The sequence below is a fragment of the Argentina anserina genome, chromosome 2 (assembly GCF_933775445.1).
Source record: "Argentina anserina chromosome 2, drPotAnse1.1, whole genome shotgun sequence".
NCBI lineage: Eukaryota > Viridiplantae > Streptophyta > Magnoliopsida > Rosales > Rosaceae > Argentina > Argentina anserina.
The window spans coordinates 8,762,670-8,834,758 of record NC_065873.1 but is presented as its reverse complement, the minus strand read 5'-3'; the positions used below and the strand labels follow the sequence as shown (position 1 = coordinate 8,834,758).

At 37.5% G+C, this 72,089-nt stretch overlaps 4 protein-coding genes, 1 non-coding gene and 1 pseudogene across 5 annotated transcripts; 5 read left to right on the top strand and 1 right to left on the bottom strand.

Annotated features, from left to right (window-relative positions):
* Positions 1-573: 573 nt before the first annotated feature.
* Positions 574-2,128, bottom strand: LOC126783188 (uncharacterized). Its single transcript, XM_050508609.1, has one exon. The coding sequence runs from the start codon at positions 2,089-2,091 to the stop codon at positions 625-627; it is 1,467 nt and encodes a 488-aa protein (XP_050364566.1). The 5' UTR covers positions 2,092-2,128; the 3' UTR covers positions 574-624.
* An 8,736-nt stretch (positions 2,129-10,864) lies between these two features.
* TRNAM-CAU (transfer RNA methionine (anticodon CAU)) lies at positions 10,865-10,938 on the top strand. The gene has a single exon. It is a non-coding gene; the product is annotated as a tRNA-Met (tRNA).
* Positions 10,939-15,551: 4,613 nt separating this feature from the next.
* LOC126783184 (fatty acid amide hydrolase) lies at positions 15,552-24,938 on the top strand. Its single transcript, XM_050508604.1, has 20 exons — positions 15,552-15,756; positions 15,854-15,963; positions 16,036-16,096; positions 16,196-16,386; positions 16,474-16,603; positions 16,735-16,812; positions 16,888-17,035; positions 17,934-18,046; positions 18,138-18,213; positions 18,712-18,783; positions 20,590-20,641; positions 21,064-21,144; positions 21,228-21,311; positions 21,433-21,536; positions 22,161-22,253; positions 22,618-22,686; positions 23,440-23,504; positions 23,734-23,795; positions 24,312-24,407; positions 24,659-24,938. Exons 1-20 carry the CDS (start codon positions 15,678-15,680, stop codon positions 24,719-24,721), a joined length of 1,827 nt encoding a protein of 608 aa, XP_050364561.1. The 5' UTR covers positions 15,552-15,677; the 3' UTR covers positions 24,722-24,938.
* Positions 24,939-34,195: 9,257 nt separating this feature from the next.
* LOC126783928 (protein FAR1-RELATED SEQUENCE 5-like) lies at positions 34,196-35,538 on the top strand. The gene is made up of 2 exons (XM_050509460.1): positions 34,196-34,537; positions 34,801-35,538. Exons 1-2 carry the CDS (start codon positions 34,196-34,198, stop codon positions 35,536-35,538), a joined length of 1,080 nt encoding a protein of 359 aa, XP_050365417.1.
* A 13,095-nt stretch (positions 35,539-48,633) lies between these two features.
* On the top strand, positions 48,634-52,025 carry LOC126783190 (protein trichome birefringence-like 12). The gene is made up of 4 exons (XM_050508611.1): positions 48,634-49,189; positions 49,995-50,132; positions 50,893-51,142; positions 51,366-52,025. The coding sequence occupies exons 1-4, from the start codon at positions 48,672-48,674 to the stop codon at positions 51,645-51,647; spliced, it is 1,188 nt and encodes a 395-aa protein (XP_050364568.1). The 5' UTR covers positions 48,634-48,671; the 3' UTR covers positions 51,648-52,025.
* A 1,590-nt stretch (positions 52,026-53,615) lies between these two features.
* Positions 53,616-58,565, top strand: LOC126783927 (pentatricopeptide repeat-containing protein At1g09900-like; annotated as a pseudogene).
* Positions 58,566-72,089: the final 13,524 nt, after the last annotated feature.

Here is a 72,089-nt window from a genome sequence, read left to right as displayed (position 1 = left end):
TACCTTATTGATATCAGAATAAGAGTTCAGGGATCTCTTTGATCCTTTTTAAAGGTCAGGGATCAAACTGTCCTTACCACATGAGTTCAGGGACTGTTGGTGAATTTTTCTCTTTTATTAATAAAAGACTTCCTTCTCATAAATATAAAAGTGTATGGCTTTCATCGAGATGAATGCCTACTACTTCGACGAGTTTGGTTTCACTCTCTATAGATGTTCAACCATGATTATACAATTTCCCTAACACATATGCACTGATCATTCCTAAAAGGTCCAGGAAAATCATCCATAAACCTCAAGTTTTTATTGAAAACAACAGAATTAGAAGAAGTACTTTGTTTTTTTTTTTTTGATAATTTTCCCTACTAAATATCTTGCTTTCATGGTAACTACAATCCGTGTGTTGTATTTAGTTTTTTTTAACAGAAATTGTAAGAAAAAAAAACAAAACAGATATAATAATAAGTAGTTATGTTTCTCTTTCTTTATTTCCTTATATTTTTTCTTTTCATTTTTATATTTTGATTCTTCAAACCAATAGATTTTGGAATTTAATAAACTAATAGTTTCTTATTTTATTAATATAAGATGTAAATACATAAATAAAATTGAAATAAAGAAAAATCACACGGAAGTTTGAGGAATTTTTGAACCCACCACCTTACCCTCCTGGCTCAACCCGCCCGCCACTCGCATTTCGCCGCTAACCGCCGCTGGGCCCACGGCAGAGTATGCCTGCTGCGGCGGCTGCACAACCCCTCCACCCTGCGGAGTATAGTAAACCTGCCTCCCCGTCACGCTGTCGTACGCCACCTGAGTATACGGCGTCGTTTCGGGGTACGTAGCCACGTACTTGGGCGCTTGCGGAGGTAGACTGCTCGTTTGCTGCTGTGGCTGAGGAATAGCACCGTATACCGGCTGGTCCCGGTAAACGTCTGAAGGCATTCTCTGCTGCTGCTGCTGCTGCTGCATGTGGTAGTACCCTTGACTGGTTGGGCCGGTCACTGATCGCACCATCGGTGGCACGTGATACACACCGCCTCCTCCCGCGCCCGCGTTGATCATGTACATGGACTGTTGTTGATGATGATCGGGTAGTGCTCCAGCAACCGTCCCCGGGAACCCCACGCTTGATACATGCTTATTCTCCGGCCAGTAGCCTACCGGAGCCGAAACCTGCGGAGGCACAGTCACAGCAGGAAGCTTTTCCGGCACCTTCTGCATGTTGAAGTAATCACCGGCGACACCGTAGCCTCCTCCTCCGCCGCCGACGAGGTTGTCGTCGCTCTTTCTTCGGTGGTACTGATGATCAGTTTGCTCTCCGATTTGCAGCCTCTGCAAATCTTGCAGTTGCCTTTGGAACTCCACCGGGCTCACTACCAGATCCGACCCGACGACCCGGTCTCCCAGCCCTGATCTGGCTTGAAACTCAGGCGGAGGTGGAAGTTGATCCGACGCCGGCGGAGGAGGAGGTACTGCGGAGGTGACAGCAGCAGCAACGCCGGCCTTGGGCCAACCGGGGATGAAGTGAACGTTGTTTTGAACGGGAGGCTTGGGAGTCGGGTCGGGCAGTGGAGCGGGACCCGAATTCAAAGCCTCGACGAATCGATCCCTATCGGAGCGGTCCGACCCGAAGCTGTCACAGTGGTTGATGAGGGGGAAGAGAAAGAGACGCATGCGGGCGGGCCTGACGGAGGCGCGGTAGAGGCGGTCGTACTCGTGCATCATGTGGTCGAGGTCGTCGTCGTTGGTGACGGAGATCAAGGCGTCGAGGTCTTCGCCGGGGAGCTGGTACTTGCAGGAGACGTCGGAGGAGTCGGAGAGGGAGGAGAGGCGGGAGAGGAGGGCGGGGAGATTGATGGAGCGGTCGACGGCGAGGATCTTGGTCTCGCCGCCGGTGTAGCAGAGCTGGTTGTCGTGTGGACGGGGGAGGATCTTGCCGCCGTAGCTGCACATGAACTTGACCTTGTAGTTCTGCTGCTGCTGGGACGACTCCTCCCACGGCGGCGGGTTCTCGAAGTCGACCTCGCGGGAGCGCGGCGAGGAGTCGCCGGAGTCGGGGTAGGAGCTGTAGGAGTAGTTGTTCTCCATGGTGCTCTGAGCTTTAGATTTCTGAGTGCATGATCGATAAGGGGTTGATATATTTTGAGAGTTTGTGATAGAGTGACGGGCTGTGAGGAAGGGGGACACGTAGCATTTGCTGATTTGAAGATGACGTGGGTGGGGGGTGGTGAGGTGATGGTGATCAGTGGGGGAGGCAGTAGATTTGGATTAGAAGGACTTTCTGGGCTTTGGAGGTGGAGACCCAATCAAGTGATAAGAGAGTGACGTCTTGACCGGGATTTGACTTGGAAGGAGTGAAACAGATAAAAGTAAAAGGGGAAATGACTGAAAATCCGCATCTATTTTTAAAATTAAATGACATGTATCTTGTTTTTTAACCATTGTTTAATTATTAGTCATGTAACGATCCTAAAATTTCAAGCTTAAAAATTCAAAATTTCAAAGTCGTTAAACACTAAACAATTTCAATGAAATCGAAATCATTTGAAATGCACAGCGGATCATTACTGAGTTCTCAATACAACTCAGAAAACCAATTATTACAACCCAAATTTATAATTCAGCATTACATAAGATGGAAATGTAATAATCCTCACAATCTCTCACAAAACTCACAAATAAATCCACACCAATTCTCACACGCAAATCCACGCTAGAAACCACACCACAAGCAGGATACGAACGACTTCGAATCTCCGAAGTCGTCACTCAATCTCCACTAATCAACACCTGTAGAATTATCCCCTACACTATCGAATTAGTGCACCGGGATTGTAAACACAACCCGGTAAGCTTATAGCTCGTATGAGTAAAATGAAAATATCATTCGCATATCAATATATACGAAAAATCACAAATCGACAAATATAAATGCCCTCATGAGTCAATGGACGGCCCATCTGGTTGTCCCAAAAATATATGAAATGAAAGTGCTCATGAGAAATCGGGCAACCCTTCTGATTATCCAAAAACATTTATAATACGGGTACTAATGAACGCTGATACACATCTGTTACCCCTCACGTAGTACACCGCTGATATTGGGTAACCACCCGCTACCCAATATCCAAAACAATATGAGTACTCATGAGCCGATAACCACCCGTTACCTCACATGCAGTCTCCGGCAGACAGACTAGAGCTCTAACTGTATCGTAACTTTTGCCCGGCCAAAGGCTAGGTTTCGACTTGCCAAACACGTACAATAATCTCACATCATATTGTACAAAAATCAAGTCCGAAGACAATTCAACATTTTTAACAATCTCCATGTTAAAATTCACGTACAATAATCTCACATCATATTGTACAAATCAAAATCACATGCTCGATAATATGTTGTCATCGAAATGACATCATCACGATAAAATCATAACAGTATGTTATATAGCAAAATATATATATGTACTTATTTACCATTTATACAATATATATATAATCCATTATATCATATACATGTCATAATTCATAAACACGTCCGAAGACAAAACGTTTAACAACACATTAAAATCACGTACAATAATTACACCTCATATTGTACAAATTAATTCACATGCTCGTCATATAATTCTCGTCATCGAAATGACCAATTCCAATGAATTGATAACAATAATATAGCAAACTATATATATAAGTACGTATTTACCATTTACACAATATATATATATATATTCCACTATATCATATACATGTCGCATTTCAATATTTAAAACTCTTGCAAAAATCTTGAATTCACCGCAAGGGTAGATTCATAAATATGTGAGATTTTACTCACCTTATCAACTCGAGCGTAATTCCACAATTTCCCAACATAAATCATTTCCTTGATTTATCGATCACCTTGAAAAGATAAGAAAAGAATTTAGAGGCGTTTCGTAAACGTTTAAATACCGAAACAGTAATAATCGGTTACTGTTTAGCAATTTTCGGTTTTAAGAATTTACTGTTCATCGAGTACTATTCACTGTGTAATATTCACGTATTACTATTCATGTATTACTGTACAATACACATCCAATATGTATCTCTGTTACGAGTACATACTGTTTGCATATTTCTGTACTTATAAATACTATTCAAATGTACGTACTATCTTAGTAAATTAATAATTACTGAATTACCCTTCCAAAATTACATTTTACATTTACTAAAAGTAATTTACATTTACATTTACTAAAAGTAATTTACATTTACATTTACCGTACGTAAATAAAATTTACATTTACCGTATGTAAATCACCTTTTTACATTTACCGTACGTAAAAATAAATTACAAAATTACCCTTCGGAATCACTGTTCACGCGCCAATGCCAAACACGGCGCGTATCACGCCACCGCCGCCCCATTTCTCCCCTTTTCCTTCTCCTCTGCCCCTCCACAGCCCAAGGCCACATCTGGACCTCCTCACGCACTCACACGCGCCGCCTAAGGCGGCGGTGCTCCATTCTCCTCTACACCTCCGATTCTCCTCCGAAATCCTTCCAATTCGATTCCCAATCCTCCCAATCACTCCCAAAACATCATACAATCACACACAACAATCAATTTCATCAAACCTTACCTAAATCGCACGGTGGAGGCTTCGATTCGTCGTCGAGCAGTGGCGAGCGGGTGCGAGGCTCAGCGAGCTTGAGGGTTGCAGCGGGGGTCACGCGGTGCTCCAGGGTCAGGCGGTGAGGGACAAGGCGGCTTGGAGGCGGAGATCACGGTGCGATGCAGAGGGAGGCTCGGGGAGAGAGATGGAGGTCTCGGCGGCGAGCCAGTGCGTCGCAAGCTCGGGGGTTGGAGAGGAAGGTCGCACGATCCTTCTGAGCACGGCGGTGCGGCCCATGGAGGGCTGGAGGGCGAGATCGCCGATGGGGTCGTTCGGAGGGAGAGAGAGCTCGAGAGAAGAGAGAGAGCTCGAGGGAGGCACGGGGTATGGGTTTCCAGAAATGGAAACCCTAACTCCTATATTTAACTATTTATACTAGTTTCCAAAATCGGAAATGAACTTCCGACGTTAATAACTTTCTCGTACGACTTCCGATTCGAATGCGTGAAGCGTCCACGATCTCGTATCGACGAGCTCTATAACTTTCGTGAAGGAAGTTTTCACAACCGAGCAACGGAATAAAAGTCCATATATTCGTTCGGAAAGGTAACGTTTTTTCTAATCAAACGTTCCGAGAACGTTTCCGTTTTCGTTTCATAAAGTCGCCAACAATCAAATTCATTCTAATTAAATCTCACAAACTTTATTGAATTCAAATCAAACCAAATATCGTTTTGAAAAATAGGGTTATTACAAGTCAACAATACAAATTTAACAAAATATAACTATAATTCTCTAAATTTTAACTTTAACTCAGATTTTTTTCTCTTTTATTTTCCAACAAATATAACCTAACTCATTCTGAGATTTCAATAAAAAGAAAATCTCATTCTGCATCTACCGTATCAGTCGGGGGATAAAAAAATATATCAGAGATATATCGATATGTATCAGATTTATCAGATTTGCTTATATTTAACAAAAAATATATTATATTTATAAACTTACACTTAAAACGATACCATATAAGCTAAGAACACGGAATCAAATTGAAAAAAAAACACATGAATGGTATAAACTAGAGGAAAATTAGTTAATTTGTTTTACAATTATAACACACGAACGACACCAAATAATTAAAAAAAAGGTGTATACGAATGATTAGTTAGGCTTGTAATTCATCATATCTATGAAAAAATAAAAAAAATATATGAAAATTGAAAAAAAATATATATAAATTTTTCAAAGGAAAGAGGAAAAAATATTGAAAAATAAAATAAAAATAGAGTCAGTCCGATATTGACCCGATATATCAGAGTTTAACCAATATTTTGACCGTTGACCGATAAAGTCAATCAATATGGGGATATGTTATCGGTTTCTAAATATCGCCAATATATCCGATATGTAAAACACTAGACAACACAACAGTGCAACGAATTTGAAGACATGAAAATTTGCAATACATGTGGGCAAATATTGCCTTGCTTTATCTTAAATTTTGATTGATCATATATATATGTAGGCAAATGTTACCTTGGTGGCTACTGACCAAGGCTTACTGGATACATGGTTTTCAATAGAGGAGCCAAAGAGGGCAGGTGGATCATGGATGGACTTGTTCATGTTCAATCCTTGAACTCCCTGTATAAATGGAAATCCTGCGCGCATGTTGTCACGCCCCAAATTTTATATAATAAAATTCGAATTCAAAACGTAACAACTCGAATCAAATCAAATAATTACATTTACAACTTGTATAAAACGTGATCTACAAGATAATTGCAATAGTTACAAAGAACTAGTTATAAGAAAAATTCTCAAAATACAATGTTCTACCCTTGTCGCTACATCCCCAAACTCTCTCACTGCAAATACGAACATCAACATTCACAAATAACCCTACACCATGAATTGGTGCACCGGGTTGTAACAACGAACCCGGTAAGCTTTTTAAACCTGTATGAACATGCTTATAATATATATATATATATATATATATATATATATGCAATAACATTTAACTCCTCATAACACACTTGCATAAAATAAAAAAAGATTAGTAATTCCTGCATAATAACATAGTTTAGAAATTCACACAAGTATACTACAAGATGCAAGGCATAAGAAAACCAACACCTCAACCTGAAATCAAGAACTACTATTTGAAACAAAAAAAATAACTCACTCTTGTTGTTCATTTATAACCCAACAACTATAAGGAAAATCATCAAAAGAATTTGCTTTAAAAAATACGTACACATGGGACCCAGATACCACAAGTGATATCCTCTCATGACGTAACAGATAGACTAGATGTCTAACTGATTGTAACTAATCACTCGACTAAAGGCTTGACTCCTAATTTATTTGCCTCCTATCACAACTGTGACCCAAGTCCGAAGACCAGAAAACATTTTAACGTGACTCAAATGTTAAAACAACATGTACAATATAATCAATTCACCCATGATATATATTGTACCCAAAGACATTCTGAGTCTCACATGACTCTCATGTAACCCAAATTACTCTTCCACACAAACATATCAATTGTAATATGATATAATAATTCTTCACCAAGAATAATTACCACAAGAGCTTCAATACCATATATCACAAATATAACATCTCATAAAGTGACTCACACAATATATACACAACCATGCCAATAAACCATTTTACTGGAATGTACATTTTCTTTCCTTCCGGTCCATTCCGCCAACAATATCAAATAACCACACTCAATAAACCAAATTACCGGAATGTACATTTTCGTCCCCTCCGGTTCCTTCCTCCACTTTAAGATATATTCACATTCAAGAATATAAAATATAATATAGCAACGTATATATGTATATTATTATTACAATTTAATATCCATATATAATTGATTATATCATATCAATATCAACATGCATAATCCAATTTCATTCTCACATTCACCAAGTTCATATTCACCAAAACCTTTTAAAATCATTTTATTAAAATACTATTTTACTTACCCATGAACCGTATACGATCAAGTTTACATAATTTTAACCAAAACTATATTTTTAGAACAATTTTTATAAGTTAGTGATGCAAAGACTATGTTAACAACTTAAACTAAATTCAATAATTATAACGCTACTTCGATTGATACGCCCCGATTCTTTTACAATTCCTTACGATTTTACTTTTATATTTTTACTCGAATTGAGAGTCATAATAAGTGTAACGACTTTAAAATTTGACTTTTTGATGCGTAAGTTTTTTTAGAAAACTTTCTTCACAAAGTTGTAGAGTTCGTCAATACGAGTTCGTAGATACGCGATATGCCCAAATCGGAGTTTGTATAAAAGAGTTACGAATAAAAAAGGAAGTGGGGTAATTTTGAAAAATAGTATAAATAGGGGGTTAAATTAAAGAAAATCATGAAATTTGAAAATCAGAGTTTCGTACCACTGTTCACTCCCCTTAACCTAGAAATTTCTCTAGTGCTGATCTCCGCAGTCCGGCCACTAATCGACATCCACCGGTCCCATTCAAACCATCTCATCATTTCCAGTTGATCTGTACCGGTCTCACACCACGTCGATTGTCGTACACGGCGCAACAACGATCGCAAAATTTGGCAAAAGTCAACGCCACTGTGCGACCTCTTTTCAGCGACTTCGGAACTTGGGGTTACTACTAATCAACGTGATCTTTCATTCTGGGCATGATACGATCAGAGTTGGGCGACGAATCGAGCTAGATCACAAATTTGAAATCGGTGTATTGTTCCAAAGTTCCTCCACGTTTTCCGGCCACTTCCCTGCTGATTTGGTCTCCGGTGTAGGTATGAAAGATGTTTGGTTTTTGTGTGATCTACAACTTTTATGTTGGGGTCGAATGATTTTGGTGAGGCTGGAGAGTAATGGCGCTTGGGGAACACGCACAGCCATGGTGGCAGCGCGTGCGGCGACGCATTTAAAGGTTTTTAGGGTAGTGAGTTGGTCGATCGAGCAGTGTTCGTTGATATGAACCCAATGACATATATTTTGACGAATTTGATTATCTTTAGAGCCATAGAGAGAGTTGGTGGTAGAAATTTATGACATCGTGATTGTGTATGAATGTGAATCATTGTTGATATGTTACTCCTTGACTCAGGACGTCGTACAAACACTTTGCTTGACGAGGACCCTTACATCGGGCTCTACTTGTTATATACTATGAGTGGACCTTGCTTTTAAATGTATATGAATGTTGTTTATTTTTCGGAATCATTGATTAATAGTCATAACGTTGTGGGTTTGTGGTTTCAGTTAGTTGGAGTGATTGGCTTGATGGATAGTTGAACTACGAGTAGCTTGATCCCTTTCAAAAGGGTATGTAGGTAGCCTGACCAAGGTTTGGATGCAGCCACCATTATTTTAGTATAAATATCATTTCTTTAATGATCTACATTGAGTTTTAAAGCGTAAACTCAAGTTGGGTTGTTACAGCGGTATCAACATCGTACTAGAAGGATGGTGTGTTTGGTTTCGTGTGAGTCCGTGTGTTTGAACATTTAGTTAGTGTTTATGAACATGGTGATCATATGAGTACTTAATGAGATTTTTAGGTTGAGGTTGACGTATTTTATATTATTTTGATTCACCTTATTCTTTTTGACAAAGCCCTATCAACTCGGTTATTTCGTAGGAATCAACGAGGTATAGGCACTCCTATCAACTCAACTATTCCATTGGAATCAACAAGGTACAAGCACCTTAGCCCTTGACTAATTTCATTAGAGATGATACTTTTGTCATGGTTTGATATTATGTCCGAGAGGGTGGTTGTATATTTGTTTATGAGTGAGACTTGGGGTTATGTTATGGGGCTTGTGTCGGATACTTTAAGGTGAGTGTATGGAACCGGAAGAAAGGGGATGAACTAGTGGTCTTTGTAGATTACAGAACCGGAAGATAGGGGATGAACCGGCAGATTATAGAACCGGAAGAGGAGTGATGAACCGGTAGATTATAGAATCAGAATTAAGGAGATGAATCAGCAATGCAATGAGAGTATGGAATCGGAAGATTGGGGATGAATTGGCAGCGGTATTGATGTTACCGAGTCACTAGAAGAGAGAGGATGTACTAGTGAACTCCAGATAAAGATTTAGAAAGAGAGAGGACTAGTAACTCGTCGAGTGTTGTGTGGTCTCGTATTTGCTTTCTCAGTGGACTTTTTGTTTTAAAAATAAATTCACGCGGTTCAATTTTTATATAATGTTATTTAATTTTTCTTATGTGATCATGTAGTGTGTTGTGTTTTTGTTATTGACTCCGTCTTCTTAGTGGGTTGGGCGGTTGCGGTTTAAGATGAGCTCTAAAGCTCTAGCGGTGGTTTGAAAATTTTGGGGAGCATGGTGGCTCTAGGTGTTGAGGTTGGATTTGAGATATTGGGGAGTGTCATTTTGTGTAGGTAGGATTGACACTTTCCGGAGAGACTATGCTGAAATTTTCGGTATACTCTTTTAAATAGTGGTCCACGCACGACTTTCCAGATATTAGAGTAATATTTGAGGTGGGTTGTGTCATCGATCATGATGATCATTGTGAGGTTTACTTACCTCGTACTCCCGCTGCATCTTCAACACAACCATAGAAAATACTAGTCACCGCAACCACTCCACGCAAGGCAACATGTACCTAATCATGAAAATGTCACAACTCATTATCACTTGACGCAGAATAACAACGATTCTACTTTCCCCACTTGAAACTAAACTCCGCAACAAAGCTACTTGAGCCGCAACCTTATCCATGACTATAACAGCCTTTGAACTATCCAACATTATCCTATACCATAACAATAGTGAATTCAAACATTGAATCCACACGGATTAACCTTCTTAACTAATCAAAACTCCAACTAGTAACAACTTCACACATATTCAACATTCTCATTCCCATACGTCAATGATCAATTGGAACCAAACTTGCAACACCCTAACATGCTCAAATTACCAACAAAACTATAATTATCCCATAGCCCTAAGCCGCCCCAAAAATGTTCAAATTGCCACCACCCACTCTAATCAATATGTAGATTATGACAATAGAAGCATTTTCATACATGAGCTAAAACAACTTCATTCGGTCAAATCGAGCTCCAACACTACTGCCAATGCCACTCACTGAAACAACACTCAACACTTTAAACGAGCTACATTGCTTACCTAGACGTGACCAGGAGGAGGGGCGCATTCAATTCCTGTTTGTCCATTAATTCTCAATTCGTCTCTTCATCGCGGGGTAGAGCAGCGTGGTAGCTCGCAAGGCTCATAACCTTGAGGTCACGGGTTCAAATCCCGTCTCCGCAACATTTTTTTTTTTTTGAAAAAAACAATCTAATAATTAATTAATTACCGTTTTTCTTTGGGGTGGGAGGAAAAGAAAGGGAAGAGTAGAACCACTAGACTATTGCGGTCAACTATACTTATATGCCTGTCCTTTGTGCATAAACCCTTGTGATGGTTTCGCGCAGCTTCAGCAGCTCTTCCGCTTCCAGGACAAATTCCCCCGTCTGTGCCTCATAAAAAGAACTAGCAGGTTGATGGATCATTACCCTGATGATATAATATATGATATAACATAAAAAAAGTTTATTCTATCTCGCATGATGAAAATGAAAGGTGAGTAGATAAAGACTAATCAAAAAAGATATAATTGAACAACCGTACATGCATCTTTTGCGCATTGCATACGGCTATATAATGGAATTTACTTTTTTTTACCTTACCTTACTTACATTGAATAAATATAAATCAAGATAAAACGAATAACATAGCCCGATTGCACTGAAATCAAGTTCCCAATCCCATTAAAACAAACTACCTCAATCTACAACTTCCACATTAATTTGGGAACAACTAGCTTAATAAAGATAAGCGCGAGGAGGAGGAGAAGATATTCTGCTCCACATTGTCGCCTTGGCTCGCCAGAACTCACAAAAGCAGTCATGACAATTTCTAGGTCGCAGCCATTCTTCCAAGCTTTGATTCTCCTAATCCAGCACACAATGGTGCAAGCCACCACTACAGAGAGTCCCACACAGAGGAGAAGGAAAGAACTTGATCGGAGTTGGAGCCTAGAATCGCCAGAAATAGAATCGAGTTGAAACTGGGTCATCGGGTCACTTTCAAGACTTCAATTTCCGCAACAAGATGCAAACGATACAAACCACCACCACAGGGCAGAGCGCACTAAGGAGGCGAGCAATTCCTGACCTCTCATGTCGCTTGTGTCGGCCGGAGTTGGCCGAAAAAGTCAAGTTGGGTCGAAAAGAGAAATTTTGGTTCTGAAGAAGGTGCACTGCGCGAAAAAGAGAGAAGAAAATGAGGTTCTGAAATGATGAGGCCCTAATTGGAAATTTCTTTATTTATACTCAAAATTTCTAGAACTCGAAACTTTTGATGATTACAACTTTTTCATATGATCTCCAAATTTCGCGTGCTGCGTGTCTACAAACTTGTATCAACAAGCTCTATGACTTTCATGAATAAAGTTTTATGAGAAAACCAACGAGTTAAAAGTCAACTCTTTCACCCCTCACTAAAACGTTTTCGAATAAATTTTCACTCGAACACCTTCGTTTTCTCCCTCGTACTATATAATCAAACCACTACCACATTAATATATTCTGACCATATATACTTGAACTTGCAATCTTGGGTGCAGATATTATGTAATGCATTATTTTGGTGGTGATCGAAGTACGTACGACTTCAATTCTCGTACTTGTACAGATCGATAAACATTGTGCATAGAAGAAAATTAGTTGTTTCCGTGCATATATACTTACTCCACTCTTAGCAAGTCGGTGCAAGCTAGTACTTGATATGACCATATTAGATACTGAATTAATATAAGACAAACAAGACTAGGCCTCAATGTACTTACACAGACAATTAATTTGATGCTGAATTCAGACAAGCAGGCCAAGATTTGATGGGAATCAAGTCTCAACAAATGCAGGCATGCAGGCCTTTAATTTCTACTTCAGTGATAGCAAGAGATTTGCTCACATATGTCAAATCGTCTTAAGGCGCGCAGCTCACAAGTTTACTGATAATATCCTCGATCGGCCTATCAGCCATATCGTTTCAGACTTTCAGGGGCATCACGCGTACGTACCTCTTGCATTTCATTGAGCAAGACCTTCTGCAATCCCAGTCACACAAGGTTCTCCAATTAGTATAAGGCAAGGATATTTGTCTTCCAACATCATGATACAGCTAGCTTTTCCAAGTAACAATTCCAGAATGAATAGTTAGGAAAAAGAAAAGAAAAGAAGGCTTCCACAAAACAAAAGGCGCGCAACAGATACATGCAGAGCAAACTGTTTTTGAAATCAACATAAGAGGGACCTCAGTTAGACCGCGCCATATACACTGCTGATGAATTTCTTCGCATAGATATCGACGTTGAGGTAGCTTCAGCCGGATCAGGTAATCTATAGCATAATGATATGACCATGTTAATTTATTAACCAGTAACACACCACGACAGGCAGCTATATATCTTGATCATTTTCAACAAGCAGTACGCGATCGATGTAAAATATGATGATACAAATTGGACTCCTTTTAAAATTTTACATAAAGCTAGCTTCCACAGTAAATACAGACTTGCTCGTTGATCAGTATGCTCTTCATAAATTGGCCATGTAGTGCCTTGAAGAGAATGAACGTATGATTAACAAAGGAAAGATTAATGTTAGCTGACGGTTGCAAATGGAAATATATCCCTACCTCAAGCTTGCACGAATTTGTTCTTTCATAGTCGACTGGAATTGTTCCTCTACGCAAAAAAAGAGCGATGATAGGGAATAATCAATGGCGTCTCCCTGCGTCAATCACCGGCCTCGATCGGTTACAATGATTGTGCTTTAATTAGCTCATATATATCAAGTTTAGAGCTTCATACCCTTTGGTTCGTAAAGTCTACGTCCTCGTTTCCTGTTCGTTTTGCATGAAGTGCGACATCTCAATTGTAATTTACGAGTACTGGGTAGGCACGAACGAGATCCGGATGGGGGATTAAGATCAAACCACATCGGGAAACCTTTAATTTCTTCATCGCACTAGCACTCCACCGTTTCATGCCCCGGTGTATGAACAAAATTTCAAAATTATTTATCACTTAAAATGCTTTTAAACAAAGACAAATTATAAAAATGTAACATTTTCCAACTTATTAGAAAAATGTTAATTATAAAAAATGTCATCACATTTAAACGGAAATTAGAAAAAGGTCAACAAAATTGAAAAAAAGTCACTTTAAAAATATTTTCTGGACTGTTTTGCAATTTCTCACTATTTTCTTCTTTTTTCCCTTTTTTGTTTTCTTCTAATTTCGGCCATAACTTTCCCGTCCGACGATAGATTTTGACGAAATTGGTACCGTTAGAAAGATCTCGCACCCCTCTTTCATCTGATATACTACCCGCTCCGAATCGACCAACAGTACAAGGCACAACAACCATCGCAAATGGTTGTCACCATCGATGGCGGTGCTCCAAGCTCAAGGTTTCCTAATTCTAGCTATTTTCTTCATTATGAGCATATTTATACCAATCTCATTTGAATTTTAACAAAATTTTGTACATTTCCACATTTTCTCTCGGCATGTCACACCTACTGTCACAACCACTATCACAGACACTGTCACACTACCTCTTACACTAACTGTCACACCTACTGTCACAACCGCTATCACACCTACTGTCATAGAAGATGTCACACTATCTATTTACACTAACTGTCACGCCCACTGTCATAACCTCTATCACACTACCTGTCACAACCACTATTACACTAACTGTCACACCCACTGTCACACATACTGTCACAACCACTGTCATACACATTGCTCATGTCACAACCCCTGTCATACTACCTGTCACAACTTCTGTCACACTACCTGTCACAACCTCTGTCACAACCTCTGTCACAACCAATATCACACTAATGTGTTGACTACTAATGTAACTTCATGCACCCAAATACAAGTTATAAAACCAATTAATCATCAAATAACCCAGAAAAAGGCTTGCGCCAAGGAGAGGGAGAGCTATGGTATGCTACTGTCAACATGTCACTCATGTCAACATCTTCTTGTCAACACCACCATAGCTTCCTCCAACAGCTAATTTGGATTTGGGCACCCAGAATTGTGCTCTAGGCACCTAAGCATTTTTAGAGGCTTCATTTCACCATCATCTCCGATCTACATCAGCGGCCATGGTCCCAACTCCCAAGTTCTCCTCAGCGCCTTCCTCTCCTTAGTTCCAATACCTGTGGGGCCGTGACTTGGCGCAAATATGATTGGTGCCTGATGGAGATTAAGAACGCAAGCTTGATAACCTCCTCGCAGTGGCGATCGATGACACAGAGGAGCGACGAGCTCGATGGAGTCGTCGTATCAGATATGGTGACGAGGAGGAGGTCTACGTCAATCCAGAAGACTGCGGAGAGAGAGAGAAACTGGTCAGAGTCGGGGTTGAAAAGCTTGGCGGTCAGGCAGGTGGACACGAAGTCGTTGGAGTTGGTGCGCAGGCAGAGATCTGGGTCAGAGAGAGAGAGAGGCTAAAACTATTCCAAAAAAAATTTGAGCCAGAGATCAGGGTCGATGAGAGGGAGAGAGAGTGACACATTGTAATTTTCAAAAACTATAAGGACAACGGTATAAGAGTATTAGAAAAGTGACTAGATCCTAATTTTCAATATTTGCTCAACTTTTTTCTAATTAGGTAGGTATAAATTGACTTCTTTTTATAATCAACCCTTATTTGGCTAGTCTTGCACTAAATTATATCGAAACAAATGAGTGTTTTTATTTTAAAAATTATGGAAAAATTTATTTATTTATACATTTGGTGGTTGAATGCGTTAAATTCAGCGACACATTCAAGAGAGATGACCAAAGTCGCAATTAAAAGCCTAATTTCAGATGATACCGACAACCCTCTCAAGTCTTAACTGACTTCACCATCTCCGAAGACCATTCATCTCCCAATTACACATAATTGATCAAAACACTGAACTTGTCGCCTGCCAAGATGACCAAGAAGCGCGTCATGGTCGCCGCCCAGGACATCGACGTGTCCGCCGTCGAGTACGAGCAGGAAGAAATCAAAGGTCAGTCACTCCCCACACTCTTCTTCAGTCTTCACTGAATAATTAGACTCGTTGAGTTTGAATTTTGATATTGGGGTTTTGTTTTCCGTGTCTGTAGCTCCGCATTTGACGGGTTTGTTGCTCAAGTTATTTGTATGGATCGTTGAGGCCCCCATTGTTGGTTCTTTCATAATCTCAATGCTGAAGAAGCAGAACAAGATGACTCAGGTCTGTTATGTTCTGCACTTTCCTTTTTTTTTATTACTTGAGGCCTGTGTGTTTATGTTGTGCACTATGTAGTTGTTGAGGAACACTTCAATTCCGGAGGCACCCATGTTCAAACCTGAATTTCCCCCTCAAGGTTTTCATTTTTCTTTGCTAATTTCATTTGTGGTCTTTTAAGGATTTATATTGTTCTATTTTAATCTGAATTCACCGACTGAGTGTGATGTGGAATTAGAACCAGAAACTAGGGTGGTTCTTCTTGACGAGGATGGAAAGCCGGAAGACAGAGTTGAAGTGGCCTTGAAATGTCTTCCAAGCTATGATCCTGCTCCCTGTTTGAATGGGGAAACAAATGTGTCTTTCCGGTATTGGAAGATTCGTGATTATGCTTATGCTTATCGCTCCAAGATTGTGACCCCATCTATGGTAATTTCTTGTGATTCTGTTGATTTGTAAACTGCATTTCTTATATGTGGTTGTTTTCTGTATTTGAGTGAGCTACTACATTATTAGGTTGCAGAGCACATTATTTCGGCTTTAGAAGAGTTCAACAACAAGACACCTCCTCAGCCTTTGTTGCTTTCTTTTGACGCTGAAGAATTGAGGAAGCAAGCTGCAGCATCAACAAAGCGGTTTGAGGAAGGTACTTTAGAATCATCTATTCCGTGTGTTTATTTTAGGAATAATTTGGGAGCTATAAGTATGTCCACTGTGGCAGTATAAGTTCCGGTAGTCGGCTCTCTGCTGAGATTCTCATTGGTTTTGATGTTGCAGGGAATCCGATATCTATCTTAGATGGGATATTTGTGGCCATCAAGGATGATATAGATTGCTATCCTCATCCCTCCAAGGGTAAACCTTCATCACCAATATCTTTTTAAGATATGTTAGGTAGATGATCCTACTTATGTTAGTCTATCATGATAGGTGGAACTACATGGATGCATGAGGTTCGCACTGTCAGTAAGGATGCAGTTTGCGTTTCAAAGTTACGTTTTTGTGGTGTGATTTTTGTTGGGAAGGCAAATATGCATGAGATGGGCATGGGTACTACTGGAAATAATCCACATTATGGGTGAGTATTTTATTTTTCTTAACAACCTCTTGATGGATTTTAATGTAGACTCACTAGACTGATGTTTCATACGGAACCCTTGTATGTGATGACAACTTCAGATTTTCCTATAACCATACCCATTCACCTGCAACTCTACAATTTTATAGTGGACCCCTTATATACGGCTATATGATTATAGTTATAATATACCTCGTCATGATTTTATTGAACTTCATACTAATCCATCACTCAAATAATTTAAAAGCCTTTATCGGATGGATAACGACATATATGAAATTTAGTTATACTTGTTTGGGTACATTCATGTAGGGCTTATGTTAACACATTAATCAGGAAGAAAATTTATAGTAACGTTATCTGTATTCATCCTTTAGATGCATTTATAACTGATTGTGTATATCATTTTCTTTATACTTGGACCCTTTAAAATATGCAGATTATAGGTTGATGAGATCAATATAGCTACAAGATATAAATTGTAATTTATCTGAATTTGTGGCATTCTGAGTAAAGTTAAGTGTAATAAAGGTTCAGACAGTTATTCTTATCGTATTACAGTATGTTAACCATTTCCCTCTCTCTCTCTCTCTCTCTCTCTCTCTCTCTCTCTCTCTCTACATGTGTATCTCCACTGTCTGTCAGTCATATCAATCTGATTGTTCCTAGTTATACTTAATTCACTAATTCTTTCCAGTATGAGTCCTGTGTACTTATCATGAAGCCTTTGTCCTGTGTTCTTGTTTTTGAAATTTGAACTAAAAAGTGCTAGATTTCCAGGATCTTTGTCATCCTTTGCCTTCTTTTGTGTGTGTGTGTGTGTTTTTTTTTGGATTTACAATTATGTTGAATTTTATATAAAAAATTACTGATTTTTTATTCTCAATTTGTTTCATAGAACAACAAGAAATCCACATGCACCAGACAGGTATACCGGAGGGTCTTCCTCAGGCCCTGCAGCAATTGTAGCTTCTGGACTATGTTCTGCTGCCCTTGGAACTGATGGTGGAGGTTGTACTAAATTCATTATGAAAGAATATTATGGTTTATTAGTGTACTCTTTACTAACATTTTTCATGCTCAAATCAATGTTAAAATGCAGGTTCAGTCCGTATTCCTTCTTCACTCTGTGGTGTAGTGGGCTTGAAGACAACATATGGACGGACTGATATAGGAGGGTGAGTTCTATCTCCTTAAGTTCAAGGTCAAATATTACTGCTGCACCACATGCTGCATTTTTTTCCTCAGCCTTTATTATCCCCATACCAGTTTAATTATCAAAGAATTCTCACTTGTTTTATACTCTAAGCTAACTGTCAATGCATAAAGCATTTCATCTTGAATGGAGCTACTAAGTGGAGCACATGTTTGAGAACTACAAAAAAGGCGGCCTTAAGCATCTACAAATTTTTTAGCATTAGTTCTTAAAAGTGTTGCCTCTTTCGAGGACGTAGATTATTACTCACTAGAGAATCACCAAAAAAAAAACAAATTCTATCAAACTGTATAAATGACTGTTTCATTATATCTAATTTGATATTTTATTCAATTAAAAGAATTTGTTAACTGATTACTTTTTGTAGCCAAATTGGCATTGAGCAAAGCATCACTTGATGTTATACTGTATTTGGATAAGTGTCATGCCAAGCTGATTCAGCTTCTTTTTCGCATCACAGGGCATTATGTGATGCGGGTACTGTGGAAATTATTGGACCAATTGCTTCAACAGTGGAGGATGTTATTCTAGTGTAAGTGATTCATCCTTCTGAACAGGTCATCCATTGCGTTAGCTGGTCTTTCATACCAGCCTTCTCATGTTGTGTGATAAACTTATCAGATTTGTTTTTACTTTGGAGCCGACTGGCTAGAGAATGGTAGGAAGTTACTTTGATTATATATGATGGTTTAAATGCCAAAGATGAAGTGGTTATATTGCGAAAACAATTTAGGTGTAGCTACATAGGTGTGGAACTGTGGATAACATTTGAAAATAAGCTGATGCACAGATATATGTTGGAAATTCACCGAAAGGGTGAATAAAATGGTCCTGAATTCCCTTGACCAAGTGGTGTTGAGTTTGGTGACATTTATACTGTCAGTTTATTGTCGATGGAGAGGACATATGGAAGAATGGTCGGAGAAATGTGGATAAAAGGATGGAGAAAGGAAGAAAACAGAAAACAAAATCTAATAAACAGACACAATACTTTTCTCTCTCCAGGCTTTTTTTTAATTAAATATTTTATTAAGTTATCCTCCCTAATCCCCTGGATAAGTGAATAACTCAGAACCATTTTTAATTAACCGAGTGGGAAACCGGTTTGGTAACATTGATGTTGTCAGTAGGTAATTTCCTATGATGCACGAGTACGGGTACGGGATACGGATACGGCATGACACGAGATAAGTTCTTTTCTAAAATGTAGTGTTTTGGATACGTTCTGTACAATAATATTTAATATATATATATATTATATATAAATTCTAAAATTTGATCAAACAAGCAATTAAAACACCTAAATTCCATCAATTTTATAATAAACATAAGTTTTATGAATTAAATACTTCATAAGTTCAAGCAAAATAGAAGATACAACAATGGAATGTGCTATTAGACTCTCCACCTAATTGTAATTAGTAGTGTAGTACTATAGTTATTCTGAGTTTTTAACGTGGCAATGACAATTATACCCCAAAACGTATCCAAAATGTATTTCGACCGTATTTGGTGAGTTGACTATATAGTACATATTGTGGGTGTGTATTTTCAGCCAAGGATACGTAAATGTAGCGTATCCATCCCGTACCCGTATCGGATACGGGTATTCAATTTTTCCCACGTATCCGTGCATCACAGGTAATTTCACAGTTTAGCTTAGGAGATGAAGAGCATGTCGGGAAGAAAGGTTGGAAAATAGGGGTAAAAAGATGGAGAAGGAGGGAAAGAAGACGAAACGTCAGAAACAGAAAGGAATAGACAAAAGCAATTAATATCCGTTTGCAGTTATTGATCTATGTATCCTTCATCTCTTCTCACATCCTTCCCTCTTGTCTCTCACTATCTTTCATTGAATCCATTTCTTCTTTTTCTGTTACATATACATTCTACAAGTATTCCCTCCATTACTAAAAACAAAAACGAAAAGCTAGCTACATATTTTACCCAAACAGAGCCCCAAAAAATTGCAATTCGCTCATTAAAATGAAAGAGCAACTGGCTGAAGTTGTTACCAAAATCATTTACACCATTTTTTGTTTCACGAATTAGAACCTTGGTTGCTCTGTTTAGGCCTATTTAGATGAACAGTCCTTGCTTTCTCTCAAAAAAGAAAGAAAAGAAGATGGACACTCCTTGCTGTGCTTGGCTCAACTTTTGTCATTGTTCTGATTCTCTCATGCCTGATTTTTTTTTTTGAATTAAAACTGCGAAAGAATACAAGTTTATTCAACTACAAGGTGTTGAGAATCAACACATCACATATGTATTTCTTAAGTCCTTGCCAACAGTCAATTTGAACTTTACTTGTGTTCTGACTATATTAATAATTCATCAGGTACTCAGCTATTTTGGGCGCCTCTCTTGCAGATAGAATTAATTTGAAACCGGTAACTTTTGAAAATCTATTAGTTATTACATGCTTAAACAATAATATCTCATCATTCTTTTCATATTATTTTCCTATTCAAGTGGCTTTGAAAAACTATTTACTGAAGACAGTGACTTGCTGTCCTTTAAATAAAAAAGAATACTGAGCTGAATAAAATATATTGATGCACTTCTGTATGTAATTGATTTTACTGGATTTTAGAAACGTATGGTTAATAATCAATTTGTGTTTGACTCAAGTCATGACTGTGTTGATTGTTATATATTGTTTGTGGCACGTGCTTAATTCAATTTTTACAAGCCATTTACACATCTATTCGAAAACCTTGATGCCTCACTTCGATCTTGATCAACTTTTTTTTCCTTTATATGTTGTTTATTTTCTTACATTAGACTAATTGTGGTTCACTATTATCTGTAGTCCCCACCTTCTGTGCCAGATTTGTCACTAGATGAAAGTTTGAATGTTCTGGGATCTTTACGACTGGGGAAGTATACAAAGGTAGTTACCCTTCCCTTTTGGTGGATTTGATAGTTTGAAATAAATTCACGACATTTGATAGATATACAAACATTATCTTGCAGTGGTTTCATGATGTACATTCAACTGATATCTCTGATAAGTGTGAGGATGCTCTTAATCTTCTATCAAAAAGTTATGGTTGCAAGGTAATTCATCATGATTGTATTTTTAATATTTTTTTTATTCATTCTTGTTTCTGAATTTGAGAATGGTTTTCATTTAAATTTAGATGTGGTTAAGCTAATTGAACCCGTCCCATTTATATAGATTGCAGAAATTATTATACCTGAGCTCCATGAAATGCGTACTGCTCATCTTGTTTCAATTGGATCTGAATGTGCCTGTTCACTAAGTCCGGATTGTGAGGATGGGTATGTAATTTTGTCTTATGCGTAGGCACGGCCATTACTTGACACAAAAACTTAGATGACTTTTGGGAATAAACTTGAAGCAAAGATACAAAGAAAGACTTTTAATTAAATTTATCATTGTTGAATCATTAATTTTTTTCAGTATTGAATCCATAATTTGCACATATATAATGTAGAAGGTTTTCAACAAGTATCTACCATAGAGATTTTCTTTTAATAAACAAGAGCCAAGTGAAATAATCTATTATGATGATAGTATCATTAATATGGAATGAATTACTTGAACGTAAACATGCTATGCGCTACAAGAGAAGCAACACGAATTTATCAGGAAAATATTTACAGAAAGGAAAGAACAAACGCCTTTTGACCTACACAGACGCACAGACGCACAGACACACAAGAGTATAAGACAGAGGGTGAACATAATAATTTTCTAAGAGAAAGGATATTCTAGAAAGTATTGAAATTGCTACACGTAGGATTTTTTTTATTTATATCTTTAAAATCATACAATGTAGTGAAATTGACACATGAAAGACTTGCTAGATTTATTAACATTCTGAAATTATGTTTCTATTCTCTTTCTTAAACTTTATATTGTTCTTACTTTACTTTGTGCAGAAATGGCATGAGATTGTCATATGATACTCGTACCAGTATGGCCCTGTTCCAATCATTTTCTGCGTCAGATTATGTTACTGCCCAGTGTATTAGGTGGGCCAAGTTGATACCATAAAACTATTTTTTTAAATCCATAAAACTAGTTATATGGATGAGATTTTTTTACACCGTCTAATGAAAGTCTGAAGGCTTGTTCAGGATGATTAGTTATAACACATTATTGAAGATCATTATTTCTTATTTTATTTTTTTATTCCTAGGAGTTATACAAGTGTTCAATATAGGAGCTATACAAGTTTTCAATATTAACTGAATTTATTAAGATTCTGTGATCTCTATCTCAAAAGCACACAACATAATCCTCTTGGAGATGTCCAAAGTCTGAAAACCTGCATCCGTGCTAGAATAACATGTCATCCAAGAAACAGTGTTCTTACTGATTTTAAATTTGTATCAGGAGAAGGATTATGTACCACCATATGGAAATCTTCAAGAACGTCGATGTGATAGTAACTCCCACAACTGGGTATGTGAATGGATTGATCACTGACCTACAATCAATTGAATAATGAATCAATATCAGATCATTCAGATCATAATGAGATTTGATGCTTAATTATTGGACATTTATTGATATTATCTGATATCGAAGACGTCCTGAACGTATGTGGTCTTATTCATCACTCTAATATAAACCTATAGCTGTCAGTGTATATTATTTATAATCCTAAAAGTGTCTCTTCGTGTTTGTATAAACCTCATGGATAAGTAGTATCTGTTTGTTTAGTACATATATTACTTAAACTTTACCGGGTGTCTTTGGTTTTTTCTTTCTTCATGTGGTTTTTGTTTAGTTATCAAAATTATGTGCCGAATATACACTGCAAAAGATTCAGAAATTCCTTTTCTGTGAATTTTGATACATCAACAAATTGAGTATTGATTTTCTGTATTGTGAACATATTTACTTTGTTTTCTCTCTTTGGAAACTGTACCAAAGTGGTCCCAAGTTAGTTAATAATTTTCATCCGCAAATAGATGTTGGAAGTCAATGATCATAGTTAGTTTTCTGCCTATGTTCTCCGACTTCTGTTCTGGTGATACTATACCAAACCGGTCCTAAGTGAAAACTATGTTCTTTTGAAGATAGATTTCAGAAGTCAATGATTGTACATGGTTTCTGTGTCTATCATATATATTCTTAAATTTATTTTTCCATTCATATTGCTACTGAAACAAGATACCTCTTTCTCTTTTCAATTTTTCTTATGTACAACAGCATGACAGCACCCAAAATTCCACCTAGTGCTCTTAAAGATGGAGAGACAGACATGCAAGTTACAGGTCTGCAGTTATACAATCTGATCTGCATCTTGACTTTTCATTTTGTAATGTGACTAATTTCTCTTATGTGAAAAGTGTAATATGATTTTTAAATAATATCAATTGATTCAGTCTGTTGAGTTCAATGGTCCGATGATCCTAGAGTATGATTCGAAGAAATACAAACAGATAAGATACAATTTTTGAGATCTTCAAAACTTGAGTTTATACATGACTTCCTTTGTGTCAGGTGATCTTATGAGGTTTATTATTGCTGCAAATCTTCTTGGACTTCCTGCCATTTCTGTACCGGTGAGTACTATCCTTTGTTTGCTTTGGTTAAAGTATCGATTGTTATAATTTGGTTAGTGAAAATACTTGATGTCTTTCTTGGTGTACATGTATTGAGCACATGTGGCTTCCCCACTAAATGAACAAATCCTTTATTTGTACCACTCATTTGTATGAGAAAATTTACAAGGTGCAATAGTTTCATCAGAGGGATATGAAAAGCATTCTTTTCATCAGAGTTAATTAGACTTTGTGAAACATTCACAGAAAAGGTATATCAAGGCATGACAAATTAGTGTTCCCTGGCTCTGGGACCTTCGTTTTATTTTTTGTTTTTTATTTTTATTTTTAATGTTTAGTGTCCATGAAAGAAGAGTGATCATTTCCTTATGATATGAGACTATGAGTACATACTTGAATTTGTCTTGTTTTAATTTTTACTGTTTACAAGGTTATATGGAAAATCTCGGTAAGTAACAGTATGTTATTAGGTCCCTCTGCTTTGCGGGGCTGATTTTCTCTATTTTGGTACTTCAGGTTGGCTATGATAAACAAGGACTCCCAATAGGTCTGCAACTGATTGGCCGTCCCTGGGGTGAAGCTTCAATTTTGCGTTTGGCTAATGCAATAGAGGTATGAAATTGATTTGAGCTTTTGAGTGGATGAAAGAACAAGAATTTTTCTTGTACAAGAAAGAACACTTCATTACACAATTGATCTTTACTTTTTCCCACGATTACAATAATTGTTTTACTGGAATGAACAATTCTTGTAATTCAAGAAAAAAATTAAAGACAGCAATGCAATACAGCTTTGAAATTCTACTCACCATTGGTGGAGGAAGAGAAAAGTTCATTCTAAACCAGTCTTCTCATGTTTCTCAGGAACTCTGCATGAAGTCCAAGAAGAAGCCTGCATCATATTTTGATGTTCTAAAATCTAAGTAAAGAGGTGCGTTCACTGCAAAAACAACTGATTGTGTATGGGAAGCCAATTGATTATCATTACTTAGCGGTTGTATCCAACAAGAGAAAGATTGGATATTGGTAGACCTTGAATAAAGTTTAAGAAGTGTGTAACGTGTAGACTATGTTCCAACTTGGAAATTGAATGTTGTTATGCATGTAAGGACGCAAGACAAATGATAGTCACATTATAAAGGCATGCCCTTGTTTTACTGAAATATAGATTGGTAAATATGACAAAAAATCTATCCTTTTCACCATCAACTTCACTCCAATTTCCTCTCTAACACCAACCCCACGATGAAAAAAATAATAATAAAAAGAACCGATCCCATGATGAACCTGTACTTCACCAACCTCATTATGAACCAGCACCATACTATGTTCCTATTCCCTCGAGGCCTTTCTGATCACGGGATGACCAAGGGGATTCAGTTGAAACAGTGTGGTGTGTGACATTGTACAACGGGTTTTTTTGTAGACTTGTTTTTGCTGTATTCCATTCTTTGAGATTTTTTGACATTCTATCCCACCATATATTAGAGCGATAGACAGAATTTGAAGACCATATGTACAACAGTACCATAAACTTATATACTCGTCGCATTTCATTCTTTGGTATCTCACGTTTCTTGAAGTCTTACGGTTCATATTCAATCCAACTTTGGTATCTCATTCAGTTTGATCCGTCACAGTTACAGTCATGTCATTAAAATGCAAGCGTATTTTAGTCTCTCCATGTATTCTTCTAACCATACAACAATTTATTCTATCCAATTTGATTTAAATTCCCACCTCTCTCCTTAATACCCCGCTCATCTCTTTCTTAGGGAGGCTGAAACTAGGGCTGGACACGCAGACCTGAAAATAAATAAAAAACCACATCCGAACTCAAACTGAATCCGAAAAAAAAAAACCGAAAATCGAAAAAAACCGAACCGAAAATAAAAAACTGAACCAAACCGATTATGTTTGGGTTGTGTTTTGAGTTCAGTCTTTCATAAACCGAACGAAACCTAACGGACCCAAATAATCCGAAGTCAACGGTCAATGTCATCGTTTTGATATATTTTTATTTTTTTTATTAAACAAATAGAACAAAACTAAAGTCAGCATAAACCTAATTAACCTAATCAATCTTGCGGCCTCTCTCGTCTTTCAGACAAAAAAAAAACTTATGATCCTCTCTCACTTTATAAACTCTCACTCCTTAGTTTAACGCTCTACTACAAATTCACTTCAATCTGCAATACTAGTCCACATAGCTCCTCCCTCACTCCTCTCCTCCCTCGACCTCTATCTCATGTCGGCTCTCTTTGTATCTTGACTCTAGAATTGAATTTTTTGATCAATGATTCTGATAATGTTTCATATCTTGTAAGTTCCTCTCTGATTTTAACGCAACCGTGTTTTTTGTACTTGAGCTAAATATAGATTATGGAGATGTTAGAATCTTAGGCTTAGAATAATCAATTGGACTTTTTATGTTTGATATTGACGTTAAACTTGTACTTTGAAATTAATGTCTAATATTAAATATTTTACGTACGGGTAAAACCGAAAAAAACTGAACCGAACTGAACTATATAGATTGGGTTGGATTGTGGGTCACAATCTCTAAAATAAGAAAGCCGAACCAAATTTAAAAATTGAGTTGGGTTATGGATTTTTCCCAAAACCGAACTGCATTGACTCGTGTCGACCCCTAGCCGAAACTAAGATAAATTGCAGAAAATCATTTCAAGGTTATGGAAAAACATGGAGGGACTAAAATACTTTGGTTTCCGTGACACCCTTCCCTCCCTATCCCCATCCCACCTCTCCTCCCTCTTCGCCCTCAACCTCCACCCCCGCACCGCCCTCGACTTCTTCCACTATCTCTCTCGCCGCTGCCGCGACCTCACCCTCCACTGCCACTCCTCCGTGCTCCTCCTCCTCCTTCATAACCACTTCTTCCGCGCCGCCGAGAAGATCCGCATTTCCATGACCAGGTCCTCCGCCTCCTCCTTTGCCGCCTCAACCGTCATAACTCACCGCAATTCAAGCTCACTCTCAGGCCCTACAAGGTATTTCTCATGTATTGAAGACAATGGATTTTAAGATTGCTTTAGAGCTCTCTGAGAGGATGATTGTACAATGTACATGATTGTGCTCCCAATATGAACAGTACGTGAGCATATAATAGGACTGTGCAAGGAAAGGAACTTAGAAGTGGCCCAAATGTTATATGATCACATGAAAAATATGGGTATGTCTCCAAGCGAGGATATTTACAATGCTCTTCTTAATTGCTGCTGTGAGTTGCAAGTGTATGGAACGGCAGTGGGACTGGTGGATACTATGATTGAGCATGGATTTTTACCTGGGCTAGAATCATGCAAGTTGCTTATGTATGGGCTTTTTGATGAAGAGAATAATGCAAAGGCATATTAATGTAAACGTTTGTTTAGGGGTTTGAAATTCGCACCCAAAATTAAAATTTGCACACTTTTCTTACTTTTTTAATGATTTTTCTCTCACATTTTTCTCACTTCCTAAAATGTCCTTATTTCTTTCTCCCTTTTCTCTCTCTTTTCTCCTTTAGACTTTGGTGGAAAACTTATTCTCTCTTTCTCAAATCTTCTTCAAGTGAGTGTCTCCATCTCAATTCTTTATCTCCACGTAGTAGGTAATAAGTTTTGGGTAATATGTTTTGGGTCTGAGAAATTGAGTAATTTGGATCTAAAATTTGGTTTGAAAAATTCATCTTTATGCCCAAAATCAGATGTTGGGGAGGTTAGTGTAATGGAAGAAGATACAATGGATTATGGTTTGCAAATTTCTACGGGTTCAGATGATATGAAAGAAAATTTACAAATCAAGAAGTAATTTTATCAGTTTTTGAGAAGTAATTCACCATTTTGTAAGAAGCAATTCACCACCAATTTGTAATTTTACAATTTAAAAATTAATTCACCAATTTTTTGCTTCCGGGTACTCTTCCCCTTTAAGGTTTGTATTTTGCTACATTTGTTTTCCCCTTATATGATGGACAAGTTTGCTTGTGAGACTGTTTCTATACAGCTTTGGTTTTATACTTCCTAGTTTCCTATGATCCAAAAGATGTACTTGTGCTCCTTCCATAAGTTGTATTAGGTGACATTTATCTCTGTACAATATATAAATTTTTATTTATATGAGCTATAGGCCTTAAGATCAATTTATTACTATCTCCTCAGGAAGTGCTTCTTTAGGTTTAACTTGACATCATTCAATAGCCAATCAAGTATGTTTTGCTTGAGATAAACTATGTGTATTTGTTTCATGCTTTCTTGTTTATTAGTTGTCTCAAGTGTTGAGTATGATTAATGTAAATCTTTCCTATTACAGGTGTGAGCATTGTCATACAGTTTCTTCGAGTATGAGAAGCTCTCCATGAATTATAGGGAATGAATTGGTTCTTTTGTCACTCTTATGATATTTATGCCTGGATTGTTATGATATGTATCTGATAGATAAGAGAGAATTGTTGAACTCATTGAAGCTACAACAAAATCTTTTGGGTGAAGGGGACTTGGTGTATATCTAATGTGTACTTTATTTTCTTGAGTACAATGTTTAGTGAGAGGAAAAGAGAATAATTTTTAATGTAAGTAATTAGGTAGCAAGACCAGCAATATGTCTATTTTGAAGTTTAAAAGCACAAATATAATTGAGAATATGATTAAATGGGTATCTTGTGTTTCATGATTAAATGAATTTCTTTTAGTCAAGAATGATTTGATGATTTTCAGTAATACCATTGTTTGGAGAAAGGGAGAAAAAGAAAAAAAAATCCTATAGAATTTGGACGGGATAGAGAAAGAAGAACATCAAATGAAAAAGAACTAGCACATGGGTATTTTAGGAAGTGCAAAAAGATGTGAGAGAAAAATTATTTTAAAAATAAGAGGGGTGTGCAAATTTCAATTTTAGGTGTGCTAATTTCAGGCCCCTTTGTTTATTATTCTGTGTTATAATTAATTATCAGAATCATTGTGACAGATTATATTATTTCAGTATTGCCGACACTTAATTAGCAGAATCATTGTGACAAATTACATTATTTCAGCATTGCCGACGCATAGCGTGGCCCTAACAGTAGTTTAACTCAAATTCTAATCTTCCACACTTCTCCTATCAAAGGCAACAACATGTCCATTCTTGTCGTTTCACCTCTATACAGTAAAAAGTAAAAAATAGTGTGGTGTAGGAGAATTATTCTCCGGAATATTCCGGTATATCTTGTCGTAATTAGTTTAAGTTAGTCTAGACAAAGAAAAATATATAATCCCTCATTCTACGGGATACTTGATGTAATGCCTATATAAATGCCACTCTTATCAATGAATACAGATGATGTTTCTCTCTATTCTGATGCATATTATATTTTTCTGTAACACATTATCAGTACATAGTTCTAATTATGTGCTTGAAAGAACCCTAATTTCTGAAAAATATTTCTCCTGCCATGAATAATTTGGCAAAAAGAAGATGATGAAAAGTTTTGAGAAATTCTTCTGTCATGAAAAAAACAATTCGACAGACGATGAAAAATATTTCTGCCGAAAAAAAGCAGAAATTGATTTGTTTTTTCTAGATTTTTGATCTTGGCACTCCTTTCTGATCTGCCTTGATTGGATCTCTCATCCCAAACCGCAAACAATGTGGCGTCTGCATCAATGGAGAGTCAAATTGCCTAGGACGGCATAAGAATAAAGATGATGTTACTACTTCTGGAGTACAAGCTGCCCCGGTCACTGATGACTCAACGCCGACCCTGGAGGTGCGTCACTACTTCTATGTGATGACGCCTTGCATCCTAGAAGAAGACGCCCCCTGTTGAGCCTCCTCAGCGCCGCATCGATCTCGACCCGAATTCGAGAACCTGACCGGCTTTGGTAAAGTCTGATCTGACATGGTTAAGAGATCTTACCCCTCAAGTAAACTAGTAAAATTGGGGCACGGTAATTTCACCCCAGGTAAATTTTTTTAACCTACGGGTGAAACACAGTTATTTACTGTTGTAATTTCAGTAATTTAAAATTTTAATTTTACTGATTTTCTAATGTGATGAATTTAAACTAACCATATTTTTTCATTTTGGTGAAATTTATCACATGATAATACGAAAATCGAATGGCGAGAGTTACTTCGCGACCTATATTCGCGGATTCAAGCATGATTGTGGAAATTAAATAAGAGCAACACTTATACGTTGTTTATTTGACAAACAACCAAGTGTGTTTTATTTAACGTTATTGCTTTCATACAAAATTAAATTTCTCTGAATTTTATCTTTCATTGTGGACTTTCAACCTTCCTTTCCTTTTCAACCCAATTCTTTCGCTTGTCGGGTGGCATACAAGGATATGAATCCCCTCAGACCGAATTTTAGGAGCGGCTGGGAGTGCCGCTGCTACCATCCATACATGTTGTGTTTGAAAAAAATGGGACAAGTATAAATTGTCTCTTATACTATCGGTTTATGACGAAAATTGTCACTTATACCATTTGTGACGGTACTTTGTCACGGTTTATTGAATTGAGTTACCATACTTTGATATTTGACCTACAATTCAGTTATTGGAAGTTGGATCATATATTGATACATAATGAATCTTACGTTTTGTTAACCTGCATGAGCCACCATTGGGCTATTCTTGTTTGATGTGTTTATGCACCTAGTCCGGATTAATTTCTTTTAGTGCAACATCGTTTCATAGACATACACATTATGGTCAAAATTTTCAAGAATTGGATATGAGAAGTTCTTTAAATAAGACACTCATTATATGGAAGAACATGAGACTATCTTCTCACAATTATGGATTACAAGTGCAATTATATTGCGGTTATGAAAAGAAAATAATGAAGCATAAAAGTTTTGGTTAATAGTCTGAAAGACTACAAATCCGTGTATTTTCCCAAGTTTTTGTGAATGTATTCACTGCACAAGTGTGACTATAGTTACTTAGTCATTACACTTTGAATTGATTTCATGGTCAAGATCTTAATGCAATTGTTGTCATTATTCTCTAATTCTCATGTAGTTCAAGAAAACGAACATACATGAATATTTTGATGCATATATGGTTTACTTACAAAAAACTATATGTTAATGCAATGTAACACATTACATACTACATGACAATACCTACATATGACCACATTTTTAATTGTGGCATTAGTAAGGCTTACACGATCTTTGTGTGACGCAATGCACACTTATATAATCTTTGATATTATTATTATACATATGTTTTCAGTTCTCTACGATCTTTTGCAAAGTAGGTAATCATGTTTTTGATTTTGATCAACACTTTGCAAACTAGCATTGCAAAACTCCAAAGGACTCCGAGCTATGAGCATTTGGTCTCAGCTTTATTTGGAACCGACAATACTTGTTGTAGCATATTTATGCTGAGATGCTCCATCCGCGGTCTGGTTTTTACCTCTAATGACATAAAAAAGTAGCCGAGCACTCGGTCCCTAAGCTCCCCCACGTCGGCCCCTTGCAACCCCCTGCACGGCTCGTGCAAACCCCCTGCAAGGCCTCTTCACGAACTCCGAGCCGCTTTGGCTTTATTTTTTTGACACCGAAAACTCTTTTTGGGTATGCCTAGGCAACACTGACCCTTGTATTTAGATCTATGGTGTATATGCATGATATTATCATGTCAAAATCATACGTGAATGACGTTTGAGGGTCCAAAACCCTTAAGTAATGTTAGACGGCCATTCAAGACTATTTTATTGCATTTGCCAAACTTTTATATTGTGATGTTTATATGTCTTGACCTAAGACTTCTTGTCTCTACATTCATGGTTAAGAATATGTTAAAAAGACTAAGTGCTTAACTACAAGAAAGCTATTAATGGATTTAGTATTTTAATCCATTGTGACCATGATGACTAGGTCATCATGTAAATTCAAAGAGTGATTTAATGCTCAAGTTTCAATGCCTTATAACGTTTCATTCTAGTCACATGCTTTTATGCATCAAGAGAACAATTAAACCTACTGATTGATTTTGTCTTAGTAGTTGTCTACGTTGATGAATTTATAATGAAACCATGAATAAAAATTGGTGAGACGATAAGCTACTTGAAGATAAAACTCGTGCCAACTTGTATCACCTAGAAACTCATTGTAAAAGAGTTCTTATGTATTTCTTCTAATGAGGAGCACATCTCATGAGTCAATATAGTGTGAACTGTATACTTTCACGTTACTATGATTCAGAATAATGAATCGGTAACTCATATAAGTTTTTTTTTAGGAAAGATGTTATACGGATAAATATTATTCCTCTAGCATAATGGAGATGTAATCAATACGTTAACAAGTGCATAAACCCCCTCTATGATCCTTCATTGACTATGCTCAATATCCAAGCCTATTCTTTAGTAAAAATTAGGAGTAGCACTCTCCTACGCTAAAGAGATTGAGATATAAGATGGAAGCCTAGATTGGCTTATCATGATTCACTTTGAGGATAAAATATATTGTGGTGATACATATATCATGGCTAAACTCAAACCATAACACTTAGATGTTATGGAGCACCCAAACAATGACAAAAAGTTGACAAATATAGATGTTTCGGTTTTCCATATTGTGGACTAGTCATTGTGAGGACTAGTTCACCTACTTTTAGGTGAGCTATTGGGGTGATACTTGCGGCCACTAATTCCTAATATCGGAGGCTATCTACTCATAAAATTTGAGCACATTTGGAGATTTCGGACATGGTGAACCGCTCGACATAAGTGGTCACTGACCTCTGACAAGTATTTCGGCTGGTTCGGGGCTTTTTCAACCGGTTCAGCATAGTGAGGCCGATAGCATTGGATTCCTAACTCCCATGTTTACTTGCTTCTAAAATTTTGTAGCATTTGGTGTTCCGAAAGCATGTCAGTGAACTATTCAAGAAAGTGTAAAACAGAAGTTCGGTATTAGTTGTTGATGCGCGCATGGTTCAACCATGATATATTTTGATTGGTTGTCCCATGGTTTTGACGATAAACAAATATTTTTGAACCATAAGCTACAGATTGTAGCGTGCCTTCTTTTCGGTATTCATCTATATCACCATCATTGACGTTACCGTTGTAATAGTGTGCATGTTAATGTTTCAAATCTAACGATATGCATGGTTATTAACGGATTATGTTAATAGTTGATCGTTCACATATTTTATTTGTCCGGCACTTAATAGTAGTTTGTTAGATATATAATTCATGATTCCACGAAATACTTGATGTAATGCCTAAATAAAAGTCTCCTTTATCAATGAACTAGTAAATCTCACATGCTCTGCATGTAGAAATTATTTGATTTTTTAAATAAAAAGAAAAAAAACAATTGGTTTTGTAGAAGAGGTTGGTTATTACATAATGGGAGAGAAAATAGGGGTCATGTACAACGGTTTAGTTTATTTTCATAATTAAAATATATATTATAATTGTCTGTCCCTATAATATAATCTATTCACTAAGTTTTTTAATTTTTTAAAGACTTTTTGGTAAAAAAAATTTATTTTGGCTAACAAGATCTGTTTGGGGGGAACGTCTAGTTCGCGCTGAGCGTGAAGATTGCCGGATGGAAAAGTGAGGTGGCATGTGTTCATTGGCGGAGAGAAAATGGAGGGGCCCACAGTCCGTTTATGGTTCAAAATCCAAAAATTGCCCCAAGTGCACGTGTGGGAGGGTTAAACGGAAAATTTAATTGGTGGGTGAAACAGTTAATTTGAGCGGTAAGTTGTTTTAATCGATGTTTGTTGAGGTGTGTTGGGGAAGCTAGGGAAATTTTTCTTCAATTACAGTAGAGGAATGCAAATAATAGCGGAGCTCGTTGGGAAAAATGCTGTGATTATCGACGTTTTGGAAAATATGGTATGTTGATTGTTTTATATAGTTCATCCTTAATTTTCGCAGTTTGTTATGGTTTTATGCCATAGATTCTCCTAGATCCAAACCTTGTAGATTTGTGTCGATTATATTGATTTCGTCCGATGCAGGTGTTATCTGTCGCATACGATATCGGCGCAGGATGTAGGATATTGGGCTGGGTTGTGAAGTTGTTATGTATCCACGATTCGTATTTTTGAAGATTCAAGAGATTGGTAATTGGTAATTCTGCCATTCAAATTCCTTCTGCTTTTGGTACCGTATTGTGTGCTTGTGTTGGAGTTTTGGTGTAGATATATATGTGGAAGTGAATGTGCGTGTTATTGTTTTGAAAAATTGTGAATCGATGGGTATAATGTCCCCCTCACTTGTGTGACATTCCATGTGTTGTCTTCTTTATGTAGAATTTCTCTAGCAAAGAGTGAGAGAATGAGTGTTGGGTAATGATATTGTGTTAACGTCGTGATTTGATACGTGGAAAGGTTAATTGATTTGGTATTTCTGACTTTGTTGTTGTAAGGTTAGATGGAGTTCTTTGAAGAGCTAGAGAACGAGATAGATGACGGTGGTTTACGATTCAGCGAGAGATGTTACTCGACTTCAGAGGAATTGCAGTTTGGTGACAGTGTTAATTGGAACGTTGTTGATGAGGCGAAAATTGTTGGACATGGTGGTTGTAATGGGAGGGGAATTGGTTTGAATGGAATATATATCAGTGACAGCAGCGGTGAAAATGAAAATGAAATTGGTAGGATGGTCCGGGAGTTGATAGAGAAACCCGGAGAAGACAATTATTTGGAAGAACTACGTCCAGATAAACACAATAGCGAGTGGATTAATCATTTGAAGGGGAAGGATTTGACGAAGGTATCTGTATCAGACCTACATAACATTTTATTTAAAAGTGTGGATGATGCGGAAGAGTTCTATGCTTATTACTCCTTCGTAGTTGGTTTCAACTGAAAGCAGGGGAGAAGTGAGCGGAAAACCTTAAATGGCGATGAGATACTGTGGAGGAGGTGTTGGTTGTGTTGAAAGAGGGCATGTATAGGGGGGAACAGAAAGGTACTAAGAAAGGTTCAACTTGTGATGACGGTACATGTGATGATGCTGACAATGATACGTTCCAGGTATTTGGGAAGAAGAAGAGAAAATGCATTAAAAGGGGACAAAAATACAGTGGGAGAGATTGTAAAACCCATTTGAACATAAAGTATGATAAAGGCAGCGGAAAGTACGTTGTACTGTCGTTTGAACCCGCTCACAACCATGGACTGGCCGAGGTTCACGAGAGGCATCTGTTGCGGTCGAATAGGTATGTTGATAGGCAGGACATAGAGGAGGTGAAAGCGCTACTGTCGGCTAATGTGTCTATAAGCGGTGCTTTTGATTTTATGGTGAGGGAAATGGGTGACTCAACATTTGTAGGATTTAGTCAGAAGGATTTGTATAACGCATTTCAAAGAGAGAAAAGACGAACTGCAGTACTTGGGGATGCTGAAACTGTAATCAATTGGCTGCGTATGAAAGGCGCAGAGGAAGAACACCTTTTCTCTAGATTTTGTAGGGATGAAGAAGGAAGGTTGACTCGTCTATTCTGGAGGGATCATGTATCTCTAGTGGACTACTGTAATTTTGGCGATGTGTTAGTATTGGACAGCTCATACAAAACCAATGTATATGGGATGCCTTTGTTGGTGTTTGTGGGTGCTAACAACCACTGTGCTAGTGTTGTCTTTGGATGTGCTCTGTTGGCTGATGAGAGGGAAGAAATTTTTTGCCGGGCCATTCAAACATTCTTACAGTCAATGGAAGGAGTTGATATGCTGAAATCAGTTGTAACTGATGGGGACGAATCAATGCCGTAGAGATCCACATTCCAGGAGCTAGGCACCGGCTATGTGCATGGCACATTGGCAGAAATGTTACTCAGAATGTGAAGAACGTGGACGCTTAAAAATTGTTGGGGAAGATGATATTTGCATCGTATATTGTTCACAAGTGGGAGGAAGCATGGAATACTATGGTTGCCAAATACAATTTGGAGGACAATTCATGGATCAGTTCTCTTTATGGAAGGCGTAAGAAGTGGGTGGAGGCTCATATGAGGTAACTGTCTATTACAAGTTAATTTATCTAAGTTGTAAATGATAATTAATCATTTAGGGCAGTTTGTCTATGAAATGATGAGCCAAAAAACGTATATTAATGTACAGTAGATCACACATGATACCTTGTTGCATTTGTTTTTATGTTTTATTACAGCAGGTGGTCTTCCCGTACGTTGTCATTGACAACATACCAAATTTACATAGAATACACTATTTAAACTACTAGTTGCCTTACATTAGATAAAAGATACCCAATAGTTTCCATGTGTAATGGTATATGTGAGGGTAAATACGCTTTTTATGTACTCTTGTATGCCTGATAGAGTGAAATTAGTAATGTTAATAATGAGTTGTTTGAGATGAGGCAAAGCCCCCATGTTTTAATTAATGGTGATGGATTTATTATTTTCTTTTACCTTGTTAGTTGTTTGGAAGTTTGATAATTAATCGGTGTTTTATGAACTTTTAGGAGAATCTTCTTTGGAGGGATGTGTAGTACACAACGTTGTGAATCGATGAATCGAGTTGTGAAGCTAAGTGTCGTGAAATACACTACTCTGACTGATTATGTACCTAGACTGTACCATGGTCTTTCTCGACTTAGAGATCGGATAATTCTTGACAATTACAAGTCGCGAGACCATGCAAGGGATTACCGCACTCAGTTCAAGTCAATGGAGGAACACGTGTTTAATATCTTCACAGATGATGTATATCTTGTCATCCATGGGCAGATGAAGTTTGAATCGTGTTTTATTTTTTCACACCGTGTTGATCTGGATGATAACTATTGTCATTGGTACATAACACAATATGAAAAAAAGGAAAGGTGCTGGATTGTTTTATCTATCCGTTATAGCACAGATTCGGACACTACGTACTCTTGTTCATGTAAGTTATTTGAATCTGATGGAATAGCCTGCATTCACATATTTTGTGTTCTTAAAAAGCAGAAAGTTACGGATTATCCTAAATCCCTCATTTGTAAGCGATGGACCAAATCAGTGGGCACTAATACAAGCGTCCACACAGCATGTACTGGAAACGGAGATGGATCTGAATCATGTAGGTTTTTAACTCTGATGAGCATTGCGAAGAAAGCCTGTGCAAATTTGGCTAAATCCGACGATTTGGTTCCATCAGATTTGGTTCGGGTACATCTAATAGTAATCCCGATTTGTAGTCGAACACCCTTACAATAATAGTATTATTGGTTCCTATAAGACCAACAATAGACTTCTTGTCTGATAGTTCATACCATGCAATAAAGTCGCCCAATCCTTCTCCTAAAAGTATCTCCTCCGATACACCCATAGTAGTTACGGAGTGGCAACTTCGGCCTTCACCCTCTATTGTAAGACCATATACATGAGGAATTTCATTTTCTGCTAACAATGCATGAAATATGCCTCCGCTATGAATATGCAAATGGGTTAACTATACTTAGGTGTAGGTGTACGTCATCATTGTTTAGGTTCATCATGATAATGTGGAAAAGATGTAATATGTTTCTCTTAAATAATAATGTGTACACACATGTCATACGATATTGTCATCCAACAACGAACACACATGTTAGTAAAACACTTAAATTCCAAAATCTACGTTCCAAATTTTTCAAACCCGAATCATGTCTTACCAATTTACTGGCAATTGTATCTTCCACATCGTTGACTAAAAAACTAATTTCGCCCGTCCTCAAGTGCGGTTGAAAATCCCGATACACATTTGGTGTGGCTATAATAACTTCCCTGAAAGCATTGTACCTAACAACTGAAAAATTCACATTCCCCAAATAACGAATTATTAGGTGTGCCTAGTGACGGCCCACACTAATACTCTCTACAAACCTCTCATGTTCGTGGCACATGTATACAATGTCGTTATGTCGTGTTACAATGACTTCCCATTTTCTCCAATGAAAACCATCTAATCACAGCAATCCTTTACTTTGATTGTCGTCGGACATGAATTTTGCAGCAAACCTTGCCGAAACTATCTGCACATGGATAACAAATGTGTGTAAATCATACAAGGACATGAATAAAGTATTGGACCCCTGTTATATTTTTCATAAGGAGTCTACATTTAGTACGACTATAAGTCATTATCTTACCACTTGTGTCCTCCATGTTTACGGCCTTTGAAGGTAGCATATGAAATATGGATCCTGTCCAACCATCTCTGCCATTTAAAAACAAAAAACAAACCAAATCGCAGCTCGGCCTATATCACACTCACACACCCATATTCACACAGTCTAATAATCTAAGGCTTGCTTCAATGCTATGGCCACCTATTTCAACTGCTTACAATTAAAAAAATATTATTATCAACACTCATTCGCCGGCCTAATCACTCACCTCCTCCAAGGATTCTCTAAATAACAGTATAATACCTTGACACTGAATTCCAATCCGTATATAGCCTCTACATATGTATAAGGACAGTAGAGGGTATAACCGACAACCATGCAAATATATACGGTCCTTGGGGACGATTTCTGTCCTCCGGTCAATAATGTGTTCCCTCAATAATGCTATTGTTAGGCATGTCAGGCGGACATAGTGACCAACCCTCATCACAGTAAGTCTGTGACCATTATTCCCATCAATTTTCAATATTCCCTAGAAAACAAGATGAATCTTATTTTCACACTTCGTGTATCAGTGATTGGACAACTGATACACATACTGCTATTTTATTTTAATGGACAACTGATTCAAAAAGACAAATCAAAGCCCCTAACATGAATACATACTTTTGGCTTTTTTCCCGGATTCTCGGCCATTAGCCCTAGAAAATTTCTGCCTAGAATCATGTGAAACGTGGGAAAATTAAGGACGAAGTTAATTCCATGTGTTTGTATATATTATGTTGGGAAATGTCAGTTTCCCAAATTATTATGTCCCACTTCTTTATGCAACTTAATCCAATATCAAATATTTCGAAAAATATTATATATATTGTTTGGGTTCATGGGCAGAAATGTTAATAAAACTAACAAATTTTACACAGGGTCAACAGTTTCAAAATAAAATGAATCTCCTCAATATCAATCAATTGAAGATATGAAAGGAAATTAAGGGTCTAAATAAAACAACACACGGTTTAATACAATTATAATATGAAATATACATCACCATGCGGATAAAATCATAACTGATAATCAGGTAAGAATGGTGGTCGCGGGGACGAGCAATGACAATATTGCGGACAATTGTAGACGAATGGGAGAAGGTTATGCGTGTGATCTTCACCGGCAGATATATATACTTATATATATACAAAAATGTGTTTATATAACCCATTGCCTGAATTTATAAAAAAAAAATTGAATCTTTAATTCAATTAAAAAAGAATCAATCGTTGCATGTTACCCCACTTAAAAATAAGGTGGCAGAAAAATTTCCCGGTATTTAAAAAAACCACGGCCGAAAAAACACACACCATATTTCATAAGTATAACCCCGTCAGATACGTGGGAGATATAAACACAAAAGAGATATGTGGGACATAATCTTTTTTTTATTTGAAGTGGAGTAACTTGTCATAGAAGCTAGTTATTGTTCGCTAACCAATGACTTTTGCTTTCACGTGTCTATATTCGGTCATTCTAACATTCTAACTCCAGTAAAGGGATTCTTGCATTATATAAATTCATGTTGTCATGGTTGAAGTAGGGATGGCATCATAGATATAAATTATGTCATTTACTTTTTGTAACAACACAAATTAAGTATTTACTATGTAGACATAAAGGCACATTTATAGTTACGCTTGATATTATTTAATTATTATAAGAAATTAGAATAAAAACTAGTTGAATTACTAAAAAAAAACCTTCATCATTTTAACATGAGCATAACGATGTATTACAACATTTGTACTTGAAACACATATGCCCTGCCTTAGGAAGAGCCTGCAAAGTTCTTGATTATGTTACCAAAATGAAAAGGCCGGAGTCATTTTGACAGCACAATGCATGGTGAAATTGGGAGTTTATTGTGAAGCAATCATAGTCATGAACTGCCGTAAGAACTCGTCAACGGGAAATTTTTGTAACCCTAAATGTCAACGGCCCGACAACCTCCATTTCAAATCTATCACCCTTCCTTATGTTGTAAGTTTGCTTGAATTCTCCCAAACCATTCCCAAATCTCACACTAGTGTCGTTTCGAAAAGTAGTCACGGAGAACGGTACCCCGTCATCTCCGACAATGGTGATTTCTCCGTTCGCCCTTCTGATATGACGCATAAAAAACTCTTTTGGAATGGTCTGGAAAATAACCTCAAATTTAATTGGACAAAACGTCTCCGTATATTATATGAACATAATGTAAATTAACCAAACTATCACTACTTCCGCAATTACTAATGATCTTCGTCACAACATATATCTGCCTGTGTCTTCCTTCCACAAAGCTATTTCTGATTGTAATTTATGCAACGTGTATTGTGCAACATTTCATTAGGGCTTGATACGTATAAATATAGAAGAAACCCAATGGCAATTAAGGACCCTGTCCACTCGGTTAATAACTCTTCCCAACCTAATTCACTACATAATTGACATAATATGCATATTTCATTTAGTTCCATTAAGTACTAGTAAAACATGGTTGATGCAGTTCGGGCGTTCGAATACAAAGGGAACGGTTTTCTAGACACGTAACGTACTGGGATGCTGTTTGAATGTCTCGGAATTGCCATGATGCATGAATCCAAAGGTCTGCCCTGCACATTGTGTAAGGTGATGTCTGTAGCTGCATCCTCCACAGGTGATATCTGTCTTCATACTGCATTTAAAACAACACGCCAAGTCTCTAGGTATTGCCTAGAAAATCAACCAAAACTTAATTAACCGATATGTTCGTAATGTTTATGATGTGGTACAACAAACACATACAACTAACACTATTATTACTGGGTATTATGCGTCATTACACGTGTATGGTTTTAAAGATAATTTGTAATCGGTGATATATTGAGAAAATACCCATTCTCTTTTCATGAAACGGCTGTGGACGACCTCGTAGTAAACCGAAACATGCACGTAAGTCATGGTTGACTAAATGAGACAAATGAGGAGGTACCCCTACAAAACATAGTTTACAACAAGTAATATCTATTTGCAGCTATACATAAATGGCAACATGAAACACATGTTATCAGCGTCCCCTCCCAAATGCGGACAGTTAGACATTCATATCCACCATTTTATAGCCATGTGTTTTAGTGCAATCACATTGTTTTCATGCACCTTCATTGTGATGTAAAGAACATAAACCAACCGTAATGGGAGTGCGAGATTTGTACCTGCGTAGATGGAAAACCATATCTGAAGTTCCTCCCGGGCGGTGGTTTGAATTGCAAGCCAGATTTCTGATTTATAGTTGGAACCTTCGTATATGTGTTTACGGATGAAGGAATGGGGCCACCGAAGAAAGGGATGGGTTTTTGTAGTGGTTGGGGAAGGGAAGCCGTGTGAATGGATGAGATAGATATAAAAGCATAGATGCCTCCACATTTAAATTACGTACTTTGACTACCCTTACTAAAAGCGGTCCTACCTATTGCCCTTTTCATGTCTTCTTTGGCTACAGCTAAACGTCATATGAAGGAAAATAGGATCTAATCATTGTTATTCCTTTCACTGACGTTGACTACATCTGTTCTCTTAAAATAACAACGTAATGCAAAATAATGGCCACAACAGGTTCTCTAATGAAGTAATAGGTGATTTTAGTTTACGTTGTATTTCATATGTTGTTGCCAAGGAGAGTGTGTAGCGCCCTAATGTCGTAATTGTCATTCAAATTTATAGTATTGGTGGGTATGATAACATAATCAAACACTTGGTACAAATCTTATCTATTAATGTTACTAAGGATTTATAAGTGATTTATAATAGACTCTTTGTTTGGAAAAAACTAATTCCCACGACCTATCGTAACTGCTCTTCCGCACGTGTGTAAGACTGTAAGTAGGCTACTGTTAAGTACTACTTATTATCTATATTTCATGTGTCATGTGATTTTCCAATTACTACTCTTGTATTCGTACATCATATGATTACTATGTATTAGGTATTCATTACATTTATAAAATTTTTGACAATGTAAACGGCGTACATTTTGGAATCCGAATAACCATATAAGGGTCGGAGCCATGGTACGCCATGTCCCTTGCACCACATAGGTTAAACTTCGATATATTACCACTAAAATGAGTACAAATACTTTGCCTACTCGCCATTATTCACTAACAACATAGAAGATATTTTAAGAGGTATTACTATTCCCAATATCATCTCCTCCGTCTGACTTCTTCAGAGCATTGACCAACGCGCTGATTACGTCTACAGTTCGATTCATCCGCCGGAATCTTTGTAACACCTCGTTGTGTTTTTCGGAATAATCGGATTCATAGTACTCACCCACCAACTCTGGCCCAGGATGACGCTGTCGTGTTGGAATGCCCGGTCGAAGTTCGATCTTCCTCTTTCGTGCCGGAGGCGTTAGTTTGGCAAGCAGTTGTTGTTGAGCACGTCGAATTTTCTCCGCATTATTGGACGAAGAAGAGCCCTCCATATCAAAACTTAATTGAAGCACTAGATAATGAGGACTAGCTTTTGTATGGGTTTAAAAAAACCAAGAGGAGTGGGTTTGCAACGTGGTCTGAGGATACGGGATTTATATACCCGTTCACACCCGGGATTTATATGTCGAATTTTTGAATTAACAATAACTTCATGGAATCCCGTGAATTGATTGAACAAGAACCAGCCGGTCAAGTACCACACAGGGAAGAAACACAGGCATGCCTTGAAATATACAAGGTCGAATGACCCATGATGGACAATTCACTGAAAAAGGGGTTGATGGGAATGCATTTCCCAACATTACTTATTATTTCCATACCTCTCTAATTTCCCATCGTCAATTACCACCTCCACTGGATAGGAAAAAACGAAATCGGCCCCACCCACCTATCCATTGTGTAAAGGTGTGCCTGCTTTGTACTGACCGAAGGGTGCCTCTGCGCATTTCGGAAAGCTCCCGAATTAATTCTTGTGTGAAGTCCGGCCGACATCGAGTGAGAGACAATATGGGAGAACAACAAAGATTTCTTCTCCTACTAATTAATCAACATCAGCATGAGCATACACAATTCTAATTGTATGAGTCTTCTCAACCCATTTGGGGTGGGAAGCAAATTTATTTTTCCCCTTGCTTGTGGCCATTACATGCAAATCTTTTTTAAGTAACGTTATGTACAACATTATATTTTTTAAGTGGAAATAGTTTATGAATGAGTATGCAATTAGAGGAAGTGGGCCAATGATTTTAAAAGCGAAGAAAAAAAAAGCACCAAAGCCCACCATAAGCAGAATTAACCGGTATTAAAAAAAACCCACCGAACCTTAAAAACACTATATAACAGAAAGGTTTGGTTTGGTTTTCATTTTTTGTGTTAAGAAACCGAAACCGAACAACAAAACCTATAAAAAGAACTACATTAGAACCTCGTTAAATTAGTACCCAATTAATTTCCAGTGTTGCCGAAATAATACTTTTTGCCGGTTCTGACTCAGATGTAACGTGTTAAATTAATATTTTACTAAATTTGTAAGATAATAAAATTTTGATAATTAATATAGACCTCATCGAATATATAAATTAATAATGACATAATTTATATACCTTTTTGAGGATGTCATTGAAGAAATTTATTGATTCATTTATCATTAAAAAAAATTCAATAAATCGATTATAAAAATTATGATTATACAATTATATGATAATTCATAGGTATACAATTATATTTATACATACAGTCCCTATCTAGAGTGAAGCTTCACTATGAAATTACATAGTGAAGTTCCAATTTTAGCACACTTTTCGGTCAAATTTTTTCACCATAAGTGATTTAATATTTAGGTATGCTATTCAAGATCATCTTTACAAAGTTTCATCCAATTTGACAATGGTTTGAGCTTTCAAAATTGAGATTTACACGAACGGTTCACGTTGAACAGTTTTAATTCATTCATTGATTTAATATAATTTTAATACCTTAACGATGTCCGAATTACATGAACTTTTGTAGAGATGATCTTGAATAACATACCTAAATATTGAATCGCTTATAGTGAAAATATTTGACCGAAAAGTGTGCTAAAATTGAAACTTCACTCTGTAATTTCAGAGTGAAGCTTCACTCTGGATAAAGACTATTTATATATAATTATAAATATTTATGATTATAAAAAAATATATATATATATATATATATACATTTCATGTATGTAGTATGTAGTATGTACGGTGTAAAAATAAAAAATTTAAACTGAATACCCTAAACCTAATAACCTATTGCATGGTACATATATATATATATATATATATATATATATACATTTTAAACTAGCTTATGCAACAACCTAGTTATTTGAATTTTTTTTTGAAATTTAACAATCTTTAGAATAACTTAGATCTCCACGAAAATATATATTTAAAAGCTAAATATAGTTTTTGCTGAAGCACACCTCTGAAAAGTGATATTTAGACATGGTAAATTCGAGGTATGTTTTTATTAGTCTCGCTAATGGCTATGTAATGCTATTAATTGGTATTGAATTGCTTATATCGTGTAGACCTATTACGTATATGTTAAAACTAGAAATTTGGAATGCATTTTTATTTTTATGTTGGGTTGTTTTTTCATGTTTTGTTAATGTTGTCGATGACATTAACAAATGTGGGGTGCGTTACATATGTTTGCTCCCTGTTATATGACCTAACACATATATTATGTGTGTTATACATCTTGCAGAACATACCCACCTTTTTCTTTGACAGACACATCAAGGAAAAATATACTGTACTGCGGCTGTTCGAGGACATTACTTCACGTAATGTTTCGACTCACGAAAATGGGCACATCACGAGATTTGGAACAAGCTGGGCGGAATTTAAGAGGGAAAATAATTTGAACAAGGGGTGTACATTTTTGGTTAAGGTGATTGGCCCCCTTACGTTTAGGATTACTAAAATTAGTGACTGAAGGAAAGAGGAGCTAATTGCAGTCAATGGTTGCGGAGGGATCATGTGAACTATGATTGTGGAATGTTGGTTTTGCCTCACCGAACCCTATCGTGATGTTAAATGTGTTTACTTACGGAAATATTTGAATCAAACAAACCTTTCAATTACATGTATGCTGCATTTGTTAAACAAGAAGTTGTTGGGGATGTATTTAGGGAATATTGAAACAGAACTTGACCTGGATGTCTTTCATGCTTTTCAGCCATTGTTTAAGCAAGCGTCGTAAGCTTTATTTATCAAAATTTATATGGATAGCGGTAATAGTCGTACACTTTTGTTTCTTGTAATAAGATTAGTTTCAATTTTATTTTATTCTCTGGAAACCATAACTATAGTAAACCCACAAGTAAAGTAATATCTTCGGGAGACCAAATTTTTTAATTTGGCCAGATATTTATATATCGATAAATTTTTCATTTATTAATTTATCTATTAATTAATTATTTATTAATTTATAAAGGTATAAAATATATTTTGTTTCAATTTTACAAAAAAGTCAAGTTTTTACTTGGTTTATGCACTATATTGTTTAATTTATTATGTAAACATATTAAATTAACTATTTTTTCTAATGTGTTACATGTTAAAATATAATATTTTTTATGATGATTATATTTATAAAATTATTTAATCAAATTCGCATAATTCAAATAGTGAATCAAGCGGCATTCCAATTATCCTAGTATATATGGTTTTGTAACGGTTGTCCATTTTAGTTGTAATAAGATACTTAGGTGTAGGTTAGTACTACGTAAAAACGAACTATACACATCTAAGCAATTCACATAAACATTACGAATTCTATTTAATAATTTTTATGTTTATATCCAATTGTCAATATTCGGTTCTTAGAAAGAATTTTTTTTTTCCATATTCATGTTCAAATGTTATTTGTGATTTAGGTTTTACAATCTATGCCGTGTCATCGCTGTATGGAACAAAAGTACGATGATATTTCAGAAGGACGTCGGACGGTTTACTGGCAATGAGGCATGACAGAGAGAAGCAGAGGTTATGGGTTGGTTTAAAAGGGATTGGCGTTGCTGGGCTGTTATGGCCCAGAATGTTTGTGGCCTGTAATGTACCATTGTTCAAGGTCTGGATCAAGCTAGGAACTAAAGTGTCCCAAACACCACAAGTAAACTATTCGATGGGTGAAGTTTGATCCCCAACAGAACTCTTGTGGAAATTGCTGGAAGGTAACCAGCTTTGGAAATTGAGCGATCGGTGGGACGTTAAAACAACCCGGCCCTCTGCTTTCAGTCGTGGTTTAGGAAGTTGTTTACGCTTTTCCAAATGCAGGGTTTTGAATATGTGGCTGAAGATGCAAAAGGACGGCAGGAAAATGTACAATGACATAGAAACAAGTTCTGAAATGGTGCTCGAAAGGACATGGTACCCCAGCAGTAGTGAATCCCATATTTTTAAATATTATAGGACTATGGGGGAGGGGTTGGGGTGAAATGGTTCGGTGATTTTGACCCACCTTTGAAACGGTTCTTTATTAGCCTGGGTTCCCTTTTCAAATACAAGGCTGAAAATTCAGTCCCAGAAGAAGCAGACGAGTAATAGGCAATGTGCTATTTCAACTCAGGCCCTTTGGGGCAAAATTTCTGGCCCTAGTACACACACGGCAGATTACAGCTTCACAATTAATTGTTGTATGAAGTTCATGTTAGACCTCAAGTCAGCTATATCATCAACAACGTTGGCTTTAAGACCGGTGCTAATATCACAGGAACCTTTAAAATCAGCTGATCCGGTGCCCATGTACCTCTTTGACACCCACACACCTTTCGGTGCATAAAAACCACCTAACTCTTCTACCCTCTCATACATCCTACAACACATCTTCTCATCCCATGACCTTACTGGAAATGGCATAGTGGGAAATAAACATGTTCTTTCACGCAATACAGTGAGATAAAAGAGTTGGAGAAACAATACACATCCCTTTACATAAGTGGATTCGCAGCTCTGGTACATCCTGACTCCATCAACCATCTTTCGGTAGCCAAACTCAGCCCAGTTATGCTTCCTTATGACAGTTGGGTGGGTCAGCGGCACCAACAGTGACATATCAACATACCCTAGCCGCGAGGGACATAACACAGTTGATAACATAAACAGTGCAAAACATACCATCCACAATTCTTCATCATTGTGTGTGCCCACCACCATGTGCCTAAGGCGTTGTAGACTAATATCACCATCGACGCCAGATAATTGTTTTTCCAGTGATTAATCTCTATTTCCTTAGTTGACGAGTTCGTATCAACTATAGTCCCCCAACACTTCACGCCCATCACACGATGGAAGTCCTTGTACATGATAGACAGGTTACGACCATGTATGTTAATAGTTGAGTTCTTCACATCAAAAGTTTCTACCAGCATTTTGCACAACGAAGGGTTCACCTCAATGCCACGCCACCCTCGGACACAACCCAAACCCATCTCTTCTATCGCAACTACGTGATCATTCGGAATTCGTGCGGCTACACGTTCTAGCTGTTTTGTATCACATGCTGAGATTTTATTCATCTCCATTTCAACATCGTTTGTCCTACGACTCCCATCAACCTTATAAAAAAATGTCACCATCCATCACAACTATACACTATCAAAACCAAAGAACTACATATAAAATTGATATATGATATAATCAAATTCAATTCACTATCTCAAATGAAATATACTACTTATCAAATTCATGTCTCGCGATACTGGTACCTGATCATCAGGTGTGGAGGTCATGCTATGCGATTGGAGTGCATAATCATCACCAAAACCCCTGTTAATTCATAAGAACACGGATAATACCATTGTTGTTGAATTATCGACAACATCTTCCTTCTGTACGAGTTTCCTCAGTTCAAAAACAACTACATTTCCGACACTTACGAACGCCTTCCAGGTGTGTCGTCCGATCCATCTGCCTGTTCCACGCACATTCTCTTTCTGCCAGAAGAAATAGAGCTTCTTTGCTGTTCATGTTTGCTCCCCAACATCTCCTGCAGAAATAATAAACCGGTACAAAATCAGGATCTAACCACACAGGACCCTGATCACGGGATTTCTACCTGTTCATTTTCTAATTGCATTCATCGCTTCCTTTCGCTTTTTATCAAATTGACAGTTTATCACTGAAGCCCAAACCAAAACAACATAAACATTATAGAGCTTTACAAAATCGAGATGCGACCTAACCTACACCACCACCGCTTGAAATCTACATAACTTATTAATACAAGTGTTTACCTTGCTCGTCTCTGATATAAGAAAAACCTTCTTCTTCAATCCTCATATATTGTCCTCGTTAGACCACCAGTTGCGAAATATGTCGATTGCAATATTAACAGATCGACATCAATAATCCACTCCAAATAGAATCTCAACACGCCACCAATCTGACACTAGTGAGTGATTTATGAGTCGGTCCTTTCTTTCTAGGTGCCAGATAAAATGTCGATTTCACGAAATATAACCTACAAAATCATTCAAACATTCGCACGTGAGAGAAATTCAATCGGCTGTAAGAAAATATTCACAGCGCTAGCTGGCGAATACGACAACTAACGTTTTCCATCCGGCAATGCCCGGCGCGCCAACCAGAATTTCCCCTATTTGGGTTATGTAAAGACAATGTTTCTCCTTGGATTCGTATTATATTTTTTTATAACAGTATGAGAGTTATAAAAGCATAAAAACCAAGTTTTTTTTTTTGAGAAAAAATAAAAAACCCAGTTGAGTGTTGAGATTGTGAGATGAGAGTGTGGTGATGTCAATGGCTCCGAAGCTACTGTCACCCCTCTTCCCATGGCTCATTCTCCTAACCCTCCTTCTCTTCTTCCTCCACTCCTCCCTCCTCTCCTCGTCTCAACCCAAGCGAATCCCCACTTTACCCTCCTGCGACTACTCTAACGGCCGCTGGGTCCAAGACCCCGACCGCACACCCGTGTACGACGAGACCTGCCCGTTTCATCGTAACGCCTGGAACTGTCTGAGGAACAAGAGGGACAACATGGGTCTCATCAATTCATGGAAATGGGTGCCTCGTGATTGCGTGTTACCTCGGATCGACCCGGTTCGGTTTCTGGGTCTGATGAGGAACAGGAACATTGGGTTTGTCGGTGACTCCTTGAATGAGAATATGTTGGTGTCGTTTTTGTGCACGCTTAGAGTTGCGGATTTGGGGGCTAAGAAGTGGAAGAGGAGAGGGGCTTGGAGGGGTGCTTATTTTCCCAAGTTCAATGTTACTGTTGGGTACCATCGAGCTGTCTTGCTCTCTAAATATGAGTAAGACTATCTACTTTCTCTATCCTATGGCTTAGTTTTTATTTACTGAGATTATATGCTTTTGTTATAATGTGATCTAGACGAAACATGAGAAAACAAAAGTATGCACCGTTGGATTGTTAGCCATACAATTCAAGTGGAGAGAATGCCGATCTGTCTAGTTTCGGATATGTGAATATTAGAGGAAATTAGCACACACTGTCGCATTGGATCATTTGGATGTCTTAGTATTGGCTAGTGATTTAATATGAACATTAAGTTAGGCCAAGAGGTGTTTCATCTCTCATTCAAAGTCCTTCATTGTCTCTGATGGAGATCATGGAAGCTGGTGGAAGTATGCAGTTTAAAGGTTTAGGAAGGGGCAAAAAAGTTAAAACTTTTCGGGTTAGAATTTGGATACTGCAAGATACAAGGTATTTTGAACAGTATATTGAGGGTGGAAAAGCTGTGACTTGGGTTAGTTTTATTATCGTCTTTTTGAATTCACTTAGGTGGTATCTGTTGCTTTTGAAGTCAGAGGTAGTTCCCCTATCATCTTTATTCTTACAATGAAAAGCTGCATTGCAGTTGCTAAGAGTGATATTATCTTGGAGTCTTTAGTCCTTTTATAACCTTGAAATTCATAGACTTTGTTCATTTCTTTGTTTTTTATTTTGAAAGTGGATTTGTTTTCATCTATTCTATCTTGTCCTCATTAATAAAGCATATGTTCAAGTGACTTAATCTCAACTACTGTATTTTGCTCTCTTCTTTAAAAAAAAAATTCAAATGGAAATCTCACATGCTCCTAGATGACTGAATCAAGGTGGCAGCCAAAACAGCATGCAGATGGTGATCAAGATGGACTGAAAGGAATTTATCGAGTGGATGTTGATATTCCTTCTGATGATTGGGCAAACATTGGTGATTTCTATGACGTCCTTGTTTTCAACACTGGCCATTGGTAATTTCCTTTTCCTTATGCTAATGACTCAGGCATGAATAAACTTGACTCTGGCAAAGTGGCATCTATTATGCTTTAAAAAGATTAAATCATGAGAGTAAGTGCCTTAGCATCTGGGAATCTGGGATACACATTTTGTTTAGGGGTCTTAAATCTTAACTGCAGTTTGTTTGTTTTTTTTCACAAGGATGTGCTGAAATAGTATGTTCCTGTCCATATTTTGTACGTCATTTTGGATTGTCATGTTTCTTTTGATATGTCCAAACATGTGATGGTTTTCTTTGATGTCCTTGTTTTCAAGACTGATATTTGGTAATATCACCTCAATCCGCATGGTAACCGTAATAATGAATTGGTGTCTTCCTTCCACCAATATGTGCACTTTCATTTCTGTACAAGCCTGTTTCTACGTTATACTTCACTAATGAAATGATCTGTTTGTTTTGTTTTAATGGATATTAAAATATTTTCTGGGCATAGAGACTAATATAATGTAGTTACGGAGTTACCCTGATGTTTGCGGACTTCTGTCTGTGCATCATGACTAGGTTTGGAAAGAAAAAGAGATAGTACAGTATATGAAAATGTTAAATCTATAAAACTATTCTTCTTAATTGTTATCATGGGACACATTAAATCTTTTGTAGGGTTTCCTATATTGAGCTGGCTTATCATTATCTGGTTTGCATTGTTTGGATTTCGTTATGGTTTCATAGTCAGAAACACCATTGGACTAAGTAGTTTGGGCTGAACTAATTAGGTGGGGCTTTGATAAATTCCCGAAAGAGACTCCTCTTACTTTCTATCGCGCGGGTGACCCAATATTTCCTCCACTTGATATATTAAGTGGATTTAAAGTTGTTGTCGAGAATATGGCTTCATACATACATAACAAAATTCATCAGAAGACATTGAAGTTATGGCGTTTACAATCACCGAGACATTTTCATGGGGGTGACTGGAATCAAAATGGCAGTTGCTTGTTTAATAAACCCCTTGAGGAGCAGCAGGTATGAGTTATAATGATTTCCTTAGTTAAACTCATCATTATTACATACATACATCAATCACATTCAGTTTGGTTCTGCTCCATTCTGTATGATAAGCCTAAAGTTCTTAAAGTAAGTTCACTTAAAGATTCTAGAATATGTCATATAAGAAGATCTTTTATTTCATTTCTGCTTTCTTCCCCAACCATTTTGTTAAGAATATCGTGTAGTAATGCCTCAATAGCTTGACTTGTGGTTTGATCCCAGCAACAATGGACCAAATAAGGAAGAAAGACTGCTGAATCATCTCATAGAAGACGCATTGCAAGGAACTGATATTCAATTGCTGAACCTGACTCGTCTGAGTGAGTTCAGAGCAGATGCCCATCCAGCAATTTGGTTGGGACAGAAAGATGCTGTCAAAGTCTGGGGCCAGGATTGCATGCACTGGTGCTTACCTGGTGTACCAGATACATGGGTTGACATTTTAACAGAACTGATCTGTACCAGTTTGGATATTGGATGATGAACACTTTGTTGAAGAAATGGGTCTAAATTGATTCCAGGACCGGTTCTACAGATGACGCAGTTAGCTCTAACCCTTCCCCATATGCAGAGTGGCAAAGAATATTGACAACGTTTTGAATGGAGAGCATACAAGCAGGTCACAAGTCTGAGTAGGAACTTAGTGACACCGTTTTGATGAAGATGTTCCATATTCTGATAAGGAAATTTAGATGGTACGAATTGCACCCAACTTGTAACATGCAGAGGGAAAACAAGAAACAAACTTTTCAATGCTCTTTTTAAAAAATTTTTAATTCATTTTTTGTTCTTCGAAGAACTTGGGGATCAGATCTCCATTATCAATGTAGAAACATTGCAAACAGAATAGTTCACACAAATTTTTGATGCTGCTGTACCTAATGATAGAGCTTCTATTAGTTCTGATATTCATGATCATTCCGGATAGTCTCAGCAACTAAAACAAAAGCATCTCTGATTTCGTTTTAGCAGAAATCAGTGGTGCATCTGTTTTAGTTGTTGAGGCTACAGCTTTTATGTGAAGGCTTGCATGCTACAGTCCTCAAACATATTAGCTTAGTGGGACTATAAACTGCTTATTAATTGCCTAAATCGTTTCAAACTCCCATGGAGGATTTGCATTCCGGTTCAGTATATATTTTAAAACTTGTTGATCTTTGGATTCCTCGGAGCGCAAACTTCGTAGCTGACCGCCTGGTTAATTTCGGTTTCTATCATTCTCGGCCGTCGTTTTCATTACATAATCTTCCCATGTCAGTGTCCCTAACGTTTTATTTGGATCAAATGAGAAATGTTTTTCTAATTGTTGTTTTGTGTCCCAAGAAACATTTCTAACTTTTAAGCCATTCTTAAGCAATACCAACTAATCCCGTTTAGAAGTAATCTCTCACCCATACACTGCCTAATTTATAGCCCCAGAGGGCAAAAACTCTCACGGTCTCACTCCTTGGCATGGCTCTGAGAATGCCTCTCCTCTCCCCACATCCACCTCCAAAATTCCACATCAATCTCTTCCCCTCCACCGCCACCACCACCAGACACCAAACCCAAACAACAGTCCAATGCAAAAACAAGAAGAAGACCATCAGCGACGCCGAGCCCAGAGAGACGAAGCCATCATCAAGAGCAGACATCTTCTCTTCCGGAGCTCTGCCACTTTCTGGATTCAAAACCAGACGAGGTCTACAAGAAGTGGAGCAGATTGGATGAGGATGAGAAATGGGTTTTGGTTAAAGGCTTTGTTTCTGAGTGGGGTGTCAATTTTCACCCACTGTCTGCGAAATCTGTCAAAGATTTGGTTGAGGAGCACCTGCATCAGCAAAACCCACCTCCCAAGTCTTCTCTGTTTCCTGGTTTCAAGAGGATGATTGGTTTCTCAGAAGACGATTAGATTACTTGCTGTTTGGTTTCATGCATGTAATCTTGTGTTTGTTTTGAACATTCCTTACTCTACAACTTCTGTTACCAGTAAAGCTACAAGATGGTAGTTATTATTAACTACTCTTCAGTCTTGAAGCATCGGCTCTGTTACAAAACTAGGCTAACATCTGCATTCTCCAAGAAACACGCCACCCAGGTCTGCTGTTTCTTCTTTTATCTCTATCATTCAGCTGTAGTCTCTTTTTAAGCTATGGAGTTTTGAAGTACTACGCTCTTGTTTTGTTCTGATCTATGTTGCACGGATACGGGGCTTAGAGGCGTGTCACCATGTCCGACACGTTCGGACACGCCGATACGACACGATACACATATTTTCCGTATCAGAGGAGGCACGTGGCGTATCTGAATATTGACCATTTCCGATACGTTGACCGATGTGAGCCTGCGTTACTGTCCGGCGGCCAGCCCCTCCCTCTGTCGTCGGACGAGATCTTGTCGATCCTTATGGATCTAGATTGAATCGTATGCTCGGTTGATGATTCTCTTTCAATTTGGGAATTAATTTACGATGGCGAGTTGTGGTGCAAGGGTGGAGGAAAACAGGACGGCTGTTGGGATTTGGCTTATTCCTTTCTGGCCTGGGCAGCGGCGATCATGGGTGATTGGTCTATGGTGGTTGCTGGGTGTGGATATGTGGCTGCTGGTCGTGGTTCCAAAAACGTCTTGCTGATCCACAAGGCGATTGTTGCGGGATCGTGGTGCTCCGATCTGGATTGGATCCGACCTGAGTAGCAACTCGATTTGGAGAGGGTACGGATGCCTTCGGTAGTGAAGAGGTGAGAGCGATGCTAGTTGTCGCACAAGTGAAGAAGGAGTGCGTGCCATGGGATTAAGGAAAATGGGCTAGGGCCTTGGGCTCGGGTCATGGATTTTAAGAGGAAGAGGGAAGAGGTTGGGTTGACCCTTAAGTTCTAAATTAAAAACTCAAACTGAAAACATTTTTAAAACAAAATAAAACATTATAATTCGTAAAAACTAATTCGAGCATCGGAAAAATATTTCGAAGACATTTCTGAACAATTTGCGACGTGTAGTTTAATATTGATGTAATAAACTAATTTTTTCGACATTTAAAGAAAATATCGATTAATTGGTCATAATGTGTCGGTAATCGAGATTAGAAATCTTGGGTGTTACAGTTTGTTTAGATTGTTGAGTATTGATTATTGAAATAGAAATAGTTAGATGTGAACTAGCAATGAGAGTGGAAGTAATGGAGTATTAAAGGCGGAGCTTTTACAACTTTATAGTGGTATTGTTAATTTATTTTATGTATTAAAAATATATAATTATTTTTATTTTGCCGTGTCGGAGCCGTGTCGAAGGAGGAATTTTTGAGATTTTCTGTGTCGCCGTGTCGCGCCGTGTCCGTGTCCATGCAACATAGGTTCTGATGGGTTTTGCTCATTTCACATACTCCATAGTGGTTTTGGAGGTAGGATTAGTAATAAGCTGAGTACCACATGGAGCAATGGGCGGGTTCTTGTTTAATCTGATAGCATTAGGCATATGATTGTTACCAGAACATAGGCGAAAGTGAATGGTAGCTGTGTCTAAGGTTGAACATCTTAGTTCCAATTGTAGGTTGCAGAATGTTGAAAAGGGATTTTTCTAATTGTTTTTGACTTTTCAGTAATAAACAGTTCCGTACACTAGTGAGAAATGGGAAGATTGGAGGGGAGAGGTTTAGGTTCCTTGACAGCATGGTTTGAATAAGTATAATCTGTGAGTTCTGCAAGAGTGGAAAGACAAGGAAGGGGACACCAGATATGAACATGCCCTGATGTTATAACTTGCGATGTTTTTATTATGCATATACTGCGGAGGGGGAGGGGGGAATAAGCTGATGATTCCTTCAGGTTTCTGGACAGGATCAGTGTTTCCCCAGATGTTGTAACGTAAAATACCATTCTGCCTATGTGACTGTGACCAGTGGCGGATCCAGGAATTGAAACAGGGTGGGACTTGACTTTCCACCATAAAAAAAAAATTCATGATGCAAGAGCAATATTATATATGCAAAATACTAATACACCTAGAAAGGGGGGACGTAGTGAGCCTTACCCTTTAAATACAAGTTTACACAAAATAAGATTCACAAAAATTTCTAGATGTAACACATTACAATTAACTAAATCTAACTCTACGAGTACCTGAAAGTTCAAATTTTTTTATCACAAAGTCATTGCTAATAGAATTAGCATAGTCTTTCTCAATGTGGAGGACCATACAATCACCTAGAAACTCTCCTTCCATCTTATTTCTAAGCTTGTTCTTGATGTAGTTCATGGCTGAAAATGCTCTTTTAGTTGTTGCTGTAGATACCGGAAGAGTCAAAACTAGACAAATCAATCTATAAAGCATTGGATAAAATTCTGACTTTCTTGTTTGAACCAACAATGGACACAGCTCACAAATAGATGACAAATTCTTAAACATAGCATCATCAAGCATGTCTTTTTCATAGTATGCACACTCTGACTCAAGAGAAAGCATCTCACCATCATCAAAATCTTCAGGATAATATTTTCTTGCAAGATCAAGAACAAGTTCAGTTTTAAACTTACTGAAATTAGAATGAGGATCCAAGGTTGAAGCAAGACTAAGAAGATCTATTGCTTGCTCTGAAAATCTTCCATCCAACTCACTTAGCTGAAAATCAATTAGAGCATTAAATATATCAACACGGTAATGATGCTCATTAGTGATAGAAGACCGATGAGATGTACTAGCATGCATATCAGGCATTTTAATTTCATGTTTCTTACAAAATGATTCCACATGTTCAAAGAAATCAGCCCATCCATCTTTCCTTAGGTCTCCAAGCAATTCTTTTGTATGTTTCACAAACCGCATAGCTTGAACAAAATCAAGAGACTTTTGCTTCAATGTCTGGGAAAGAGTCTCAGTAATTTTCATTACCTTGTTCATGAAAAGTAAACAAAAAACAAAGACAAACTTCCGCATTGCTTTGAGAACATCTCCAACCTCTCTTTGAAGATCCACTGGTCCCTGCTCACTCATATAAACAAGAGTAGTTTTAGATGCACCAAACAATTCAATCAAACCCCTAATTGAACGATAATGTGAGCCCCAACGAGTAGCACCAGCTCGTTGCATTTCTAGGAGCATTTTCTATAACTCATTTAATATCTAGATTAACTCTTCCAAAGGATTTGATAAGCTGCCTAAAAGGTCCTTGATTCAATGACTCTTCGGATTCATCATGGCCTCTAAAGGCAATTCCTTGGCTAGCTAGATATCTAACACTCTCTATAGAAGCTATGAGCCTTAACCTGTTATCCTCTATATCTTTTGCTGATTTTGAACTAAAGATTGGCTCAATTTGGCTAGATGGGTTTCATAATGCATCCCACTTTTGCATTGCACTATTATGTGATGATGTAATTCCTCCTACATGATTCAGAAAAGCATTATCACTAGGCACAGTCCTCTTCCAATTTTTGAATCCTTCAATGGTGAATGCTTAGTTCAAAGGATTTTCAGTAGCAAAAAGGAAATAAGGAAAACAATATGCCCTATCCTTAGCTTCTGAATACTCAAGCCATGGATTATCTTTAAACCAAGAAAACTGAAACTTGCGTTGCTGATCACTAAATTGAGAGTAAGGGAACTCACATTCAGGTTGCATTGGTCCCAACAGACTATATGCTCTTCTGATCGAATCACGTTCATTGACAGAATATTTCCATATAGGGCAGCGTTTTCCTGAGTCACGTTCAATAGCATTGGTATTATTCAAAGAGTCAATACCACTGCTTTGAATCTCAGGAGGAATTACTGGAGAGCTTGGTGTTGGAGCATCACTAGCAGTAGCATCACCACGATCAGACTTTGTAAAGTATGAACTGATCAAGTTTTTCTTCCTTTTTTTTGGTTGCTCATTCGACATGCTACAATCACCTATACAATATGAATTAAGAAACTTTTGTTTAGAAATTCTGTAATACAGTCAGTTATAGCACACACAAGTACACAACAAATAAATTAACAATTATAAAAAAGAATAACAACCTGTTAAAGCACAGCAAGACCCCAATTCTCAAACACCAACTTTTAATCCTTTTGAGACTTTGAGATCAATAACCTATTCAAAACAAATGGAAAAGTTATAAAATGACAAGAACAATAGTTTAAAAGTAACAATGGAAGGGATTGGCAGCTAATAAGATATCCCAGAATCCCTAATTTTAATTTAGATTGAACACTTACAGATGGTCCCGAGATGGAGATGATGAATCAGTTGTTGAGTACTTGAGTGGCGGGAGATATAGGATGATCGATTGCTTCATTTGCTTGGATCAGTTGGATGGAATCGAATCATAGAGTCACAGAGATAAAGTGAAGAAGTGGGACGACAACGACTTGAGAGGAGAGAAGTCAGAGAACTGAGAAGCACCCTTTTTCTTTGTTTTCAACGAAAAGGAAAATGTGAGACTTTTAAGTTGGACTTGTCCTTGTTTAATTGAGTAAGTCCAAATAAGTCTAATGCTATGTGGCAAGCCCAAGACCATACAATCATCAAGATCAAGTCCAATATTAACCAACAGATTGCCTGGGACTTGATCATTATAGATATCATGTACCCTATAAAAAACCAATACATACACATAGGAATTTTTTTCTCTATAAAATTTTGGGTGGGACTTGAGTCCCACTCTTCTTAGGCATAGATCCGCCTCTGACTGTGACAGTGCGAAATTGAAGCAAGCAATGGAAGTTCTTGATCGGCAGTTTCAAAGGGAATCAGGATATGATTACTTTTACTATACTGATTGAATTTGCTTGCAAGGAAAGTGGTGTTGAGCAGACGATGAAGGTTATGAAGGTTATGAATGGGATGAAGAGCAAAGGATGGCCTCATGTAGTCACATATAATGTTCTTTTCAATGGGGATTTGCAAGGGAGGCTGGACAGCTCGATGAAGCAATCAAATTCTTGAATGACATGCCACACTCTGATTGCCAGCCAAATGTTATTATTAACAGTATGGTAGCATGTCTAGTACTAAGGAAGGTAGATGGATGCTGAAAGACACTCATAGCTGAAATGGTTGGCAAGGGTTATTCTCCTAGTGTTGTTACTTTCAATATTTTGATTAGATTTCGAGTTTTGAGCTATAGACATTTTTGGAGAAGATGCCAAAACATGGTTCCTGGTTGCACTCCAAAATTCCTTGAGTTATAAGTTATAACCCCTTCTTTTATGGAGTTTGCAAGGAGAGAAAAATGGACAGGACAATCGAGTATTTGGATATAATGGCCCCTAGAGGCTGTTACCCTGACATCCTCACCTATAATACTTCGCTCACAGTATAATGCAAAGATGGTTAGGTTAATGTCGCAGTTGAGACACTTGATCAATTTAGTAGCTGGGGTAGCTCTCCTGTTCTAATTGCCTACAATACATAATTGATGGGCTCTCAGAGGGAGAGTGAAGTAGAGAAGGAAATGTTGATGAAGCAATCAAGTTTGTCCGTAATTTGAAGTCATCGAAATGCTATCACTTTCAAATGCACCGTGCCAAGGCTTTGGTGTTGCTCAATGAGGGATGGTGAGAGTAGTTCTGTTGAACAAGTAGAAGTCAAGATGCAGCTGTTTTTTGGCTCTAGTTGGTCGCTGTTAATTTTGCCTGTGGATTATTGGATATCGTCAGCCTCGTTGCAAATCGGAGAATCAATATCTGTGTCATTACCCATTTTCTTTGTCATGAGGACCGTAATCTAACTATCCAAGATCAATTATCTTAAATACACCTCATGCTCTAACACTCTCACGTTGTTCGATTTAATTATTATCGTTCTGGACTCTGGTGAAGACATGGTGTTACTGTATCTCCTGTAGTATCTCATTTATTTATCCTTATTAGAAACATCAAAGTACCCCACCGCTCACATTAGTCGAAATATCCGCTGGAACTCACCTACAAATATATGGCGTTGTCTATAATGCGCCGGAGGCCAGCTACACAATTCTTTTGTCACATTACGTGGCAAGCTGCGATTGGCGCGGACGGTACAGGTTGACATTCAGTTCTTAACGTGGGCACCAGTTTGGCAAAAGTGTTTTGGCTATGAATTTTCCGGCGCGGCTCGATCAAGCAGACTGAGTTCTATTACATCGAGGGTAAAACCGCTTGAAGGTGCGTGGAGGTGTGTATTAGGGGTGGACACGGGTCTATCCGGTTCGGTTTTGGACAAAACCCATAACCCAACCCAAATTTTAAATTCAGTTCGGTTCGGTTCGGTTTTTCTATTTTAGAGACTGTGACCTACAACTTAACCCAACCCGTACGGTTCGGTTCAGTTCGGGTTTTTTTTCGGTTTTACCCGTATGTAAAATATGTAATATTATATATTAATTTTAAAAGTACAAAATTTAACATAAAGATGAAAAACTAATGGTCTAATGATTATTCCATACCTAATTGACTTATGCCTCATCATTTAGCCCGTAGATCTGAAAAGCTCGCCGAGTCCCGCAAGCCCGATAGACTTTTACCCGAAAACAACACTAATATGTCATAAGGGAAGACCAATTACCAAAATGCGAACATTAAAAGCCGTTTGCATATATGAAATCACCTAATTTTTGTCACCGATTGTGTGCGGTCGCACAAAAAAAACCCATTTGGCAAAGCCCCGGTCAATGAGGTTTTATTATGTGAAAACGCCTCTTTTTTGGTTGACCGTAGGTACGAACGGTCAAACCATGTCCAAAACGGACGAAATTTTTACGGGGTCCCTAAAGATATATACCGATCACATCTGCTGGTGTCAATCGACCATTGTTCGAATTAGAGTTGATGATCACCTAAGTGTCAACTAATGTATCATAACCTTTATATTAGGTTTAAAATAAAACTATCGCATTATGAAGTGACTATATGAAGGAAGCAAGATGGCTAAATAATGCGCCTCTTATACATTAGGTTAATTAGGTTAGAAATTAGGTGCGGCTGTGAGGCCGACTACATTATTATTTTTATTAAAAAAATAATAATAATGTAAAATTATAAATATGATAAAATGATGTCGTTTTGTAACGTTGACCATTGACTTTGGGTTTTTCGGGTCGGTTCGGTTTCTAAGGGACTGAACCCAAAACCCAACCCAAACAGAATCGGTTCGGTTCGGTTTTTTTATTTTCGGTTCGGTTTATTCGGATTTTGTTTTTTTTGGATTCGGTTTGGGTTCGGGTCCGGTTTTTTTCGGTTTTCGGGTCAGTTTGTCCACCCCTAGTGTGTATGGCAAGATTCACAGCCCAAAATTGAATTAGGTAAAGATTAAGATTGTTAGATGTAGATCCTTGACTGGGAAATAGGGCCGCCTCTCCCCTCATCATCGAAGAGGTGCCACATCCGTCGTAGGTTTTGTGTAAAATGAGTATCTTCGCAATCTGTTTCCACCCTCTGATTGTCTAAGATATAGATTTTCAAATCAGTATTCATCTAAGTAGTCGCGAATCCTTAAATCTAGTAATTGTGCAGGGTTGCACCAGGTTTTCCACAGCATTCCACGGTCTCATTCGTATTCAGGTAATTCCTGTCTGTTGCCGATTATTTGCGTGTGAGGTTAAAGGTTAACGAAGCATATATAGAGTATAACCAGGCGCATAAGTAGATTTGTTCTAAAATTCTTTTGTTTAAGAACAATGGTTTTGGACACGGAGTGATTTTGATGAGGTGCAGGGGATGCAAGGGAAGAATGAATCGATGGCAAATGCCACTACCGGGGTTATTGGAAAGCCACGTCACGCTGAAAAGGCCAATGATGAGATCGCAACATTCGGAAATTGTAGGTAAGTTTGCTCGCAGCTTTTGATTTTATTGAAATTTGTTTTTAATGAGGTCATATTGATTTGATGCCCATCTAGTAACCATACTAACTATGTTTGAAACACACCAACCAGCTTGAATTGCGTGAACAATAAAAGTAGGAAGGACAATACCGCCAGAAATGTTGGGAAGGTATGTCTAGTAACTAGGAATGCATTGCGGTATAGCAACTAAAAGTGTAGTTCATTGACAAAACTGTATTCATATGCAGAGTGGCGCTCTTGCCAATGAAATGGAGAATCAATCATCCGATTGTGAAATGGAGAATCAATCAGACATTATTTCTTGTAGTAGAGAAGGGGAATTAAGACCGACATATGATCCGAAACAATTTTCACGCGTAGTGGCCGCACTCAGTAAGGAAAGGATAAATGCAATTGTGGATATGAGATTTGGACCAGTTGATATATTTAGATGCCGAAAGCTGAACTTACCGTTGTGAAGAATGCTATTGGATAATTTTAACGTGAAGGAGCAAACAATAAGGATACATAGGCGGCACCTATCTATCACAGAGAAGGACTTCCACCGCCTTATGGGACTTGGTGCTGCGGAATAGAAGTGGACATTAACTGCTCACCGGAGGATGATGTGGTAGGCGAATGGAAGAGAAAGATTTGTGGGGACGATATTGATATAAGTTTGGGGAAGCTGATAGAGGTCTTGCTGTCGTCAACCGAAACAAATGAAATATTTATGGTGACTTTTGCTTTGTATGCACTAGCCACAATGTTCTGCCTATCCTGACCAGGTTACGTATATCCACGGTTGTTAATACCTCTACAGGATGCACATGCCATTAGAAGGAGTAACTGGTCGAGGTTTGCATATACAAAGCTACTGGAGGCCGTGACAACTTATCAATGAAGCCGAACTCCCAATGTAGGGGGTTGCCAAGTTTTACTGCAACTATTTTATCTGAAGGTACTGAGCGAGAGAACATTGATGGTTCCCATGATAGAAGGTCCAGTGCTCTCGTTCGGTCGGAATGAATGTAACCAGATATACAAACGTTATCACGACCCCGAATTTCAATGATAAAAATTCAAATTTTAAAGCCATGAAAACTCTAAAACAATCTCAAGTATATTGAAATCATCTTATCATAACAGTGTATCGAAACTGAGTCCACATCATGACTCAGTCGACTTGAATAATACACAACCAATGGAAATGTATAATTCACTAAATCCTCACCAGAAACACCAGAAAGAAATCTCCGACAATCTTCAACGAAAGCCCTATAATTATGCTAATCCACACCTGAAGAACTATCCCCTACACCATCGAATAGGTGCCCCGGGATTGTAAACACAAACCCGGTAAGTTTTGCAGCTCGTATGAGTAAATAACAATATAACTCGTGTATAAATACAAAAGAAAAATATTGAAAACATTTAATTATAAATGTACTCATGAGTCATTAGACGGTCCATCTGGTTGTCCAATAATATCTGAAAATATAAGTGCTCATGAGAAATCGGGCAACCTATTTGTTTACCCAAATACATTTATAATACGTATACTCATGAGCGCCAAGTACTCATCTGTTACCCCTCATGAAGTACGCTGCCAGACATTGGGCAACCACTTTCTACCCAATATCCAAAAATATCAGTACTTATAAGCCGGTAACCCATATGTTACCTCTCATGCAAGTACACTGGCATACAGACTAGAGCTCTAACTGTATTGTAACTGTCGCCCGGCCAAGGCTAGGTTCCAACATGCCAACACATCCGAAGATTGGTCTGAAGACAAAAAAACACGTCTGAAGACATAACATACGTCTGAAGACAGAAAAACACGTCCGAAGACAGAAAACGTTTTAACAAAACTCAATATTAAAACCACGTACAATAACAATCCACTAATGTTATTGTACTACAACACGCGACTCTTGCTCAAATAAAATAAATATAGTTGCCACAATATAATTCATTTGGAAATAAGAACGTAACAGTATATAATATAGCAACTCATATATATGTATCGTATTTACCATTTTATACACATATACAACCCACTATATTATATACATGTCATAGTTCGATCTTTTTAAGAAAACGTAAATATGAGTCACCACCAAGGGTAGAATCTTCATAGTGAGATTTACTCACATTCACCATAGTCCATAATCACAAAAACCTTTTCAAAATCATTTATTTAAAATAGCGTTTCACTTACCCATGAACCGTAGACGATCAAGTTCATGCAATTTAAACCAAAACATATTTTAAAATAATTTTTATAAACTAGTGATGCAACGACTATGGTGACAACTCAAACTAAATTCATAAGTATAATACTACTTCGATCATGATGATCAATTGTGAGGTTTACTCACCTTATTTCCTGTGTGCAACTTCCACGACACTGAAAGTAATTTTCTCACTCGTTTCGTCGGTCACCTAATAGCATGATAAAATGCTTAGAAATTGATACGTAAAAATATCAGATGACGAATTCAATACAGCTAAATGTTGTTCATTAAACACTGTTCACATATCACTGTTCATGCGTTACTGTTTTTACCAAACACCGTTCCAATTTACTGTTTTACTTAACACTGTTCAGATTTACCGTTTGCATAATATTGTTCAATGTGTTGATGAATGCTGTTCACATTACTATTCATGCGACACTACTGTTCACCGGCCGCCACCAATGACCACCAAATTCCACCACCACAATCTAAATGATATTCCTAACAACTTCCTAGTTCATCACAAAGTCTAATTATGCGCCTAAACACTTTAATTTAACACGAACCGAAAAGCCCCAATTTAAAAACCTAGGATTTATTTTCTTCGATTCTCCTAGCACATAACGATTGGGGTTAAATCTTCTGGAGGGTTTGTAGTATGGAATGAGACCTTCAAAATGGGACAAGAATCTTACTAATTGGTTTCCGGAGGAGGGAGATCTGACGAGTTGAAGTTCGGCAAAATATGCTTTTTCGGGAGAACTTATGGGCTTCAACGCTCCTAAACGGCGGTGAGATGGTGGGTGGCGCTGCCACCAATCGATAGGGAATGCAGCAATCTTTCAATCATGACCGGTGCGTTGCTTTATGGTGGCCAGACGGCGGAGATCCGGTGGCTCAAAGTTGGCTGCTCGGGAGAGAGAATTTCTGGATTTTTTTCGGGGGTGAACAGTATATGTGAACAGTACCGATCCGAATTTCTGATTTTTCTCCCTTTTTTCTCTTTAATTCCCCTATTTATACTATTTTCCAAAAATGTCCAAATACCTTTTGATTCGTAACTTCTTCATACGAACTCTGATTTAGGTGAGTCACGTGTCCACGAATTCGTATCGACAAGCTCTATGACTTTTATGTAAGAAGTTTTCTAAGAAACCCAATGAGTCAAAAGTCAACTCTTAGACTCGTCAAATTGAACGTTTCCGAACAATTAATATTTAGAAGCCTTGCATTTTCATCATCGTCTAATAAAATTGGACAATGACCAACTTAATAATATCCAGAAACTCATTGGAAATTAAATATGAATTTTTGGGGTATTACAAACGTGTACAAGGGTTGGGGGGTTTCGAAGCCACTAAAGGTATATGGGTGACGAAGCGGCATACCATGGCCATTTCTACATCTATTTCTGGCTCACGTTACCGCATCACCGGTTTGAAAACAAATCTTGTCGATGACATTTCCAGATTGAAAAGGAACATGGTTGCGTTACAAGAAAGCATGGCTAGGCTGGAATCATTTGCCCGTCATATGGATACGAATATTGCCTACATGAGGGAGGCTATGAAACAACTACATAATATAGTGGCGAACAAGTTTGATGAACATATGGATGATTTTGTCAACGAGGTGGAGTCAGTTGTCCTTGCATCACTAGAAGCATGCGCTGCACCTAGGATCAAGAGGTGGGAAACTAACATAATTGATTCTGAACGCGTAAGTTTAGTTTGTAACCTTGGTCATCCACACTCGTTAAGGGATGTTGAAAAATGTAACCGAAGATGCTAATAAGGTACGAAAAATATGAATTAATGTACTTGGTTGATCAGGGTAGCCTACGGATAGATTTCCCAAGACCAGTGTACACGCTTCACAGCCCCATTGTACAAGGAGTGAAGTTCATTCTGTCTGTGTTGCCAAGATGAAATACGGTACTGTTACAGATTTATTCGATGAGGACAAGGAACTGATAATGTACCTATATAGCCTAAAGTCTTGTGGATGTGATATATAGGGAAGGTAGTTGCAAACTAAATATTTGATCACTCTCTCAGTAATTATCTCTCTCACCGTGACATTAAGCTTTTTATAAAAATGTAGGCGGACGCAGCCATTTTCCTAGTTTGATATGAAAATACTGAAGCTATGACTAATACATTTCTTCATATATATATATATATATATATTTGGATATTCATCCCCTTAATATGAACCTGTGATTGTGTTTTGATGGTATGATGCAGTGATGAAATTGGAAGGTACGTGGGGTTTAATGTCTCCCTTTGGGACCTTAAGTGTCTTTCAGCCCAAAATTGTATTAGCAGTGAGGTATGACTTCGACCTCTGTTCGAAAGCATATTGTTTAAACCTCCCGTATCGATATTTTCCTTTCAACCTGTGCAGGTAATAAACCTGATTGGGGCTTATTGTTTTGCCAACACTGAAGAGCAGTGGTTTTTCCCAACACTTTTTTCGGTAGGTTAGGGAGAAGCTAGCCAACCATAATGGTTGGTAATGGGGTTATTATTTTTTTATCGTTAAGATGGTAGCACAATGAATGTATTGCCTTAATGATGCAGTAGTGTGCGCAGCAAGTTGTCATGGATGATTGCATGGCAGGGCACATATCTTCCACTATTACCTTATGCAAACTCCATAGATTTAACGACCGCCTACATGACTACAAAAAGGTTTGGCGTAATGGTCTTTGCTTACGCACTATTGGTGCAATTATGCAGTAGTAATGATATAAGCTGGAACGTTAATATTTTTGTAATCACCCAGATTTTCATTCTAATAAGTGACAGGAGCGTCTCGCACTGGTTTCTTGCTGGTTGTAAATTGAAGAAGGTGAATGTGAGATATGCGATAGCAAACCAGATATTTCGGCACTGCAGCGGTGGGAGGAAATTGTTGCTTCTGTGGTATTAACATTTGACATGAATTTATGTAGTTTGCATTTTCTCAGTCTCCCGCCCATATAATCCCATCATTATATTGTGAAAATTGTATGCCCATTTGTTGAACAATAATGTCTATCAGATACGTATGATGGGGTGCACGAGCGTCACACAATTAATCCTGTAAAATGTCATCGTTAGTATAGAATAAGCAGGAATCGTTCAGTCCGGGGAATTGAAGGGAACTCAAAATTTTTAGTGTTAACAAATAATGGGGGGTTTGAGATTGATTATTAACTACTAAAATAAAACTTAAAAATTACTATTTACATGATCGACTTCTCTTTACCAAACTAAACCAAATTCACCAATGCACCATGTAATTACAAGTTTGGTTCTATCATGCATTCTAATTCATCTGATTACATACTTTTAGACACCAATACAATTAGAGCTTTAGGGAAATATCTAATCATGCAAGATTTATATTGACGTTTAGGCTGACTTAGGGCCTCACCTAAATTGCATTCAATCAAGTTTAACAACACTTAGGATAGAAATCAAACAAGATTACATTTAAGCACCAAATCTTTGTTGGAGACATACTTCACGGTGGCGTCTTCACGGTGGCGTCACTCACCATGGGGTACATGTAAATTTCCAGAATTTCCCACTTTAATTAACACAAACCGAACCTACTTAGGGCATGATTCGATTTGTGTCAATATGGATGATGAAGATAACACTCAAATACAATCTTAGGGACTGCATTCAAACACTAAATTCGTATGCACATATCTGAAAATTATCTAAGAGGAAGTAAAAGAAGAGTATAAGACAACAATAGAAATACAAACTTCAATAATTATAAGAACATAGATTCGACATAATCTAAAAAATATATCAAATATAATCTGAAAATTCTAAAATAAATACAAAACTAATACTTCCACATAAACAACAACTTACAATCTTCATAGACAAAGAATTGTAGATTAACATAAATAAAAGAAGCCATGGAGATGAGTTGCGAGAATCACACGTTGTAGGAACCTTAGAGGTATGGCTACAGTAGGTGAAACTCGGTGGAGATGATGATGGTTTTGGGGTGGACGGCTTGGCTGATTTGTGTGGGAAGATATAGTGGTGTTTTGGTAGAGTTTTGGCTCTTGAATGATAAGGAGAAGTGACGATTTTTCTTTGTGAATGATGTGCTATTTATAGAAGAGTTTGGGATCCTTGAATATTATAGCTTGGACTTTTTCTCCTCAATTTCTTTCATTTATTTTTGTCATTGGTGGGTGCAATCTTCTTTGATAAATTCATTATTTTCTCCTTTTTAGGTGTCTCATTCTTTCTCTCTTGCATTATTTATTTTTATTCTCTTATTTTTTCTTCTCTCTTTTTCTTTCACTTATTTTTGTCATTGGTGGGTGCAATCTCCTTTGATAAATTCATTCTTTTTCTCCTTTTTAGATGTGTCATTCTTTCTTTATTTTCCTCTAGTTTTTTTCTTCATTCTAGCTACACAATCTCATCTTTAAAATCTGAAAATAAATAAAAAACATAAGTAAGTTACGGAGTAGGAAAGTACGATTAGGAAAGTTACAGAATAAGAGTTTCAGTCTAAAAAGGATTTTCCCAAATGGTACATTTCCTAGTCTAAAAAGGATTCGTAATGCAAGTAGGATTCTCAATATATCACAAATGTTATAGAAATGCCGATTAATGAAGACGCCTAATTTAACTAGGTTTTCTAGTTACACAAGGAATCATACTCTAAATAGGACTCTCGATAATTTCTGTGTTTTCAACCTGTTTTAACACCAAAATGCAACCAACGCCACCATAGACTCCTAACTTGACTAAATGACTCAATACTAAAACAATAAGAGCTAAGCAAAGTACAACTAGAGGTAAAAACATGTTAAGAATGTCGCACAAAGTGCTCCTATCATCTTATACATATGGTTTTTGCACGGGAGCTGAAAGGTTTCACAGAGCTTGAATCTAAACTGGCCTCGTATCAGCTTAGTTATCCGAAACTGAACCCAACTAGAGCAACTGGGAATGATTCTAGAATTTTCACAATTAGGAACATGCAGCTCAGAGATTGTTGGCATGAGGGGGCTAGTGTATTTCTTTTTTTTTTTACCATGCGTACTCGTAGTTTCTTCAATTTGAATTTTCCTTTTGTTAATAAGTGCATGGTGCCTCTAATTATGCAGTTTAATTCTGGCGATCAAAGGGTGAGGCTTGTTCTTGAGATCATAAACAACCCATTGAACGAATGCCTTGAAGAAGTATGGGAATGTGTTTTTAGTACTTGGAAGAACTGTCCAGGTTATTACCATGATGTTCCGAATTGGTCTGGTGAGTGGTGACACGGGCGAGGATGCTAAGAGTGATGGTAGTTCACTCCCTTGTACCACTAAGTTCAAGCCTCGCATTCCAGGTCGCTCGTAGTAAAAATACTCTTCACAATCACAGTATTGCAGAGGAAGAATAATACCCCATATGTCTAGAAGGAATGCAGCTTGATTTTTCACGTAAAACATTGGGCGGGTTACCCTGTAATTTGTAGTAATAAGGATTAAACGTTGTACTGGATTTATCTTGCGGAAGGGTGTTTTATTTTTTATCTGATTTGACTTGTTTACTATTATGACACATCATCAATTATTTTGGATTCAATAAGTTGCAAACCTTATTGGTATGGTTTGGGTGATTTCGAACCTCAGCATACTCTACTTACTTTGCATATGTTGTTACAGAGGCGGACTCACATGGAAGGATAGCTATGGTCAAGGCCAACCAAGATTCTAATATATAGCAAAGGCACTATAGTAAAATATGGCTTGTGTAATTGAGGGTCAAGGACTCAGGACAATGTATGAGGACACTGAATAATTGAGCAGTGACATTACGAGGACACTATACTGCTCGTGACTAGCTCCTGCCCTGAACTTACAACATCCTTGGCTGCAACTATTTCATGGTTAAATAGTGCCATGATAGAACGATATTGGAGTTTTAGCCCTTGGCTAGGTCACGTTATGGGGAAAAAGGAGAAGGAAATAATAAGCCCCCAACCAATTGCGAGTATTTATATATATCCACCAGTATATATACTAAGTAATGTTTACATCACCCTTTATGAGTGTGGTTCTTCACAGGGCACCTACCTATCCACACAGAAGTGGACGTCCTTTGCAGTTGGCTTCCTCCATCTAGTTGATGTTCCTCTACATAGTATGCAAAATTTAGATTACCAACATCTACTGTTAATGTCTGATTCCTATCCAAAACGACAGCGTTGTTCAACTCATTAATACTACAAAATTCGAACGAGACCTCTTACATCACATTAGTCTCATGAACGACCACACTTTTTTTTATATTCCAACCTCCATTTCTGGTCACTACTCCCCTAAACCGGAGTCCAATTGTATACGCGGCCAGCGTTGTGTTCTCCCTCTAACATGTTGGTCATTAGTTCCTAGGGCCTTACCAATTGTTAATGGGCCAAACATAATGTTGATTGTAAACCCAATCAAGTAATTTCAATGTAATGTTTAAACCATCGGGCCTCTCTTACTACGATTGCATGGGCCTCTACCTCTGATTATGCTATTAATTATGCTAACTCATAAATATGCAATTGAACTATTGAAGTCCACCTCTACACTTTTAAGTATGCGACAACTTTTTGTGTCACGCAAGTCATGGGGAAATACTACGCAGTCTGGGTTGGTCATATACCGGGCTTGTATAGTTCATGCAAGGATTTCAACGCACAGATCGACAGTTATTTCAGTCCATCCTACTGCTCATTCCCCTCTTTGGCCGAAGCATTAGAAAGAATATTGAATCCATGTCCTCAATCTCCTTGGGTGAAATCAGCCTAAGTGGCCATTTGCAATTCCATCAGAGACAGACCCCTCATTCCGCTAAAGAATGGATTGCGCATGCAATAACGCCTCAACAAAAGCCGGGTCATCTTCCGGTGTCAAAGCCACTATTTTAACCGAGTACGATAAGCATGTTGTCATTGAGGGTACAGTGGAGGATGTTTCGCAACTTATGAAGGACATGAAATTTTATTGAACGTAATTAGTGTCTGAAATTGTCACCCGTACGCGGCATTCCTTTCTAAATCGGCAACCAGCCCCGTAATAAGTAGTGAAATTATCTAAGCGAGGTTGCATTATTGTTTATTTAGTTGTTTGATAAATCTATGTTGATTTCGCCCTCCTAGTTATAGTCCAATCCCAGCTCAGTAATAGGGCATTTCTAGTTAATCACCTTTCTATTCTTATAGACATAGGATTGTGAGAAGTCAATAACTGTGTATTTCTCCCTATACCCACTTTTATTCATTCGCCAATATATCCATATCGTAAGGGTTCTAAGTTTAACTTCCTCGCCAAGCGAATGTGTTTATAACAATTTAAATATGACTCGTAAATGAGGATTGGTATTTTGCTAATCGCCCGTTGCCAAAAGATTACCATATCACCGTCAATTCTTGAATAAGTATTCATTAGTTATTTTCTTTCCCATTTTATTATTTTATGACATCCCAAAGGATTATTTCATCACACGTACATCAATTATGTCAATAATTATTTATTCTCCTCTTTGAGGTCTCGTCCTCTTCCAACAAAAGGGCATAAAAACCTGCTACTAATCCTCTACTGCAGAAGCTATCCCTAATCTTGAAGCCAGCAATTATACAAAATGAAAAGTGTAGTTCTTGAAAAAGTCTAAATATCGTTAAACTATATTTAGTTACACTGTAATTTACACATACTCGACAAATTATAACACGCTAACCATTTTTGATGTAAATCGGAGAAATATAACTATGCTTTATCAAACAAATGAAATTTGACCATATTGACTGATTGAGATACTTTAGTATTTTTGTTCAATTACTAAATACCAAAAGTGACCATTGGTTCATTTACCAAAAAAAAAAACAATCAGGCACTTAACATCCACAATTATATATTTTTTTTCCATTTCAGTTTAGAGTAAAAGTATATGATGAATAAACAATCAATAATTTACCAGCAATACACAAACACAAAGGATATATGGTCACAGTGCAAAACCTCAATGAGGGAAAAATGCACTGTGGTAAGAACTTGAATTTATATATCTTACATAATACAAATTCCTGTGCTAACACTCAACAAGGCTAGAGACAACACAACTCACTCCAATAGCTTTTCAACACATCTATTTAACTATACTAACTAGTTCTTCAACACAACTAGATTTACAAAACAATCAACCTACTCTAGACACAACATGATTTGTTCTGAGATTCTTTTAACACAATCTCTACATATTTAAAAGAGCACGGACTCTTTGACACAACCTTGATCTCTTTACAGGTATCTCCCTTCTCTTGAATGTTCTAACAACGATCTGTGCTACTTAGTTCTTCACAAACACATTCAACAATACTAGATGGCTGATGAGTTATTCCAAACCACTTGTGATCTTTTGAGACTCACACAACTATCTTTTTCGTCACTACACAAATGAGCACTCGTAGATATATATAGAGCAACAGCCCAATATCCATCCACATCTCGTACTCCCCAATAAACCAAAATACAAATCAACGTAATCACCAAGATAACAAACTAAAACAATTCAATCAATCACAATTAGATAGTGATAACAAAGTTCAAACAGAGCATTCGTGCTTAGGCACCTACAACAAGAAACAAAGTCATGAAAGCAAACATAAAACAAAACCAATTGTTTAAATTTAGTTTGCAAACGGCTTTCGGTGTTTGGATCCAGGTAATGGGTTATCCCTTAGTGCATATTAGTTGTGTTTTCAGTGGACTGGAAATTCTACTAGTCACACGAGGTCTGAATTGTCTGAAATTTTATAGGGTCCCTAAAGATATATACCGATCACATCGGCAGGTGTCGATCGAGTCCAAGAAGTTTCCTTCATAGATTCGCTTGACTGTGATCGATATATATATTTAGG

Coding starts and splice junctions, on each gene's coding strand:
- LOC126783188 (XM_050508609.1), bottom strand. CDS start 2,091: ATGGAGAACAACTACTCCTACAGCTCCTACCCCGACTCCGGCGACTCC.
- LOC126783184 (XM_050508604.1), top strand. CDS start 15,678: ATGACCAAGAAGCGCGTCATGGTCGCCGCCCAGGACATCGACGTGTCC. Junction 16,097..16,195: donor ACCTGAATTTCCCCCTCAAG/GTTTTCATTTTT, acceptor ATGTGGAATTAG/AACCAGAAACTAGGGTGGTT. Junction 18,784..20,589: donor GTGGAGGATGTTATTCTAGT/GTAAGTGATTCA, acceptor ATAATTCATCAG/GTACTCAGCTATTTTGGGCG.
- LOC126783928 (XM_050509460.1), top strand. CDS start 34,196: ATGGAGTTCTTTGAAGAGCTAGAGAACGAGATAGATGACGGTGGTTTA. Junction 34,538..34,800: donor AGGGGAAGGATTTGACGAAG/GTATCTGTATCA, acceptor GATACGTTCCAG/GTATTTGGGAAGAAGAAGAG.
- LOC126783190 (XM_050508611.1), top strand. CDS start 48,672: ATGTCAATGGCTCCGAAGCTACTGTCACCCCTCTTCCCATGGCTCATT. Junction 49,190..49,994: donor GTCTTGCTCTCTAAATATGA/GTAAGACTATCT, acceptor GACTGAATCAAG/GTGGCAGCCAAAACAGCATG. Junction 50,133..50,892: donor GTTTTCAACACTGGCCATTG/GTAATTTCCTTT, acceptor TGAACTAATTAG/GTGGGGCTTTGATAAATTCC.